Source organism: Corticium candelabrum, chromosome 21, assembly GCF_963422355.1.
Source record: "Corticium candelabrum chromosome 21, ooCorCand1.1, whole genome shotgun sequence".
Lineage (NCBI taxonomy): Eukaryota > Metazoa > Porifera > Homoscleromorpha > Homosclerophorida > Plakinidae > Corticium > Corticium candelabrum.
The window spans coordinates 5,700,564-5,772,652 of NC_085105.1; the positions used below are offsets into that span (position 1 = coordinate 5,700,564).

Sequence of the window (72,089 nt, forward strand, 5' to 3'; positions counted from 1 at the left end):
GAAACCACATGGACGTATACACACGTGACAGCTAGCGCACGTGGTGTAAGCAACCTAGCGCGGAGGAGGACTGGGCACGAGTCTAATATATCTCGACCTCAATTGACATGACAAGAGAGAAACTCGCTTCGCTCGCCAACAATCCCGCGCATTATGACAGAAAAGACGAGATGTCATCTCTAGCAACTAGTAAATGCTCGGTTAGCATTGTGTTTGGCGAGCGATGGTGTTCTGTCTTTACCAATTCGTGTAACAATGGTTGCGTTACGTAGCAATAGTTTCTGTCAAACAAAAGCGGGAACTCAGGAAACAGACTTTCAGTTGCTCTTCTATAGTATTTGGTGTTCAATTTTATCCGATTCAGGCGTTCAATTATCCGTTGCTTACGGCTGTTGTGCAATATCATGGAAAACTGAATAACTTACATAGTCTGCGGTTGGGCAGCTGCTTAAATATCATCATTCATCAGCTGTATAGACGCAATAATTTGTAATTAATCTTGACTTTAGCGTGAATTTTTAGCGTGTGTTGTACAATAATTTCCTTTGCACTAATCTTGGTGTCCCACATTTCAGCGAGGGTCTAACTAAGCTGTTGTGAGCGAACTAAATCTACATATTTAGGAGGCCTACAACAACGCCTTGATCAGTCAATCGTGGTGTAATCCGCATACTTTGTAAACCGCGCGTCCTGCGTGATACCATGCAACAGTTTATCATGCTTCTTAGCGAGTTTTTAGCTAATCAAGAGTTCGAATTTCACTGCTTCGCCTTCTCACCTTTCTTGAGTCAATTATTTATTGTTCAGCTGAAACGTGAGTGAGCATCATAGAAAGACGTCATGAAAGAAATGTGCGCCGTTTTTACTTGACGTATCAGACTGAAACAATTATTTCTATAAATTGGTACTTCTAAGACAGAACATCGAATAATTGAATACCTGAGTCGAATAATTGAATGCCCGAATCGGATAACTAAACGCCCAATTCGGATAATTGATTGCCTGAATCGGATAATTGAACGCAAAATACTATAGCTGTCTTCAATTTTTCGTTCACGCTTCAATTGTCTCAGTCGTTTACTAAGATAGACGCGTAACAATGGTCGCGTAGTCACGTGATAATGGTTGCGTCACAATAATTTCTGTCAAAGTAACGCGCGGAAACTCAAAAAACAGACTTTTCCCTTCTTTTAGCTTTTTACTTTCCATTCCGTTTGTCACGCATCAGTCTCCTTTGCTCTTTAGTCGCGTAAGGGAGCAAAATCGAGAGTCGTTTTACTCTTATCGCCACGAAATTACAATCGAGTCGACCCCTCGAAAGGGGACACGTTATTCAATTTTCGCGCATATGTTACGGAGTCAAAATTGCATTCATCTGGCATCGTGGTTTTTTCGATCCGCCTTTCCGTTTTGCCGTAAATCTATATGACAAGTGCTGACGTACGCATATAAATATATAAATATATAAATATATAAATATATAAATATATAAATAAAATATATCTCGAGCTCAATTGACATGACAAGAGAGAGGCTCGCTTCGCTCGCCAATTATTTACATATTTTGTACTTCTAATTAGGACAGAACATCGGATAACTGTATGTCAGATAATCGAATGCCCGAATCGGATAACTGAACGCCCAATTCGGATAATTGCTTGCCTGAATCGGGTAACTGAACGCCGAGTTCGGATAATTGAACACAAAATACTATAGTTGTCTTCAATTCTTCGTTCACGCTTCCATCGTCTCACTCGTTTACTGAGATAGTCGCGTAACAATGATCGCATAGTCACGTGACAATGGTTGCGTAGCAATAATTTCTATCAAAGTAACACGCGGAAACTCAAAAAACAGACTTTTCTCTTCTTTTAGCTTTTCCTTTTTATTCCATTTGTCACAAATCAGTCTCCTTTGCTCTTTAGTCGCGTAAGGGAGCAAAATCGAGAGTCGTTTGACTCTTCTCGCCAACAAATTACAATTGAGTCGACCCCTCGAAAGGGGTCCCTTGCTTCAATTTTTAACGCATATGTTACGGAGTCAAAGTTGCATTCATCTGGCATCGTCGTTTTATCGATTTGTCTTTCTGTTTTGCCTTAAATCCATATGTCAAGTGCTGACGCACGTATATATATAAATATATAAATACTAGTAAATGCTCGGTTAGCATTGTGTTTGGCGAGCGATGGTGTTCTATCTTTACCTATTGAGTGATAATTCGTGTAACAATGGTTTCATTACGTGGCAATAGTTTCTGTCAAACAAACGCGGGAACTAAGGAAACAGACTTTCAGTTGCTCTTCTATAGTATTTGGAGTTCAATTATCCGAATTGGACGTTCAATTATCCGATTCAGGCGTTCAATTATCCGTTCCTTACGGCTGTTGTGCAATATCATGGAAAACTGAATAACTTACATAGTCTGCGGTTGGGCAGCTGCTCAAATATCATCATTCATCAGCTGTCTAGACGCAATAATTTATAATTAATCTTGACTTTAGCATGGATTTTTAGCTTGTGTTGTACGATATTTTTCTTTGCACTAATCTTGGTGTCCCACGTTTCCGCGGAGGTCTAACCGAACTGTTGTGAGCGAACTAAATCTACATATCTAGGAAGCCTACAACAACGGTTTTATCCCGTCAATCTTGGTGTAATTCGCATATTTTGTAAACCGCGCGTCCTGCGTGATACCATGCAACAGTCCATCATGCGTCTTAGCAGGTTTTTAGCTAATCAAGAGCTCGAATTTCACTACTTCGCCTTCTCACCTTTCTTGAATCAATCATTTATTGTTCAGCTGAAACGTGAGTGAGCATCATAGAAAGACGTCATGAAAGAAATGTGCGCCGTTTTGACTTTACGTATCAGTCTGAAACAATTATTTCTATAAATTTAGTACTTCTAAGACAGAACATCGGATAATTGAATACCTGAGTCGAATAATTGAATGCCCGAATCGGATAACTAAACGCCCAAATCGGATAATTGAACGCAAAATACTATAATCGTCTTCAATTTTTCGTTCACGCTTCAATTGTCTCACTCGTTTACTAAGATAGTCGCGTAACAATGGTCACGTAGTCACGTGATAATGGTTGCGTCACAATAATTTCTGTCAAAGTAACGCGCGGAAACTCAAAAAACAGACTTTTCTCTTCTTTTAGCTTTTCCTTTCCATCCCGTTTGTCACGTATCAGTCTCCTTTGCTCTTTAGTCGCGTAAGGGAGCAAAATCGAGAGTCGTTTTACTCTTCTCGCCAAAAAATTACAATTAAGTCGACCCCTCGAAAAGGGTCCCTCGCTTCAATTTTAGCGCATATGTTACGGAATCAAAATTGCATTCATCTGGCATCGTCGTTTTGTCGATCCGCCTTTCCGTTTTGCCGTAAATCCATATGACAAATGCTGACGTACGCATATAAATATATAAATAAAATATATCTCGAGCTCAACTGACATGACAAGAGAGAGGCTCGCTTCGCTCGCCAATAAATATACTAGTAAATGCTCGGTTAGCATTGTGTTTGGCGAGCGATGGTGTTCTGTCTTTACCAATTCACGTAACAATGGTTGCGTTACGTAGCAATAGTTTCTGTCAAACAAACGCGGGAACTCAGGAAACAGACTTTCAGTTGCTCTTCTAAAGTATTTTGCGTTCAATTATCCCATTCAGGAGTTCAATTATCCGTTGCTTAGTTAGGGCTGTTGTGCAATATCATGTAAAACTGAATAACTTACATAGTCTGCGGTTGGGCAGCTGCTCAAATATCATCATTCATCAGCTGTATAGACGCAATAATTTGTAATTAATCTTGACTTTAGCGTGAATTTTTAGCGTGTGTTGTACGATAATTTTCTTTGCAATAATCTTGGAGTCCCACGTTTCCACGGAGGTCTAACTAAGCTGTTGGGAGCGAACTAAATCCACATATCTAAGAAGCCTACAACAACGCCTTGCTCCGTCAATCGTGGTGTAATCCGCACACTTTGTAAATCGCGCGTCTTGCGTGATACCATGCAACAGTCCATCATGCGTCGTAGCGGGTTTTTAGCTAATCAAGAGCTCGAATTTTACTACTTTGCCTTCCCACCTTTCTTGAATCAATCATTTATTGTTCAGCTGAAACGTGAGTGAGCATCATAGAAAGATGTCATGAAATAAATGTGCGACTAAAATAATTATTTTTATATTTGTTACTTCTAATTAGGATAGAACATCGGATAATTGAATGCTCGAATCGGTTAACTGAACTCCCAATTCGGATAGTTGCTTGCCTGAATCGGGTAACTGAACGCTGAGTTCGAATAATTGAGCGCAAAATACTATAGTTGTCTTCAATTGTTCGTTCACGCTTCAATCGTCTCACTCGTTTACTGAGATAGTGGCGTAACAATGATCGCATGGTCACGTGATAATGGTTGCGTAGCAATAATTTCTATCAAAGTAACGCGCGGAAACTCAAAAAACAGACTTTTCTCTTCTTTTAGCTTTTCCTTTCCATTCCGTTTCTCACGCATCAGTCTCCTTTGCTCTTTAGTCGCGTAAGGGAACAAAATTGAGAGTCGCTTGACTCTTCTCGCCAAAAAATTACAATTGAGTCGATCCCTCGAAAGAGGTCCCTTGCTTCAATTTTTAGCGCATATGTTACGGAGTCAAAATTGCATTCATCTGGCATCGTCGTTTTGTCGATTTGTCTTTCTGTTTTGCCTTAAATCCATATGACAAGTGCTGACGTACGCATATAAATATATAAATATACTAGCAAATGCCCGGTTAGCATTGTGTTTGGCGAGCGATGGTGTTCTGTCTTTACCAATTCACGTAACAATGGTTGCGTTACGTAGCAATAGTTTCTGTCAAACAAACGCGGGAACTCAGGAAACAGACTTTCAGTTGCTCTTCTAAAGTATTTTGCGTTCAATTATCCCATTCAGGAGTTCAATTATCCGTTGCTTAGTTAGGGCTGTTCTGCAATATCATGTAAAACTGAATAACTTACATAGTCTGCGATTGGGCAGCTGCTCAAATATCATCATTCATCAGCTGTCTAGACGCAATAATGTGTAATTAATCTTGACTTTAGCGTGAATTTTTAGCGTGTGTTGTACGATAATTTCCTTTGCACTAATCTTGGGGTGCGTTCGAATACTAGTTCCAGTTCTAGAACTGGAACTGTCAGAACTGTCAGAACTGTTGGAACTCTTGCTAGCAAACGAACGCTTAGAACTGTCAGCAAGTTGAGCATGCGCAAAGCCTCATACTTCTGGTAAGCGTCAATACGAAGTAGCATGACGTTTCTACTCCACTTGTTGTAGTCTGTTCGGACATCATCAGTGCTTTCGCTTTCGGTTTTTTGGAGCTGCTCGCGCCAAGAAGGTCACTGTAATCAGTCCCAAATGTCGTTCTTCTGGTGTTCGGCAAGCCGATGGTCGCCACAAGTGTTCATTATAGCAAACAAGAAGGTCCACAACGGCCTCAGCATCTGTACCCGTCATTTCACTTCGTCAACCTCCGGGAATTTTGCATTTAGGGCGTGACAGTTCCAACAATTCCAGCTCGCTAGGCAGAACTGCTAGAACTGTTCTGACAGTTCTAGAACTGTCAGAACTACCAATCGAACGCTATAGAACTTTTCCCCCCCTACAATTCCAGTTCTAGAACTAGTATTCGAACGCACCCTTGGTGTCCCACGTTTCCACTGAGGTCTAACTAAGCTGTTGTGAGCGAACTAAATCTACATATCTAGGAAGCCTACAACAACGCCTTGCTCCGTCAATCGTGGTGTAATCCGCATACTTTGTAAATCGCGCGTCTTGCGTGATACCATGCAACAGTCCATCATGCGTCGTAGCGGGTTTTTAGCTAATCAAGAGCTCGAATTTCACTACTTTGCCTTCCCACCTTTCTTGAATCAATCATTTAATGTTCAGCTGAAACGTGAGTGAGCATCCTAGAAATACGTCATGAAAAAAATGTGCGACTAAAATAATTATTTCTATATTTGGTACTTCTAATTAGGACAGAACATCGGATAATTGAATGCCCGAATCGGATAACTGAACGCCCAATTCAGATAATTGCTTGCCTGAATCGGGTAACTGAACGCTGAGTTCAGATAATTGAACGCAAAACACTATAGTTGTCTTCAATTCTTCGTTCACGCTTCAATCGTCTCACTCGTTTACTGAGATAGTCGCGTAACAATGATCGCATAGTCACGTGACAATGGTTGCGTAGCAATAACTTCTATCAAAGTAACGCGCGAAACTCAAAAAACAGACTTCTCTTCTTTTAGCTTTTCCTTTTCATTCCGTTTGTCACAAATCAGTCTCCTTTTCTCTTTAGTCGCGTAAAGGAGCAAAATCGAGAGTCGTTTTACTGTCTCTTGCATAATTATAAATCCACCCTACGTAATGTACATTTCATCGTGTTTTTGACAGCATTGTCAGTCACAAAGAAGCTTTTAGGTTATATTTCCAACACAAAATTATTTGCTGTTTATCTGAGTCTAAATTCAAACCCCTTCGCACCTTGAATAGAAAATGTAAATGTCCAAAGTTGAGGAAAAACATGACTATCTTCCTAAATCCTGTCCGCGCATGTGCTGTAACGTGAATATTTTATCACAGTAAACAAATTTGTGGCGTTTAGTGTAATTGGTTTATAAGCAAGAACTCGTTAATATTTAAACGCTACCATCTAGTATTTTGTCCAACCGCCGTTAGCTCTGCGTATCGCTTCTACGCGGCGCGGAAGACTGTCAACTAAAGTCTGTACAAAATCAACAGGAATTGACGCCCACGCTGTCTGCACTGCCGCCCAGAGATCGGCTGCTGTTCGAGGGTGCAGACGATTTACCCTCACTTCAGCCAGTGCCACAGATGTTCTATTGGATTGGCGTCTGGAGAGCGAGACGGCCACTCAAGAACAGTGACGTCATTAGCCCGAAGCCATTCTCTCGTCGTAAACGCAGTGTGGATGGGGGCGTCGTCTTGTTGAAAGAATGAAATCTTCGCCGATCAAAATGTAGGCATCGGGCAACATTTTGTCGGCAAGGATCTCCTGGTAGCCTGTAGCGTTTAGCTTTCCTTCAATTTTGTGAATGGAACCGACTCCGCTAGAAGCCATGAAACCCCACAACATGACGCTAGCTGGATGCTGCACTGTTGACAAACAGCATTCTGGGGAAAGTTCTTCTCCTTGTCTGCGCCAGACGTACGTACAGCCGTAGTTTCCAATGCTGATTTTCGATTCATCAGTGAAAAGAACTCTAGTCCAGTCGTCTTCCCTCCAGTCTCTGTGATTAGCCGCCCACTGTCGCCGGACTCGCCGATGTTCATCGGTAAGCAGCGGTTTTTTACGAGGTCGTCGAGCATTGAGACCTTTCTCTGACAGGCGTCTACTAATGAGGGAGTGTGACAAAGGCTGGCCAGTCACGACAGTCAAGTCCGCTTGAAGCTCTCGCAGAGTGACTTGGCGATCTCGAAGAGCAGCAAATTCGATATGTCGGTCAGTTCGAGTTGTTGTCTTTCTGCTTCGGCCTGATCTTCTTTTGTAGTCGCTGCTGCCGTCTTGAAGTCGTCTGATGACATTCTGAATCACTCCACGAGAGACTCCTACAGCTTGTGCCACTTCACGTTCTGACAACCCGTTCTCAAGATGGACTTCGATTTTGCTAAGAGTCTTGGGGCTGCACTGCTTTCCTCGAGGCATGGTTACACACGAACCAACGCAAAGAATCGAAGCAAGGACTGAAATTGGAACGAAAGGATGACTGAACTATAGGGTTGCCGACGTTCGCCGCTCTGTGAGCTCAAACAGCGTATAAAAACAGGACAATTTGGCGCCATTCTCTCAACTTGCAACATTCTGACCATCACAGAATATAACCGGAAGTAGGGAATTTAGGAATTTCTACGTTATGCAGTAAGAAATAACATTAAAGCCAACAGTTTTGCGTCTTGTAAACATTAGTGCATTGATTTAGTGCTTTTGTTTGTTTCTTAAACAATTACAGATCATATGAACGAGTTTGTTACGTCATAAACAATTTGCTCATTTGCTGCCAAACAAAGACAAAACTGCAATTTCTAGCAACATGACAACGAATGTAATGTTAAGTTCTCTCAGTAGTAGAAAGCGTATCAAAGAAACCGTTCAGATTGGACATTTGTGGTCTACTGCCTGACAAACGCACTTCGATTTCTTTAGTGAAAGACGAACAAAATATTTAGCTGTAGCTCTAACTTTAGGAACACAAGTATTGCTAGATGTTGGTAGTACCAAGTAATCATGAAAGGAACTGATGGTATCATTTTACACCATTGACATATTTTGTATGTCACGTGAGTAAGATGGATTTATAATTTTGCAAGAGTCTGTACTCTTCTCGCCAACAAATTACAATTGAGTCGACCCCTTAAAAGGGGTCCCTTGCTTCAATTTTTAGCGCATATATTACGGAGTCAAAATTGCATTCATCTGGCATCGTCGTTTTGTTGATTTGTCTTTATTTCTTGCTGTAAATGCATATGACAAGTGCTGACGTACGCATATAAATATATAAATATATAAATATAATATATCTCGAGCTCAATTGACATGACAAGAGAGAGGCTCGCTTCGCTCGCCAATTATATGGTCAAACCGTCGTCAAATTGAGAAGCGCAGAGTAAAGTTCGGGTAATAGTTGTACCCGTCTGTTACTTTTTTACAGAAGAATCGCAAAACAAACGAATTTCATCGTTCTTCGAGAAGCCGAAGGTCTCATGAGACCATGCATGCATGTATATACACCGCTGCGCACGACCAATGTCATCCGCAATCTTTAGTATGTTGTAGCTGTGATGATGAACAATCGACGTCGTCTTGCAAGAAAAGATTCATAGGAAACGCTATCGCTGCTTTCTTCTGAATCCGGTCACTACATGTAGCTTCATTTGAAAGCTACGAGTCAAAGAAACGGGACTTTGAAGAAGTCACGTGACTTGCGAGGAGCGGTATACTAACGGGGTTCTATTTGCCCCAAATCTCTGTGGCTGGCTGGCTGACTATGTACGCCAAAAATGACCATATATGGGTGTCACGCTTCACGAATGTATGGTATGCAAGCGAGTGACCAATCACGCCGCATTATTCTTCTTTGTGTCGCACGCGGCAATGAGGGACAATGGCCGGGCAGCCAATCACTACGCGCTGTTCGACACAGTGGCGGATTCAGGCTGGGTCTATGGGGTCTATAGACCCCCCCTTTGAGCTGAGCATTACTGTTTTCAGATTCGATTTTTCATTCTAATACAAAAATACCTGTTCTTTGGTACTGTGTTACTGTATGAACTGAGTTACTCAACAGTATATTTAATTAAAGACAGCTAGCTAAGTTTCGAAACTACCAGGTCCAAGGTCCAGTCCTTTCGCTGGGTTGCCGAGATCGTGTTACTGTAGGCTTGTTGTAAGCGCGCAAAAAGAATGACGGTAGATCGAGGCCATAAGATCTGATTATGCTCAGAGAACTTCATTCTACACTCCCACGCATCTACTGATTCCGTGAAGTCGTCAACAAATACTTCAAAATGAAGAGACATGCTGCTACACCTATCACTTCATTCTTCTCCAAAAGGAGCAGAGAAGGTAAATGCAGATGACAAATTTGCATTTATACTATATATAATAGCGTTTGACAAAATTCAATGGATTACCATTTACTGACTATTCCCTTTACTACAGAGTCAGAGGGAGAGTTACACTCAAGTGCAGATATAGGTTCGCCATCACAAAACTGTGTAACAGGAGACCCTTGTGGGGCCCCAGATGCTTCTGGTAAGTAGATTATAAATAGTATTAATCTTAAATTCAAATATTAAGTTACATACATGTAGCTGCAAATAGAATACAAACTATCACAACACCGCTTAATTTTAATGTTTACAAGTCCAAGTCGAATGTCACCCAGTGCCACCACTCTGTCCCAAGTTGAGTCGAGCACTGCTTTTTCTCCTGACGATATTGGAGCACTGTTGATCATGTAATTGTTTAACTGTTTAACTGTAACTGTTTAACATGTAAATCATGTAATTCCACTGTGTACATTGTACTAAACATTATGTCTTAATTAATGTATACAATATTATATGTATGGCATATATAAATAGCCTTAGCTGCTATAACCCTAGATTGAGATAGCTAGCTTGCTGCTACCATCTGGTGCAGCTAGTTCTTGTTTCTGCTGGGGAATTATTTGGAATTGGCTTTTTTACGCCCAAGGGAGACAGCTCCAAAGTTCTTAATTATTAAAGTGACTGAATCCTAACAAAAGTAGGCGAAGTAGGCGTGGTTAAAATTTTGTTTTTATAGACCCCTCCTTTCTCAATTTCTGAATCCGCCACTGCGACATGAGAGAACATCTAGCTAGAAAGACGTCAATTTTTGATCAGAAACAACAGAAACGTTGTATTTCAAGTAGCGCTATCTGAAAATCTACGAGCATCCAATCTCGCTGCTGTAGTATGCACAAACGTGAATAGTGCGCGCGTTACGTACGGGACTTTTTGCTAACGCGCGTCGCCAACTACCGATACCGTAGCTAATTACGTAACGCGATCCACAAACACATACAGAATTTATAGCTATAGCTTTGGAAAATTAGAACCAGCTTCTATCCTGTCTACGGTCGACAGAAGAAGTAGTCGGCAGTCGTGGTGTTTGGATACACTCTGTGTACGTACAGGAGACTAAATGGGGGAAGATAAATTTGCTCCACTCCGGATAGAAGCTACTCCCAATGAGTATTGCTTCGTAGCTTTCATTGGAAGCGACGTTCGACGGAGGCTCACGCATTACTAGTAGTATTTCCCATGCAGCTAGGAGACGTACGAGATCAATCTCGCTATACGACGAATTACGGAACGAAATGTGATAGCACCGGCTCAACGAAAGCATGAGATTATACAGGGCCGGATCCAGAGGGGGTAAGGGGGTTGAAACCCCTCTTTTCTAATAGGCGTGGTTCAATAATTTCATATAATTTCATTAGAAAAGCATCCACCTCAATAGTTAACTGCAAGTGATGTAATCACATCGACGCGTCCCTGTGTTATCAAAGAATTATACCTTCTAGCAACAAGATAATGACAAAAACCCAGTAAACAAAAATTAATAAAATTTACATTGATATTCACAATAAATACACACACCACACACACGCACAGAGAGACAAGACACAGACACACACACACGCACGCACACACACAGACACACACAGACACACACACACGCACACAGACACACACACACACACACACGCACACACACAGACACACACACGCACACAGACACAGACACAGACACGCACACAGACACAGACACAGACACGCACACAGACACAGACACAGACACGCACACAGACACAGACACAGACACGCACACAGACACAGACACAGACACGCACACAGACACAGACACAGACACGCACACAGACACAGACACAGACACGCACACAGACACAGACACAGACACGCACACAGACACAGACACAGACACAGACACGCACACAGACACAGACACAGACACGCACACAGACACAGACACGCACACAGACACAGACACACACACACACACGCACACGCACACACACACACACACACACACACACACACACACATCCATTGATTTTCACATTGCATGCCCATGCCTGTGGTACGTGCTGGGCTAGTAAGTAGGCTAGTCCAGTGAGAAGCTAGACGCTAGGCTGTGGCGACGTACTAGTGCTCTGCATGTTTCTTGCAGCGAGGTGATATCATTCTGTGCACAGTCTCTGTCAGTTGTTGTGTTGAACGTGTTTCCGGTTTCCTTTGTAGGAAGGGCTTAGATAATTTGATAAACATAAATGCCAGACCTAAATGATATCCAGATCATCGAGAAAGTCCAAAAAACAGCGGAGATATTGAAGATTTTCAAAGTTCACACTTATGAGGAACAGACACCACTTACACAAGCAATGCGTAATTACTGCTGCTACACACTGTGCATGCTCCACAGGCAATCAGCATATGATAATGCAAATATCAAGTCAGCTACTACACAGTGTATGTTTCACATCAAAACTCTAAGCAACATGCAGACACCTACCATTACAGTCAAACGCAAATACAATGACAGTTAGTTCTTCTTGTTGTCCTAAACATGAAAGACCTGTGCTAATTAAAGTGGTCAAACATACACACATCACATACCTTCTTCTTGTTCATTCCCAAAATGATGACCAGTCGACGGAAAATATTGATGAAGTCCAAAAACAAGTCCACAGAGTGCCTGTTTAATACCACTGCATGTCAGCATTTTACACTAATTGGCAGTACAGTCAAACCCAGAATTACAAACACCCAAACAGCTAACAGCGGATATTTTCAGAAGCCGTATGTATATATGTATGTATATATGTATGTATGTATGTATGTATGTATGTATGTATGTATATATATATATATATATATATATATATATATATATATCGTTATGCCCCTCCATAATGGGCAAGTGGGGTCTTTACCCCATCTGGGCACCCACCAACCCGGCAGGTGAGCCCAGCAGGGTACATGTTTCCGTGCAGTCCATACCGCGATCAATGACTAGCCAATTCGATATAGATTGCAGGCATTACGGTGACCGCGAACATTGCGACAGCACGCCTAGTGGATATCAATGACCACCAGGAAAGCACTGAACGTCATCATCAACGGACCGTTCGCCAGACCACAGAAACTCCCCAACGACTGAAACGAGTCATAGTCTCATGGATAAAGCTAAAGAAACATGAGAAAGAAAAGACAGAAAAGTTTCATAATTTACTGTCATCACTGGGGTTTGAACCCCCAAACCATGGGAGTGGTAGCCATTGTCGCTAACCACTAAGCCACGGCCGTGACATATATACACACACACACACACACACACACACACACACACACACACACACACACACACACACACTAACAGTGGGCAAACAAATCACACATACTCCCACATAACATTGTTAACACTACAGATGGCTAGTCTGTCCAAAATCAGTTTAGCATTATACCGCCAAAGACTAAAAGAAAGTTGTTGCAGTAATGCTGGATAGCTTTAGAGACCGTTGTCCATGTAGTTAAACAGTTCTTCTTGCTATAATTTTTAAAAACTCTACAGAACTAGGAGACCAAACTCCCAGTGTCTCTACAACTAGAGGATAGAAGTCACATCCAGCTGCGTTAACTTCATCTTTACACCGTGCAATCTTCTCGGAGTCTCCTCCAGCAGCTGCTGCTACTGGTTGGGTGGCTGATTCTAGGAGATATGATGCCTGTAGGGAATTCCTAATAGTCACATCGAAATACGCAGCTCGGCCCTGCAGGAAGTCAGCATGAAACACATCCCCTGGTCTGGCATTGTTGTGGCTGTTGCACCGTTACTCCTTCTTGCAGTCACGGTTGTCCATAACAACAGTGTTGACAATGACGTCACAAAGTGTGTCATGCCTTTTATTTCTTAGTGAGCCATGACCACAACCCAAGACATGATCTCCATGTGGATCGATGACAGTACCACAAGGACATCTAACGGACGAAGAAGATGGAAACACAGGAATGCCAAGCCACATACGAAGAGCAACCATAAATTCCTGAGGAGACATGACCAGGCCTAATTTCCGGTTAGGTATTGCCATAAGCCATGCCCCGGATTGTCTAGCGGAGACTGAGTTGAGACCTGCTTTATCTTGTAAGCTACTTTCAGCCTTGATTTCCGTACAAGTGATGAGTCAAGAATGACTTGAAATCCGCGTTGTTTAGAAGCCTTGAAATGAATATCCTCATAGTGTACACTCCTTCAATTCTCTCGAGTTGGTAGTTCACCAGGAACTATCAAATTCTGGTCAAATGAGGCAAGGTTGAAGTGCACACTGCTATCCACAAATGACGCCTTAACAGCGTGCCTAAGCAATTGATTTAATTAATAATTTGCGAGCTGAATAACAGCTTCCAGTTAAGGCTGCTGGAGCTGTTCTGCCGGCTTCTCTTAGACCAAGACCACCAAGACGGACTGGTAGAGTTGCCTGTTGCCAGCAGGCATAGACGAATTGAACACCTTCTCTAAGCAATGACGCACACCATGATCAAACCGGCGACATTGTTCTGTCACTCTCCCTGGGGGGACAGTTCTGATTAGATGATTTACTTTGCACAGGCTAAGACAGCTGCGTAGAAGGTGCATCTCTACTTGGAGATCTTTGAGATCAGAGAGATGATTCTGACAGGAGAGAACATTGTCCACTCGCTTGGCCAATGATTGATTAAGGTACATTTCTTGGTAAACATTTGGTCTGACGGTGAGGGGAATGATGACGCTTCGTTTTAATCAAATCAAATGCTAGAGACGAGTTCATGGTCTGAATGATGGTAAACTTCCTGGTAGACACGCGTATCTAAAACAGAAGAACGATGTTTGGCACTGACATACAGTGAATTACATGACCAGGGTTGAAACAGTCACTATTGAGATGCCAAGTATACTGATGAATTGACTTGCCCCGAAACCAGATGTTAGTAAAAATACGTTTATTAGTGACACAAAAATCCAACAAACATTGGCCATTTCCGTTGATTTCACCTACCTCATTAGGTCAAATAATTGTATGCCATGTGTTGGTATCTGTTCCTACTCAAGCATTAAAATCTCCTAAACGACCATATCTGTTGCTGAAATGGTTGCCATTGCGGAATGCAATTCATTGAAGAAATCATCTGATGGTTCGATGGCTTCAATTGTTGAGGTGACAGGATAGGTTGGAACATAGACAGCAAAAATTGTGATGTAGGAAAGATGTGACTTCAGATGGATATACACGATTCTCTCATTGATGGCTTAAAACACTTCAAGCTTCTTCCAAAGCAGCTCTAGCACGAGAAGATAAGATGATGACGACTCCACCAGAGTGTGAAGAGTCAGAGCCAAAGTGAAGAATGGTGAAAGAAAGCACTGAAGTAATGACAACTACAGAGGCACTGACGTCTTAAGCGTTCTCAGCAAGGTTCTCACTCGTGCTACATTAAACAGGATCAAACGCAAAGCTTAGCCTCTCCTGTGCGAGAACCAATGTGGAAGGGTAGAGGGGGTAAACTGACCAACTCTTTTCTCTCAGAAAGTTGAAGGAACAGCTAGAGATTATCATTGTCCTTTGTACATCTGTTTTGTTGACCTTCACAAGGCTTACAATTCAGTCAATATAAAGCAGCTCTCTGGACTGTACTTCAGTACTGTTACCATCTGCTATCTAAGTTACTTAATGATATTAATCATTGAAGCATTGCACAACAACACTTCTGCCGCTGTAAAATCTTGGATCATTTCTCTGTATCCCTTGGTGTCAAGCAGGGTTGAGTACTCACTCCAACCCTATTCAATCTCTGTTTTGATACTGTGATTTACACTTGCCATTACTGATCACCAACTACATGGCTTGTGCTAGTCATACCTCTTAGATGCTGACCTAGTCGGAAACAGGAAGAAGTTTACATCAGAGGTGTCAGTGGCGGACCTTGAATATGCTGATGATATGGCATTGATCTCTGATATATATAAGCCTCCATACCTTGCTGAAATCTATGGATTCCTATTGCCATTACATGGGGCTTCCCATCAATTACAAGAAGCTTTTAGCTGTGCTACAGAAGATGTTGCCCATCTTCCACCTCCCTTTGTTCTTCATCCTGACTGTGATCCCATTGGGGTGGTACCATCCTTCCAGTACCTTGGAAGTTCTGTCTCCAACAATTGCACTTTGGATGTTGAAATATCAGCACGGATCACCAAAGCATTTCAGTCATATGGGTAACTCAACTGCATTCTTTGGCACCAGAGGAAAGATCAAATCTTCAACCAAGCTGAGTGTCCTTGTCTACGTAGTTCTTTCCGTTCTTCTGTATGGTGTGGAAACAGCTGTAATTCTGGAGCTTCAGGTTTGTCATCTACAGAGATTCGTGATGCGATGCCTCTGCTCCATCCTTGGTGTGTCATTATGGGACGGGAAGAAAGACACCTTCATCAGAAAGATTGCCCACCTGCAGAGACTCTCCACTATGCTAACGCAAAGACGTCTTCAACTGTTGGGTCACATTTTGCGCATGGATGAGTGTCGTCTACCAAGGAAGGTTTTGGTGTGTGCGCCATCCCAAGAAAGACGCTCAGTTGGAGGCCAGAGAATGCAATGGAACAATTTAGTGCTGAGAGAGTCGAGGAATTGCAAACTTGAGAAGGTTTGGAGAATATAAGCTTGAGATCAAAATGTGTGGAGGAATAAAATCTGGACCACCACACAAAAAGCGAATTTCAAAAATGACAAAAGACCGCAAAAATAAGCAGAAACGACGATGCGAAACAAGGCAGACAACATTAAAGTTTGATATACATTGCAGTCTTGATGATTGTGGCTTCACTGCTGTAAATCATGCTGGCCTTGTAAACCATCAAAGGCAGACACATGGTCAGTCCTTAACTGGCTGATGTCAGTGTTGCCATCAAACTTTCCTTCAACGAGGCCTCCACAACCAGGAGCGTTTTTGCTGTCAGAGAATTTCACTTCCCAACCTAGCCTGTACCATGGTCTGCACCGTTCCTTATTGGAATGAATGCAGTGAAAGGAAGGCACGCACACGTGTGTGTGTGTGTGTGTGTGTGTGTGTGTGTGTGTGTGTGTGTGTGTGTGCGTGTTCAAAGCCAGCTCTCGAATAGTGCGGTGGAGTGAGTTGATTGAACTGCCGCTTGTCTGCTCTTCTACCCTAGATTTGACTGCGCCAATTGATGGATCGTGGGTCCCTTCTTGAGGAGTCAACCCCCACATAACATCTCGCGACCATGTGACTGCCGTGATGCCCATACACATGCCAGGAGAGATGGTTGATTTTCCACTGATTGTAACTACCTGTTTCATGCCTGGGTTTCACTCTAAAAGTGGATCAAATATATCCTCTACTAGCAAACAGAAGTGATGAATAAGAGCAATCAAAACCATCTGGATATCTTCTTACCACAGTCATACTATCTATCGTGTGCATGACTTCGAATTTTCTATAAACATATAAGGCTCTCGTACAACATGATTTTGTTGCTTAGGACAGTGTAGTAGTGTCAGATGTGTGGGTGTTGCCTTATTCAACTAACTTGCCTTACACCTCCATCTTCATGATCAGCTGCAAGCTATTTATAAGAAAGCTGTGTGTGTGTGTGCGTGTGTGTGTGTGTGTGTGTGTGTGTGTGCAACTAAAGTGGGTAGGTCATATCGCATGAATGGATGATAAACGTTTACCAAAACAAGTGCTATACGGTCAGTTGTTAGATGCACCAAGAAAAGCTGGTGGTCAGAAGTTGAGGTTCAAAGACACTTTAAGACACAATCTACAGAATGTCGGTATTGATAAAAAAAATTGGGAATGATAGCATGTGACCGTTCAATGTAGAAGAAAAATATGAGATTAGGTTTTTAGATCATTACGAGAAAGGTAGAATTGACAAAATTGAAGAAAAGAGACTAATGCATCACAACTATACACCATAAAACTTGACTACTGGTACAAAGAACATTTGTAATATCTGTCGAGTATGTTGTTTCAGAATGGGACTCTGCACATGAACATGCCCATCAAAGACAAATTGTAAACAATTGCTGAATGGAAGTCATGAACTCATTGTTGAGTAGTGAAAAAGTGTGTGTGTGTGTGTGTGTGTGTGTGTGTGTGTGTGTGTGTGTGTGTCTGTGTGTGTGCAGGGTTCAAAATTCCCAGTTGCCTCCTTGCCACATTGGTGACTAACTCTTGCGATTTGGCGATTGAATGTAGATAATTTAGTCGCCGAAAGATTCATGCAGCATTGCACATGGTCGCCCTACTCTTTGTTCACGTTGGCTGTGTACAACCGGAGAATCTCACATTTCTAAATCGCAAAGGGGAAAGTGCATTGTGCATGACGGTGCGTCGGTTTGTTGAACCAAGCAACTGACCTGTTTTACTGTAGGTGTAAGTTACAGCTCAGCCCTATTATCTAACTCTACCACCTCCTGTTTACTCTCCCATAACATCTGGAAGCAATTAGAAACCTTAGCTGAGACTGTGGGTTGGGCTAATTACCTCAATATGCCACCACATTATCACCTATGTGAGGAGATATGATTACAAGCCTTGTCATAAGACATCCCACAACCAGGTCAAGATTAGGAGGGTTTACAGGTAGCTGCTTTGTTACATCTAAACCACATTGAATTTCTACAAGTGTCAGGAAGGACAAGAGAAAACCACACCTACAAATCCCAGATATCTACTTTTAGTTTCAGTTAGAAACCTAATGTGGAACACAAATAGGGAAAGTAGGCGTGGTTGTAAATAAAGTAGGCGTGGCTGTAAATAAAGTAGGCGTGTCTTTACGTTTAATTGCTCTGGCGGCCACCAAATTTGGAGGATTTTAAACCCTGGTGTGTGAACTATGCATCAGATCTCCAGTAAATTCACAATGTCCATCCTGACCTCCGACAGTAAGCATGTGCACAGAGCATGTCGTTTATTACCCCCCCCCCCCCCCCCGGTCGATAAAAGCAAGATAATCCTTAATTAAATATCAGTCTTCAGATAAGATGTATTTGGTCACATACACAGGGAAATAAATTATCCAGGAGTTTGTGTTTTCTTCGCCCAATAACCACTGTATCACAATAATTTGTGTTGTGTGTGTGTGTGTGTGTGTGTGTGTGTGCACGTGCGTGTGTGTGTGTAAACATGTTACCGCAACTAGGTTGTGGTGGGAGCGTAGTCAAAGAGCTCAGGCTACTTAAGAAACAGGCATCCAAGCCTTCATCATCCAACATCCTAGCAAAGAATAGATCCATTCTCTCAAGTGACATCGACAAGGTTCAACGTTGGGCAGAACACTTTGCAGAAGTGTCTAATTGTTGCTCATCAAGCTGCCAGTTGGATACTGATGCACGACCGGACATCATTGCTGCCACACCATCTGACAAAGAACTATTCCCAGATGATGAAAACTTGTCCCAGCCCATATCTGAAGATGAGATTCAGGTAGCTATCGCACAGCTCAGAGATGGTAAGGCTCCAGAAGATGACGGCATATCTGCTGAAGTTGGGAGGAGGCGAAACCATCTGCTGGCTCACTTCACTGTTCAACTTCATATCGAGCAGCGAGAGTATCCCCTCAGATTGGTTGAACCACCTCATTGTCCCTCTTCACAAGAAGGGAAGTCGTTCTGAGTGCGACAACTATAGAGGCATTGCCCTCTTCAGCATCCCCTGCAAGGTTTCTACTCGTGTTATACTGAACAGGATCAAACCCAGAGCAGAGGCCCTCTTGCGTGAGAACCAGTGTGGTTTCCGCAAGGGCAGAGGGTGCACCGACCAACTCTTTTCTCTCAGGGTGTTGATGGAAAAAGCCAGGGAGTACCATCGTCCTTTATACATGTTTTGTAGACCTCCGTAAGGCCTACGATTCAATCAATAGAGCAGCTCTCTGGTCTGTTCTTCAGTCTTGTTACCACTTGCCATCTAAGCTGCTCAAAATCATTGAAGCATTGCACAGTAACACTTCTGCCGCTGTAAGGACCTATGGTAAAATCTCAGATCATTTCTCTGTTTCTAGTGGTGTCAAACAGGGTCGTGTACTTGCTCCAACTATATTCAACCTCTACTTTGACTCTGTAATTCAACTTGTCATATCTTCTGGATGCTGACCTGGTAGGAAACAGGAAGCTTACATCAGAGGTGTCAGTGTCAGACCTTGAATATGCTGACGATATGGCATTGATATCTGATTCGTATGAAAGTCTATCCTCCTTGCTGAAATCTCTGGATTCATCTTGCCATCACATGGGGCTTACCATCAATTACAAGACCAAACTTCTAGCTGTCCTACCTGGAGCTGATGCCCATTCTCCATCTCCCATTTCTTTGCATCCTGATTGTGATTCAATTGAGGTGGTACCATCCTTTCAGTACCTTGGAAGTTATCTTTCTAATAATTGCTCCATGGATGTTGAGATATCAACACGGATAACCAAAGCATCTCAGTTACATGGGTCACTTAACCGCATCCTTTGGCACCAAAGGAAGATCAAGTCTAGTACCAAGCTGAACATCTTTGTCTCTGTAGTTCTTTCCACCCTTTTATATGGTTTGGAAACAGCAGTACTTCTGGAGCCACAGATACATCGCTTACAGAGTTTTGTGAAGAGAAGCCTCCGCTCCATTCTTGGAGTGTCCCTATGGGACGGGAAGAGAGACACCTCCATCAGAAAGATAGCCCACCTACAAAGAATCTCCACCATGCTGACACAGAGACGTCTTCGGTTATTGGGTCACATCTTGCGCATGGATGAGTGTCGTCTACCAAGGAAGGTTTTGGTGTGTGCATCACCTCAAGGTAGACGTTCAGTCGGAGGCCAGAGAATGAGATGGAACGATTTGGTACTGAGGGATTTAAGGAATTGCAATCTTGATGGGGTTTGGAGGATACTAGCAGAAGATAGGAATGAGTGGAGGAATCGGATCTGGGCTGCCACACAGGAAGTAAATTTCAAGAAGGAAGAACAAGAGAAATACCGCAAGGATGAGCGGAAACGTCGCTGCGAAGCAAGGCAAATGACATCAGAGTTTGCTTTACACTGCAGCTTTGATGGTTGCAGATTTACTGCTGTAAATCATGCCGGCCTTGTAAACCACCAGAGACAGAAACATGGTCAGTCCCTGACTGGTCGATGTCAGTACTGTCACCAAACATTCCACCAACAAGGCCTCCACACCCACGAGCGTTTCTGCTGTCAGAGAACATCCACTCCTCCGATATAGCCTAAGGTGACCTTGGCCTTCATCGTTTCTCATTGGAATGAATGCAGCGTGAAGTGAAGTGTGTGTGTGTGTGTGTGTGTGTGTGTGTGTGTGTGTGTGTGTGTGTGCATATCTCCAAAATTTTGCTCCTATATAGCAATCCGATTATTGTGAAAGTGAAGATGTTGTCTTCCAGCACTTTCTTGACGAAAACGAGCTCCTCTCTAGTTCAAATTTCTCTAGAACGGTGCATCGGATTTCCACCAAATCTGAAATGCCCATTGCCGACCACAAACGGTACACAAGGAGCGTGTCGTTTATCGACAGTGACGTGAATAAAAGCAAGGTTTTTCAAGTATATCCAGGTACTTAGAAAATATGGCTACCCTCTTTGCCTGTGTATGCGCATCCAGTAGCTGACACGTTCGCTACATCTGTTCAGTAAAACAGTAGCAACATCTTCAAAGTGACAACGTCCAGTGGGAATGCTACAATAGATGCAACTCTAGACGGGATTTAGTCACACATACAGAGAACAGGCTTTGTGGAATCACAGAAAATTCTCTGCTTAATATACGGGAGTTAATGCTATATGCAGAAATTTGTGTCCCTGAGCAAGAAAGGGCAAATCAGCTAGTCAAATAATAAGACCAAGGAACTGGCCTACTAAGGGGTTACAATTCTTAAAGTCCTCTGCATTACCAAACAGCTTACCAGATATAGTCGTTATCACCACTGTGGCATTTTTCGACAATAAGCTGAGTGTCATATAAAACAAACGCACACATGATCACCAAACCAGCATAGAGATTCACCTAGCAAGACATAAAATGATGAAGTCGCATCTGCCTAGACAATAATTATAAACAACAATAAAATTGCAAAATTATCAGTTTAGCACACATACATTAAAGATGGCATATGAATGAAAAAAGATGTTCGCAATGCCAAGAAGAATAAGAATCTGCAGACCAGCAAATAACATACCTACAAACATAATAACGGTAGAAAGCCACACTACAAAAACTATCCAATAAACTTACCACCAAGAAACAGGTAGGACCTTCTCTCTGCCCACAAAGCAGCCAGAGTAAAGCTCACAAAAATAACAGATGTTCCAAGAAAAGCAGTCGGAATAATACTAAGAAAAGCATTTTAGAAACACCTCAAATTTAATGACACAATTTTGCAGATTTAAAGTATTATTAAAACCAAGGTTTATTAAAAATTAAGATCAACTGCAACAAAAACGTGTTTAAATCTATTCAAAATTTCAAGGAATAGAGTCACAGTTCGGAAACAAGAGCACATATATGGGCCCCACACCATTCGCTTGTCAATGGATACCATTGCATTTATTGCTTTACGCTAGCAGTTCTAAATTCAGTGTTTCTCATCCTAATTTCCTGTCCAACATACGAGCACGTGCAAATAAAAGATCTAAAAGCAAGTTGATACTAGCAACGATGATCATGATTTTGTGTATTGAAACCCAAGGCCAAGACTTGACAGCCATTTAATAGCGTCAATTTCAAGTTGGAAGTAACCCCTCAGCAATGTACTGTTGCCATCAGTATGCTTCTCAGGAAGCCTCAAGAAACTAGCCAATGCAGACTCCTCCAGAGTTCTGACAAGGTCTACTTCCACACACTTGTCTTCACTTGTAGTAGAGGATGTGCCAATACTGTAGTGAAAAGATTCTGAATACGTGAGTAAACTCGTTCTACGATCTTGACTGTACATGGCTAGTAGTCACTCTCCAAAGACTCTAAAACTTGCCAAAGCAGTCTGCCCAACTTTACTTCAACAACTTGCCATCTGATTCTGACTTTGTTCCTTGACTAGATGACTCAAGAACCCAGGAAGACACAAGGCACGACTCCATCTGCACTAACTGGGCATGCACAGTAAAACAACTTCTATTTATCATTTTTGCAGTACCTTAAAGCAACACAAACAGGGAAGAGAAACACTGAAATAAAACACCTGTTGGCCTCGTCCATAGCATACAAATCACAATAATGCATCAAGTAGGTATTTCTGATAACATCAGACACCGAGTGTTGTCTTGGTCTGAGTTGACTAAGCTGAAGCAGCCCCACAGACAGGAGCTTGGCCCAAAAATGTTTGAAGAAGCAAGGAAGGGGCTGCATAACAGATTTTCAAGAGAACTAGAAATGACAGTCGCACATCTAGCCTCAGATGCCAATGCATACCCAAACCTCGCTTTTCTCTGGAGTCCTAGAAGTGTGAAGGCTTTATGGTCTGGTGCACTGCTATTTACATGACATGCAGCAGACAGCAATCCAAACTGGAGCTGCCATTGAAAGAAGCATATCACATGCTGATTGCAGATCAAGCACACGTGTCACACTAGAGGATTAGAGACAAGGCAGCAGCAACAAGTCTATCGATTACCAAGAATCACAGCCACACAGCTAGCCTCAGATGCCAACGCATGCCAAACCTATTTCCAAAACTCACTTTTTCTCGTCTATGGAGTCTTTATCAGCACAAACAAGTTTACAAAGTTCCTATTTTCTCATTTCCAATGTTTTGATGGCGATTATTGCTCCCTCGGACACCTAAATCTTCAGATATGGTGATTTTTGTGTGAACGACGACAACAACGACAGAACCAATTACTCTACTTCTTTGTGCATTTGGACACGGTAATGCCAGACATCAGACACATCCCAGGCAAAACTGGTACTGGTTGGGACAACCAACAAAACACTCAAAATGCTTGCCTGACAGTTTTGCTGGGGCAAGTTAAAAGAGTGAACTAACTCTTTTACAGCCAATGGTCCTTTGCTCAATCACTGAGCCCACTCAGCTGAGAACCAGCTGTTCAACGGTATTCTATTAGTACAGTGTTGCAGTGCAAAGTTGTATGCAGTTAATCAATTGATCGGTTCTTTGATATTAACACCTATCATCATCACGTGGGGGTTATTGAACATGGAATCAAATACTGTTGGCAAATCATCACTGGCCGTGTTCACACTGGGTTACTACTGCTTAGCATAACCAATTACTTAGATTAGTTTTACGACAAATGTGGGTTAGAGCAGGTTTATCCTAACCTTGCTGGGGTTACTGCTTGTTAAATCACTCCAGTTTATCCAAATTACGTATCATAGCAATGAATCAAAAAAGATTCCTCTACTTTGTGTTGGTCTGGCAGTGTTTGCTACAGGCAAATCCATTCCGCAGCACAACTTGCGGAATTCTGTAGTGAAAAGTGCTGTTGCAGCCACACATTCAGACAGCTGTTGCTGTTGTATCGCACGCATGTGGTCCCTACACCTGGAGAAGGCAGTTAAGACGCAAAGCAGTCGGAAGACATTTTAATTCTTGTGCAGTAATTGAGTAGCGAAGCTCGAGTACATGATTACAATCAGTTGCAGTCTGCTACAGTTCACACAGCTTAATTTGACTAATTATTGGGCAACCGGGCTAGCTCAACATGTGAGAACACACCTTGTGCATGATAGCACAACAGTGTTATGATTAATTGGCGCAAACCCAGGTTTTCTAACTCTAGTGTGAACACGGCCACTATTGTTTGTACACCTTCCTTTTAGTGAGATGCATGTATTCCTAATCTTTACTCTAGCTCCTAACTGAGCTTGTGACAAAGCAATACCTGTGTTCTTCATAACAAAGTGTGTGTGTGTGTGTGTGTGTGTGTGTGTGTGTGTGTGTGTGTGTGTGTGTGTGTGTGTGTGAAGGTCATTATATCAGGTGTAGCTCACATTCAGTGACAATCTTTTGACACACTGCAGGACTTGAACAGTGTTTAGCACAACTTTCCTAAACAGTCTTTCAATTAATTTCATTAAAGATAATTGCTATACTTGTCATAAACTGATTCCTGTTATAGAAAGTTCTGCAACTTTGAACAATGTCTGTGAACAATGTCTGTTCCCTCTTAGCCTACAACAGGCTGCCTATCACAGGCCCGTAAGCTGGGAGTTCTGTGCGTTCCTTCAAACCTCTACTCATTGTGTCAATGTCCGCTTCTTTCCTCTTTCAACTTCTTTGTCACAATTTCATACAGTCTTTGCGTACAATAAAGCTTACACAACCAAGCACTGTGTTCAAGTGCAGGGCATAATTTACTTTTTCTTTTTTTGCGTAGCGGTATTGCTACACAAATTGCAAATTGAGTAGCAGTAATGCAAAATTGTGTCGCAACGATATTCTTGCAAAACAAAGCAATTAATTAATTAAATAAATACCCAGGCAGTTCATGCTTTTCTAGTCTACAGGCACAAGTTCATAGTCAGTGCCAAACTGTGAATAGTAATGATACTATTAAATTTGTTATTATAACACAATTCCCTTTAGCTAAATGGAAACAAAGTTACTTGAATAGTAGCAAGTGGCACCCTACCCATGCAAATTTTAGAAGCAAAATATGCTATTCATTAACTTTTGGTTTTTTGAACCATATGGCTGAACGTGTGGCCTCCTTGGAGTGCTGAAGAACAGTTGGACTGCAAGTGTAGGGTCAAACTGTGCCAATGGCGGACCATCAACGCTAACCCTCATCAAGTGGTCTAAGGTATCAAGTGGTCTAAGGTATCTTCACTAAGACTTGACCGCAAGTCACTTTTTATCCTCCTCATAGCACTGAAACCACACTCCACTATGGCATTGCTGACTGGAAACACCAGCAGTATGCACACCAACTGGACAAAGTTTGGAAATTTCTCTTTTTACTGGGACAGAAGCAGTGAACATACAGTATTTTTTGGATGGTGTCGCAAGTTATCGATCCAGTACATCTTGAAGAAGGTCCGGTCTGTCATTACCCCATCCAGCAATACGTAGTTTTTTAATAAAAGACGCCGGAAGTGCTCTACAGCAAGAGACACGTACATCAGCTACACCAAAGGCTGCAAGATCATCTCGGTCAGTCGGCCACAGATTAGTGTCAAGGAGACAAACTGCTGAAAAGGTAGTTTGTCACTCCAGCTCCAGTAGCTGTTACCACACTGCATGGTCACCTAACCCACCTTAAAACAGACAATTCGATAGATTCTTCACGCTAGAAATAAGATGGAGCTGGGACTGAGGCTTTTGGAGAAGATTCGAAAAAACCTACAAGTACCCAGACAAGAGTCTTGTCTTTCTTGTCTGTGTTACTGCAACTGCTTTATTAGACAACGATGAAATCTCTGCGAAATATAGGCCTACTGCTGAGGTCGCTCATTATAGTGATTCACAACCTGGGCAAGAGAAAAATCAGAACCCAAGTGAAATGCAGACTGACAACCACAGCGTAAGAAGAAAGCAAGTTCTTGTGGAAAACATTTCTAGACTGTGTTTTTCCTAAGATAGAGAGTGCAAATGTCAAAATAATTGGTTAGAAATATAATCAAAGAAATCGCGGTCAAATGGTTCTCAATCACGTCTCTAAACGCATGCTCGTGACCTAACGCCATGCATGCGATTCTCGTGCGTTCTGCATGCGGTTCTCGTGCGTTCCGCAGCGATTCTCGTGCGTTCTGCATGCGAATATCCATACGTTCCGCATGCAAATATCCGTACGTTCCGCATGCAAATATCCGTACGTTCCGCATGCAAATATCCGTACGTTCCGCATGCAAATATCCATACGTTCCACATGCGAATATCTGTACATTCCGCATGCAAATGAGATCCCAAGTATGTAAATGAGCTACACATGAGCGAGTCAACCTTCATCGCATGTGAGTCACACAAAAATTTTCTATAGGGCATACTACAGATACAGACAACAAACATGAGAAGTAAAGGTGAAATATTAGCATGTTCTAGATCTCTATGCCAGATCACAAGCATAGCTTCATTATTACATAACTTCTTGAAGCTGCTGTTTAGTGCCTTTCTCTCAACTCGTATTTGTCTACAGCAAGCCAAGAAAGTGGTTGAGCGGAAACTGCCAGCTGTGAATACTGTTCCCACCTTTAATTGAAATCTGGAAGCTGAGTAGAAAGGAGAACCTATCATGTTTAGAATGTGTAGCAATTAGTAATGAAGTACTTGCTAAGTGCTGTACATCTATGCTCTTGTGACCACCTATAGCTAACAATAACATTTTCATCTTATTAATGTGCACACTTTCTATCGACCTTGCCCGTGCATGGGTCATTTGTTTGACTACTAGCGAGCTTCAATGATGACAAAATACTGCCAGGCAACCAGCTATATAAGAGTTGTAACAATTTAGCTACAAATTAAACACAAACAGAGAGTGCACAATGCACGAGTGCCGCAAACCTCCACACTCTATAAAAGTACCATACTATTTTCAGTACCCAAATAATGTTTCCTGTTTGTTATATTTGCATGTAACAGGTGGTCATGCATGATATCTAAGCGTGAACAGAAAGCGTGGCTACCCAGCTAAGCAAAGGTAGTGATGTGTACCGTAATCTACTAGCTCGTAATAATGAGCCCATCGCTTCAGATAAAAGGGACAAACGGCGTCATAAATCTCTAGTCTTCTAAATACCCCAAGTCAATTTCACAGGCTTTGTCCGAACAAAGTTATTTCAAGCTTTAGCCGGACAAACTTTGATTAACACTGAAGGTCACACACACCTCTTACTTCCAATCTGAAGTGTGACTGAGCATGCCACCATTCTGGGGTGATAGACAAAAACCTTGGTGATAGTGACCAGACCGTCTCCCTATCTGCCTCGTGTACACCAAAGGTTCTGGCCACACGAGACTAGTCAACTCCACTCCATCCAAACAGTCGCAGTGAACACTCTGTGGGGACCAAGTTTGTGAACGCATCTAATACTTTCTTATTCTGCCAGCATAATTCAAATGCTGCCACTTTCAGCAAAGCTAGTTTCGCTGTCATGATATAGCCTTCTTCCTTCATGTGAGATTCTAATGAAACACCATGCACTGTTGCCGTAATTGCTGCACATCTGAGCTCACCCATTAGGCAGTGGTCATACCTTGCACTAATTCTGAAATGTGCATGAACATTTTCTCACTGGTGAAAGCCTCATGGTTGTTAAAAGCCCATCAAAACCTAATCTAGAATGTGTATTTCGTTATTTTTCAAATTCAGTAAAATTCAGAAAATACAATAGCAGCATCCATAGTTGAAAGCTACTTAGAGGTTGTTCAAAATTATCAACAGTTTCACGAGCCTACAAAGCGCACGATAGGGGAAAGGGGTTAGTGCCTCTGTACGCTTTATAAAACGTTGATCAGTAGCAAATGGGTTGTGCTAATTTCTCCGTTTCCATGGTCGGAATTGCACCATGCATTGTTCCTGTGCTAGTCACCCACGTGTACAGAATTTGCAAACATGTACGACCAACGACAGTCTATTCATGTTTTGTTCTAATGTCCGTCCACGCTGACCTCTCTCCCCAAAGCTTGTGTGGTTCTTGCATGGGCAGATGTTCCCATCGTTTATCAAATGAGCAATTATAATTAGCATAAGGGGTGGGTTTGTCATTCAATTGAAGGTTGTCTCTTGGTTCTATTGGTTACAGTAGCTACTTACATTAAATTAGTGTAGCTGCAACACACATCCCACGAAAAGCAAGGCCATGAGGTCTAAAATGAAGTGTTAGCGTGTCTCTAGGAATTTGCAGTCAAAAGAAATTCAAGATTTCCTGAGAGAGAAAGAAGTCAGCTTGAACAGACTTTAGAACATCAGCCATCCATAAAGAGCCCAGCTGCCATTATCATGACTTTCTCAACGGTTTCTTCTTCGTCCACTCAAATGACGGGAAGCCTCCAAAATGACACCATTCAAGCGGGTCGCATGGAATGGAGAAAGAACTGTATCAATGCAGTACCATTGAAGACCACCCAGCAACCCTCTGATAGATGGAACCATGGTATTGACTTGTGCACCAACAACATTGTGTACACTTTGGGGAGGGGAAGGAGGACTTCAGAAAAGCTTGCATTTTTATGCTCGTAAAGTTGTCGAAATTTTGAAAGACCACTAAAGTGATAAACCCTTTGGCTTCTAAGTTAGGATACAAAGCGTTCATCCATCCTGAATATAATCGGTGAGAGCCAAGGAAGGGGTGAGAAGGGGGACTGAACACATTGATTGGCACGTGAGACTGTCGACATCCAATAGCTATTCGATACCTTTTGAAAGCATGCAAAGACATCATCACTTCAACTGGCAACGATAACAATGAGTGCATGTACTGCATTCCAATTGTCCATCCGTCCCTCCAGTCAGCCTGCCGGCCGGTGATCTACAGAGGCACTACTGTTACCTCTCCTCAGGCTTATGATAACCTAAAAGTTAATAACATATTCCATAATCTCCACATTTTACTTCACTGTACGTACACTTGCCCTTAGCCTGGAATATGGGCCTACAACAACTAATCTGGGGTCCCAAGATATCACCATCATGCAAAAGCTACTTACTTCCCTACTAGAAGACCATGTTATGTAGAACTATATTAAGCTAATGTGAATCCTTGCACAACTCATACCCAGGATCAATCTCAATGGCAAAGTCCAGTACTGGTCCCAAACCAAGACCTATCACAAAACAGAATTACAGGTTCAGTGTTTTATAATAAAATACAATCTCTCACCCATGAAAAAAGAAAATCCAGCCAGTAAACCTACAAATCCACATTGAAACTATTACATCAAACATACACAAAAGTCAGTCAAAAACACTCACCAAATCTAGTATTAAAGTTTTGTTTGCTGTGTTTAGTCATTCCAAGAGCAAGCAAGCAGCCCAAAGCCACCAATGTCGACAAAATACCAGCCTACACAAATATCATGTAGTAAGTCACAAATTTACTTCTGCTTCAGTTTCTTTGATTCAATCCCGAGATTACTTACAGTGCTGTCAACCCTCCCAATTCTACAGTTGAAGATTCTAAACTCAAACTTTACCAACAGAAGACTATAATCTTCTGAAGAATTCTGATATTGGAATTAGCTTCGGAAAGTTAATTGACTAAGCCATTGCAAAGGGCTGCCCCTCCTACATATAAGCTCTTGTGCATTCTATCTACTCACTATGCAAAAATAACGATGGCATTTTAGTTTCAATGACGGCATGGCAAAACTTGTGAGCATATGGATAGAAGTAGCTGTGTGTGGCACATGTTGGTCTCATGTTGTTGCCTTCTGATGCCCAGATGATGCCTGCACAACAAAAGACCTACATAACTGTCACAAAACCAGACGTGGACTAGACTACAATTGTTTTGAAACCACTTGTCTGAGGACCAGTATTAGGGGTATACCAGCATGGTGCAGAAGGCCTTTCAGAATTCAATCAAGACGCAAGCAAGGTGAGGCAGCACCCTGCTCAAATAGCATAGCTGGAAATCTGATCACACTAGAACTTTCTTCCATCACGTGCACCCGTAGATGTTTACTGTACAAAAGCAACTGCTAAAACTGAAAAACAGATGCTATGCATGCTCAATATTTGCAAACCTACACAATATTTTCAAATCAATGCTCAATGACCTCAGGTGCATTTCTTTACTCCTGGTTGAGACTCTGGTTTTAGCTAGAAGTATTTCAATGGAAGTAGATAAGTGTGGAAAAAAGAAACATTCAAGTACAGACTTGGACAAAATTATAGGGACACCTGGCATTTTTGTGTCTAGTCTAACTTTGGCACTGAATTTTTCTCTAGCAAAACCAAATGTTTTTCGAATTTCTTTTCATGGATTGTGCCATTGTTAGTATGTAACATAGCTTGAGTTCAAGACCGCAGCTGTACTTACTACCTGCTGCGCATCTAGTTTGCTTTGAAGAAGGAAGACGGCCATTCCTACTTTTCTTGTCTTTGTACACATTCATCGCTCTTGGATGCTCATTCTTGGCATACAATCTAATAATGCTCTGTAGTAGATTGAAAGCAATTTTGTGGGTCCTCTTATCAACATTATGAAAAAAAGGCGAATCATCTGTTTTTGCACATTGATTCCACGCATGTGATCACAATTTGAATTGTTTTGCCATTTTAATCAATAAACAAACTTCAACGTATTCAAAAATCATGCGACACTAATTAATTGCAAAAAAAATCCTGCTAAGACAAAAACTAAAAAAGTTATAGCAACAAAGAACATTGACATGCCACTTCCAGTCCACGTTTTACGTAGCAAAATCTCAAACTGCTACCACCAAAATGTCAGCTGCACTAAAACCGCTGCCCTTGAGATCGCCAAACTTAGGCGATAAGTTAGCCTGAACGTTCAGCTGCACGCAGTTGCAGAGTCTTGTTCCGTGAGATATTTGACGAGTTGCAGCGATGCCTCGAGGCAAACAGTTGAGTTCAAAAAACGCGAGGGAAAATTGAAGCCCTTCACTCAGTTGGCCATTCTGTGTGTCAGATTGCAGCTTTTGTCCGCCACTCCAGGAATTGGGTTCATCAGTGCCTGCAACGGCTTTCCCATGGCAGCAGCGATTACGAAAAACAACCTGGATGTGGGAAGGCAACGACAATCCGGGAAGATCATCGACTGAAGAGAATGGCACTGCAGAACCACAGAGCACCATCATGACTGCTCTCGTATCAGCTGGCTGATGAAACCAGCAAGCAGGTGTCAAGTAGAACAGTCCGTCGTCGTCTCAGTGAGACAGGAGTGAACGCTCGAAGGCCTAGAAAAATACCACTGCTAACAGAAAACCATCGGCATTTGCGACTGGGATGGGCAACCACTCACACACGGTATACTTTGGATGACTGGAAATCTGTTCTTTTTAAAGATGAGTCAAAAATCAGCATAGGAAAGGATGGTGCTCCGTACGTTTAGCGTCGCAAAGGAGAGGAAATTTCTCCCTGAATTCTGTGACCGTACAATCTAGCACGCAGCTAGTGTGATGATGTGGGGATCGATGTGTTGGCATGGTGTGGGGTTCCTAGTGAAACTGGAATGTTGTTTGACAGCACGGCGTACCAACAGGTTCTGGAGGAGCACATGCTTACAGACGCAGCGGCACTGATAGGAGACGACTTTGTCTTTCAGCAGGACAACGCGCCAATCCACACGTCTCGGTCAACAAGACAATGGCTACGCCAGCATGACGTCACACTGCTGGACTGGCCACCAAAATCGCCTGATGCGAATCCAATTGAGAACTTGTGGCATGAACTCAAAACTGCTGCCAACCGTCGCGAACCGAGAACTGCAGCTGAGCTCTGGAATGCTCTACAAGAGGCGTGGCAGCAGATTCCAGCCGCGCGTGTCGGGAACTTGGCAGAAAGTGTTCCGCGACGTTTGGACGCAATCAGGAGGGCGAGAGGCGAGAACGCTCAGTACTGAGGAACTGGTGAAGAGCTTCAATTTTTCCTTCGCGTTATTAAAACCGGCTTTTTTAAAAGCCACTAAACAAAATCAGAGAGAGTCTAACTTACGATGCTTACGCAGTCATGACGTCATACACTTTTAGGTCTTGTTTTCCGCAATGCGAAACATAAAGAAAACAATTTAGGGTCTACAGTATTCTCAAGAAACCTAACAATCAACGCGGTAACTATTAAGTTCTTAACAATATTGATATTTGGTAAATTGTGACCTAATTATTGTGTTACTACATACCCACAGCGGGGTGTCCCTATAATTTTGTCCAAGTCTGTAGATGTGAGCATGCGCACTGCACTAGATCTGCCGCATTTTGCAATAGATCCTGGCAATGTAACTATAGGTCAAATCCCACTTGCCAACGATTCCTGGTATTGGAGAACTTGAAATTGTTCTCAAAATCAAGATTTTGGGGGCATGACAAGCACAAAGTATCTGAGGACTTGCATCTTGATGGCGTCACTTAAATTCACATATCTGACCCCTTTCATATCAGTCGCTCACAGGCGTTGGATAAGCAAGGGTACACTGCATTAACAGGGGCATAGGCAGCACTTTTAGTGGGGGGGGGGGGGGCTGGACTGTGAGCTTCATGCAGGAAGATATAGGACCTTGTATCTTTCTTTCAGCAAGTTTTAGTATTTAGTATGAGTACTTTAAGTGAAGAGAGAGATCTTCATAAAAAAACTAGATAACATCATTCCAGTTGGTGAAAATTCTTCGGTCATTAGGCCATACAAACTACATATATAGTTTCGTGTCAGCACCCGCATCGCTCATAAACCTCCCGCACATGCGCCAGCCGCCATAATGTCAGGTCACCTGGTGTCTATCTCATGCATCCACACAGCAGCTACCAACACCATGGTTCTGATGTACGTTAGTGTGTAGTCACTCTTAAACATATTAAAGCTGTGAGCTACAATAACGTGTTAATATTAAATTGAGTAGAAGAATGTTAATATCAAAGATACCACGTACCACCCGCACCTAAATTCAGGATGACGCTGACGTAAAACTAAGATGAAATACTGGCAGCAAATATATTTTGGCAGATTTTCCAGCGGCCGTCAATCTAAAATCAGCCCTTAATTTTGGCCACCAGGATATGTTGACGTCATCACCCACGTGGATCAGCTTATCTAATGGCAAAGTGGCGGTACAAGATGGTAGGTAACCCATGCTTGCCATCTGTTGTGCCTATGAATGAAGCCATGAGGCTATGGGTGAAGTTGGACTGTCACGACGTTTACCCGGGACACGTTCTTTGCACTGACACAGCAGTACTTCGACATCATTACGCAGTAATTGGAGACCAGTAAGTTAGGGAAATGTGAGCCACAAACACAGCTGTCAATCACAAACTCTTCCATGACCACTTATGGTAAGACATATATCAGTTACAGGGTTCTCGCTAGAGAGTTTTGGGAGTGTGGGTCAACGATGCATTGCTCTTTACAGTCAGATATGAACACTGAAGCTGATCTCAAGTGAGGTAGACTTTGCATTGTAGCAGATGTACATTCAAGTGCCCTGCCCTGCCCTTGCAAGGAAATCAACTTCGATCGTTAGTAAGCCCTTCTTAGCAATGTTCATCAATTGCGCATGCGCAAGTTTCGTAGACGAACTACAGAAAGTTTGTCTAGTCAAACATTGATTGACGTGTACCACTTTGTTGCTCTTTTTGACCAGTCTAGAGTAGATTCTAGGTGTACACTTGCCGGACAAGAGCGTGCTTTCCTGGTCACTGGAAGGGCATCCGGGACTAGAATCAGAGGCAGGGCATCCGGGACTGCAATCAACAGGTTGTGTGTACAGTACGTCAAGGAGCGAGGCTATTTTGCAAGAGCCTAGATTTGTGGCTATTGTCACCTTTAGTATTGTCTCCAGTAGTATGGAATTCTCAAAAATTCCTTAGCTGTAGACTTTGGGCTGCTATTTACCGTTTCTGAGCGTGGCACACTCCTACTGGAGCGTAGCTCGCCCCAGATGCAGTGTGGATTGCAGCCCCAGATGTGCTTCCATCACCGCTTCTATCACCGCTTCTATCACCACTACTATCACCACTACTATCACCACTACGTCTGGTCTGGTCTGGTCTGGTCTGGTACCGACCCTTGCGGTCAGCATTAATCATGTCCCTAGGGACATGATTAGTGCCAGTTACAAGTGTACTTCGTCGGCTTAGTAGATTACAGGAAATGACTGTGTGTGGGATCTTCGCTAATTAGCGTGCAGTAAGTAGGCAGCAGTCCAATGCATTGCAGTAAGAGGCATATGATGCATTGCAGCTTCAACTGAGAACCTGTGTACGTGTTCAAAGGCATATGATGCACTGCTGGTGCCATTTCTGATCGACCATTCACAGCTACGCTCTCTAACATAGCTGCAATCTCTTACTAACACATAACAGCGGCCTAAAATCACAATATCAACAAGTACAGAGGCTAGAACAACGTCAAACTACAATCGAAAGCTCAGTTCCTAGCTAATGACAGTAGTATGACACACACTGAAGAATTTGATTACATACTTACTCCCGCCCAGAAAGGCGGTACTGGACCAAACGTAGTGGTGATGGAAGCGCATCCGGGGGCTGCAATCCACACTGCGTCTGGGGAGGCTAACTGGTGCGTGGCGCTGCGCCAAACTGCCACGCTGTAGCGAGAATCCTGCAGTTATCAAACAACGATGTCCAACCACCAAAACAAAGTCTGCCAATATGCTTTGTCTGCCAATTTCTTAGCAAACCGGCAAATAAATTCCCCCCAACGTTTCAGCTAATACGGTATATAGTTTGTATGGCCATATGTAGGGCTCACCTGCTTGTGATGACAACTTGCTTTCTCTTGCGTGACATAATGCCTCCTATTCATTGCAAATTACTTATCTACTGCTAGAGGATTGTGTAGATCACTCGTTCAGCACATGTTAACGTTATCTAGATACCCCTCCTCTTGGAAGTTCTGGGCAACCTGAAAACATGCCCAGGCTAGCTACGCTCCTGATTAACTACAAAATACAATTAAAATTAATAATATCAATGATCTACCGTATTCTCAGAGCCAATCTCCCGGAAGGTCGACGTATGACAGCACTGTCCTATCTAATAATTAATAATACGTACATGTATACCAACCACGATAAAATACCTGAAATAAGCTGGTATAAAAGTGCATGAGAGCACCTCCGGCAGCAACCAATGTCGAAAAAGCAAGGCAGCTGTACACGCTGCGCAAGTGACCCCTCACGCGAGTATCACTAAAAGGCAAAAACAAAGAAATATAAATCGAAATCCGAACTTCCACTACGTTAATTGGCCCTAGGACTCCAACAGGTGCATGTTTGAGTACGACAGTCGACAAATTGAAACAGAAATGCGGAACTGTAAACCCCTAAAGTCGAAAAGCTACAGCAATCTCTTACAGCGAAGAAAAGTCAGAGAGAGCCTTAAAGCTGATGCTTCTTCCACCAAAGAGAGCGTCCATTTTTTCCCGAGTGAACACGCAACAGTTGACACGTCAGTGACCATTTGCGCATGCCTAGAGCGCTAATCCAACGTAACATGTGTGCGAGTGCGACATCCGGGACTGCAATCCACACTGAGGCGAGGCTGCACCGTACCATAAAAAATGCTCATTTAATATCAACATAGACGTAAGGTCTTCCTTACTGGGTGCTTCTAGAGCCACGGCGGCTTTAGTCTACGGCGGCTTTGCCCAGGCGTAGCCTTTGGCCTCCCAGACCCGTGTAGCGCCAAAATTGGCCTATTTCACCATACGTACAGTGAAAGTACGTTTTGGAGCTGCATTTGCAGCGCCACCGTATACTAAATTCTACAGCTAGCACTAACTCTGCGATCACGTGAAACAACAGTCGCTTTGTACGATTTTAGCTAGATTTTACAAGGAGCGTGTATGACTAGCTAACTTGAAAGGAATTCGAAAATAGCGTACACTAGGCACTGCACTGAGGCACGGCCGGTGTGCACTAGTCTCGCGCGTGGTGCATGAAAGTTGACAGGTGCGCGAAATAAGCTATCATGCCTAGCTAGAGTTTGTTTGTATACAATCAACATACGATTATTTCCTAGCTTTTCGTGAGAGAAGCCCGTAAAATGAGAAAGACGCCTAATTACTTAGGAAGCCAATATCGACAAAAGAAAGAACACGTGGTGTCAGTGGCCAGCCAATAGCCAACTACATGTGGACAAATTAGGGTTATTGCAATAATTAGCAGTAAAGTTTAGAGCAGGCGCCAGTTGGTTCTGTCATCATTCGACCACCAACGTCAGGCTTTGAGCTCGAGCGTGCTGAGACTTACGGCAATGTGGGCCTTTTGGGTGGTGATTTTATGTCTCATATCTCTCCGTTGTGCTTATTGCTTGGACCGACTGTCTTGTCGTGGAGCCAGTTCATCTCAATTCGCTCAGAAGACTGATTCTGCCTCGTTCATGCTTGATGAAGCTGCCTCTGGTAGTAGAACAGTCACATGAAATCACGAAGGTTGTTTACATGGGATCTGTCACTGTGTTTAGGCGACGAAACTGGAATGTGCCGCTTGTCAACGACGTGTTGCTCTGCAACAGCAGAGAAGGCGCTAGAACGTTACAGCCGCACCGAATTGTTCAGTGACATAGTCGCCACTCACACATATATGAGACGATCGTTCACTCACTTCGAAACAACGTTTCAAGGTTTGTAAACATGTGTAGAAATGCGAGGGCGACCCTTTGTTGGTTGCTGGTGGTGGCCAGCCGTATCCGCAACGACTAGATGTTTGCAATTGTACACGTGTGACTGAGAAGAAACAGTGAGCGCCGTCACCATGCGTGAGTTCGATCTTTCTTAGCTGCTACATGAATGTTGTGGACGAGAGTAGTCTAGCTAGAGTATTTGTGCGAGGAAAGATGCAGATAGTTGTGTACATTCGTTTGGATGCAACTAGAACCTCGCCAGGATCATTGCTTGAAATACGATGTACTAACTTGGGGAAGCTTTTTCTAGTAGGGTCTAATCACTCAGGTTGTGGCGTGTTTTGTGCATGCCTATAGACTAAACAAGCAGCGCGTGTGTGCACAGATGTCCCGTATCACGATAGGTGTGTGTGGGGGTGTTAATTAAATCTGATGGAATCTGTTTTTTAGAACTGTATGATTACTTGCTTGACAACAGCAAAACTAACGCCTTGAGGATCTTCAATCTTGTTTATAAGGAGCATTTCAAGGATCAACGCATCTTTGATAGTCTTTATGCTGCTGCGAAAGGGTTTTACAGATCTCCAGGCGAGAATCAAGTGCAGAAAGCGTTACAGGACTTATTTGATCAGCTGTTGCTTGAGACTTTTAAAGGATCCCATAGTTCACCAAATGCTGCATTAAGCAAACAGTACAAAGATTGTTTATTGACTGCAAAAAAAGAAATGGATATATTTGGTGAAGAAGATGATGCTACTGTGAGGCAGTTGAGGAGAGCTCTGAACTCTACATCTGTTTTTCTGATTGCAGTTCGGACTGCTGGTAAAGTGCTGGACAGCTTTCTTGGGCTTAAATTCAGTGACAGTTGTATTCATGAGTACATGAAAATGCATCCTTGTTCATTGTGTGGAGGATTTCCTGAAGGAAGGCCATGTCTTGGGTTGTGTATGAATGTACTTTCCATGTGTATTGGTGACATATCTCAATTAAATACTGCTTTCGACAATTATCTGAAGGCTACAATGGATATGCTCACTGAGATGGAGAACACTAGCCCTGATACCTTAATAGGTGACCTTGGATCACAGCTTTCATTTCTTGTAATGGAAGTATACAATCAGATTAAACCTGGAAGTGCATATGGTAATAAGATTATTCAACTTTGTGGCAACATTCCCAATGATAAAAGGAGACGATCTCCAGAAGTGTTGGTGGTCAATCAAGGGGCACCTATTCCTGCTCCAAAGAGTCCTCCTTTTGATATGGATTTATCTATACAGTTGGCTTTTGCAAAGGAGATAATGAGTCTGTTTCAGTCCTCTCTTAATGACACAACAAGTGACATTTGCCTTCGAGAAAGTGCACAGTTTGGATCTGGTTGTTGGAATGGAACTGATTTTGACAGGTGAGGGTAGTGACATCTATCATTATATTGTTCTAATAAGTGATGTTACTGTTACCCCAAAAAGGGCATATCCGAACAATTATATGATAGATCCTCGATTATCCTTGTTTTGGTGTCTTAGAGCAAAAGAGTAGTGATGGCGGTTGGTTGAAGAAATATTATTTTGCTCAATTAAATCGAATCAAATTTTTCAGTTGATGCCTGAATCTTTTTACATGGAAATAGTGGTGCGTAGTAGGAGACACAAATTTGATGGAGGAAGGTTTGAATCCTGTTGCAAGTGGAATTTATCGAGTTTGGCTCCTAGATCCGCTGCATTCTGGAAAGACCATTGGCAGTGCACGGAGGCACTGAGGACAGTGTTCTTGCCAGTACACTGTACCGTCAGTACACCATCATTTTGACGGTTGGGAGAGGGAAGGGACGTTTGGAGTGGGGGAAAAGCATGCGTATTGTGGCAACAGGGATCTAAAGACATTAGTGGTTTTGATGGTCCCAGAGTTGCTACAGAACAATACAGTGCATGTAACAACTCTGTAGTCTATCTTTCAAAAGTACCACTTTTACTGCCACTGCGCTTAATTTTTGTGGACTTCGAGGACTTTGAAGGAGGGTGCTTATTGGAGCGCAGGCGCCTAAAGGTGCCCGCTTATGATTCACTGGGCATGCAGACACACCCACGCAAACTTGAAACGTACCACAATTTAAAGTTGTGTACTAACGAAGCAGAGCAAGCGAACATGTTAGGGTGCATCACATTCTATGACATACAGTCTTTATTCCTAGTAAAAAGAGAAATGCAAATCGCTTAGAGCGTAAAAGAAGTACACCACAATAAGTGGTGGACTGCTTCGCGAGAAGCTCACTTTAAACGGGTTGAATTGACTTCCGGTCTGTCTGTCGGTATGTCGCTATCTATCTATCTATCTATGTTTGTTTGTTTGTAAGCGTGTGTCACGCTCGGGGAGTTTGTCGAGCCAATCAGCAATCGTTTTGGGACGCGAAACGTAGGTGACGTAATACTAGCTTGTCAGCGTGAATCACCGTCGGGAATTTGTTGAGCCAATCAGCAGAACTTTGGCACATCAACAATGGGTGACGTAACAATCCCGCGCATTATGACAGAAAAGCCGAGATGTCGTAAACCTCCATTTTACGGTCAAACTGTCGTCAAACTGAGAAGCGCAGAGTAAAGATCAGGTAATAGTTGTTAGCGTTTGTTACTTTTTACAAAAGAATCGCAAAACAAACGAATTTATCGTTCTACAAGAAGCCAAGCTAATGTCCCATGGGACCATGCATCTAGATAGGCACCGTTGCATACACACCACCAACATGTCATTCGCGATCTTCAAGAGAGCAATATGTTGTAAGTAGGACTGATGATAAACGATCGACGTCGTCTTGCAAGAAAGATTCATAGGAAACGTTGACGCTGCTTAATTAATATCTTCTGGATCCGGTCGCTAGATGTACATGCATGTCGCTTCACAGTATATTCTATGCAGCTAGAAGACGTACATCGATCTCTAGCTACAACGAAATAGCGGAACGAAAGATGGCGACGATTCAATAAAAGTATGATAATGATCTGATAGTCCATCTCAACAGTTAATTAATTTATTAACTTCCAGTGATGCAAGAGTGCTATACATGCAGAATTGAGACATAACGTAGATAACAAGCCCGCGCCGTGCAAGAGTTGCGTAGCTGTGTGAATTCGAAATAGTGTGGGACATTGATGGTATTTAGTTAATTATCTTTAATCACATTGATAAATCCAGGTGTTTTCAAAGAATTGCCGTTTACATTCTAGCATCAATTAGCTAATGATTAATTAATAACAATTAATTTAACAAAATGTAATAAATATACATTGATATTTACAATAAATACACACACACACGAAGGACACACACACACACACACACACACACACACACACACACACACAACGTCACTTCTGTCACTTGTGCTGAATTTGAAGTGTAGTGTGGAAATTGATGATATTTAGTTAATTATCTTTAATCACATCGATGCATCCTTGTGTTTTCAAAGAATTATACATTCAAGCAACAAGCTAATGAATAAATAATGATAATGACAATAAATAGACAAGAATTAATAAATTTACCTTTATTTATAATAAATACACATGTGCCACACACACACACACACACACACACACACACACACACACACACACACACACACACACAACAAGCAAACACACACACACACACACACACACACACACACACACACACACGCACGCTCATAGCTGTGAAGCGACGGTGTAAACACAGCTTCATTTTTAAAGACCTCACAACACCTCAAGAAGTGTAGCAATGATATGACACGTCCAAGCAAGCGTACACACACTGAGCCCACCACATGTTTTTCCAACATCTAAGCCCACCACACTACACATACAAGCACGAGGAACAAAGTGGCTTGGGTGGAGGCATATTTTTCTTCATTCAGATCTAGTTGAGGACCACATGATTACTGTAGTGGATTCATGACAGTCTTTGGTTGCCTCAGTGATTCGAGGTTGCATGGTATACACAGTGTCCATGTATTTCTGTGTTGCCAAACCGAGTCTTTGGGATACACTGCACGAACAGGTCGACAAAAGACACTTGCCACTACGGCTAGCTCGAGGATGCCTGACTAAGTGCCAGGCTTCATGACTATAACATTGGTGTTGTATGCCTTTGTCACAGGCTACGGTAGTACCCTGTATGTAGGGATTGCCCTGGTTTTGGAGCATTGTGGGGCTTGGTCATCTTTTTGCATGCTTAGAAAACTTAGTAAATGAAGACTAAAATTTCTCAAACTCAACGAAATGAAACGTTTGTACGTCGTGTACTATATCCTATTTTTGTTTTGGTCACTAATCATCTAACAACCTGGAAAACAGTTGCTAGCCTTGGAGTCCCATGTGCCAATTTTGTTCTTCTTCTTCTCCACGGATATCTCTTTGTACGTTATGTACGGCTGTGAAACTTGAGAAAACGCTTTAGAATTACCCAAACTCTATTCTTTTGGTGACTAGAGAAACCGAAATTAATGTTAATTAAAAATTGTGCTTCTTTCAAGCAGATTTGATCCAACAACCGCCATTAATGCTATTGCACAGTTCGGGCCAGTCACGGAGCAGTATTTGCGATTAATTGTCCATGGCAACCAGGAACATGGACGAAGAGCCAATCAGATAGGCCAAATGCGTTTATGAAAGAGTTTATCACCAAAACTGTGTATTTCAATTATGTTTGCCATTGTTCGGTCTAGTCTGACATTGTTTGCGATCTGCGTCACACACAGGAGCAAAATTGACAAATAGTTACGTACACATAGCAATTTATACGGGAACCCAACATTTGCAGTGCATATCCCTTCCATATGTGATGATCTTTGGCTTTGACTACTAAGCCAAGTTCTATTCCAACTGCCCTTGCATATTCAATTATACAAGCACGGAAGAAAGAACAATGCAAAGGCACTAAAAATTAAGATACGTATTCATGCAACATGTGCTAGAATCCCATGATACCGTACGTATACCCCGTAGACCTATCAACCACTTGAGTAAACTACCTCTGAATCATGTCTAATGAAAGCTGTTACATATAAACAGATTTAATTAACGCTACTGAAAACGCGCTAAATCTTAGACATTTTTATAAAATGCTTACAGTTTCTAATGAAGACATGTACACCCAGCTATGTTGCGCTTTTGCACTCCTAAAAACTTACCAAACTAGAATTTTATATAAAGAATGACTCCATTAGTAGAACTACAACGGTGAACCCACTTGACGAATTACTAAAAAGTGTGACTAGTGGCCATGCTCATTGTTTGAGATAGCAATGACGAGAGAGAGAGACAGACATTCATTGCTTTTCTCCAACAGACTCCGCCCTTGCTACAAACCCATACACATAAAATTTTGCATGCCCTTTCAGTTCTTCAATTGCCATACCCAGTCAAATGTGGAAACGTAATCTTCATCTGCTTATGCGCCATACTTCTAAACATCAAAACTGCAATCGTCCAAGAACACTACGCTACTTTAGATAGCTAATGGCAGTCCATGTATAGTTCAGTGATTTTGTGCTATCCTGTCAACCTAATCGTCTTCAGGTTCTTATTTATAACCGTTACAGAAAATGTTGCATGCAAGTATTGCTGAGCTCCCTATTCTGCTGTGTTCATGGTGTACATGTATCTACAGCTTGTGGCTGTTCTCTGCATTTATTGCACATGCACCCCTCGGAGTCTCAGCCTGTGTATGTGGGCGCACACATGCGAATTGACACCTGACGCTATGCCACCAGACAAAATACACGTCGGGCTATCTGCGTGCGCAAAATCCGGAAACAGCGTTTGTTGACATGACGAGATGTACGAGGATGTGTGTTGCTAATATGGAATTTGACACCTGACGCTACTGGACAAAATGTCAGGCAAAATCACGAAAGCCTGGACAAATGCTTCGTTTGGTCGGTAAATGTTCGATGTCCGGCTGTTATTTCTCACACTGTGTATTGCTCAGTCTGTATGAGTGAATTCTTGAGAGATGTCACAGCACACCCTACATGGTCTTGTTACTATTCTTTTTTGAACTTCTCTAAGAAAGTAAAGAAATAGGTTGAAATATAGGCTGCTTTGAAAGCTTCTCATTTCTTTTTGCAGCATTGTACTCAGTGTTTGATGCCTCCTTCTTTCTAGTTGAATCTAATCTCTAGACTGCTCTGAAGGCTTTTCGTTTCCTTTGTAGTAAGGCAGCCTTTTTTCACAAAGCAGATTGAGTTCGATTGTAACTTCTATTTTGTGCTCTTCTTTTTGCTGATGTTGTAGCCAGCGTGCCAATGCTTGTGGCTACAGGAAAAGAAGAAGACAGAAAAACGTGTTTCTAGACAGGAATAAATAGCAAGGAATCACATATCTTAGCTCCAGAGATTCAAGCAGATTTTACCTCCAGAAAACTTTGCAACGATTCTAAGACTACACCCATTGTGAGCGTAAACATGCGCAGTAGATGCATGTTTCGTTGCAAGGCAACAAATGCCGCCATTTTGCTGGTAGCGGTGTACACAAGCAGATGTGCACTGCACCAGCATTGGCGAGGTGGACATTGACGGTAGAAATTGGCACACTCCCTGTGTAGCGCTCGGTGCAGGAAACATGTAAGTTGGATTCGGTGCAAGTGCAATTAGAATTTAGAGAGAAAAACGCTAGCGCTATATAATTGGCAAGAAATCTTTGATTGCTGGAAGCGTTGTGGAAAGCGACAACATGTACAGTCTACATGGGACTGGTGTTGGCATGTGTTCGAGTAAACTGGAAGGTGTAGCATTTGCATTATCGAGAAATTTTACATAGGGTTGGTTCCTGGAAAGGGGCCCTTGCACTGCAATGACAAATTTTAGTACACGGACCTGCTCTGTTGCAAGCATGGAGGTTTGGTATTGAATCAGGTTTGTAGCAGAAACGGTTGATACCGATACTGGTTTTTACAGAAGAACTAGCACAAACTCAACCCAACATACCAACGCTACCGCATTGTTATGGTATGCTCGACATTAGGACCATCATCGGTCGGGTTGTAGTTAAGTAGATAAGAAACTTTGACTGTAAAGTATATGTAGTTTGAAGGTGTGTGTTTGTTTGTTAATGTTGTGTTATGTTGTGTGTTTTTCTGTATACCTTCAAGTGGGGAGCTTCACCTTTTAGGTGCAAAGGAAAATATTATTACAATAATATACTGTGTTTAGGTGAAAACACGTAGTGAACTAAGCAACACCAGCTCATGCCAGCTTAGCATGCATGCCCACATTTACACAACACAACACTCTTTAGCCGGTCCTTATGATGGGCATGTTGTCAACATGTGTTATGTACTTGTGATCAACATAGCTTCATTAGCTCACGTTCACAGTGGACAAGCCAAGCTGCTCACGTTTTTTCTCCATGGCTTGACAACAGTCAAAAGTCGAGGAATGCACAGGACATTTACAAGATAACCTCTCCTATTCGTACAAGGCGTAAAGTTCTACTGCTCGTCGATGTGGTAGACTTGTACATGGATTGGTGAGAATGCGTACGTTGTTGTGCCCATCAACGTCAGAAGAACAGCTATCTTCTTGTTGTCGTCTGTGATTCTATTTGCCGTGCAATACAGCAAGAATCGTTCTTTGTAGTCTTCGACATTACCTACGCCAGCGTTGAACTCGCAGAGTTTCCCGTGTCGAGCCGCCATCCTCATCACCAGTGTTATGTATATATAACAGTCGTAAGCTACGTTCCAGATCGGCACAAGGTATCACACTATCAGTCTATTGCTATGCTCAGGCTCTAACACAACAGTAATCCAACAAGTCCTAACAGTCACTTATCTAAGTATATCGCATGCCAACGTTCGCATGCTCACCAATCTATGTACCAGTCTACCACAGTCGACTATTGCAGTAATGGAGTTCAAGAGATTTGTTCCTTGCTGTCATTGCCTGCACACTTGTTTCTTCAATTTTGCTTGTCCAGACAGGTATAAAAGTGACTATGGCAGCCCTCAGTCCAGCACAGGTAGAGGTTACATGACATACCTAACCCGAGTTAGTCTGGGCTAGAAATGCTGAGTCAAGCTAGCACAGCACGGATTGGCAAGGCATGGCAGAGTTCAGTCCACATTTAACTTACCTTCTAAACTGAGCTAGCTCGATTACAAGTGCTGGCGTAAACGGGCTATAAGGTACTAAAGCTGTTTGCTGACTAGAATTCTTACATACAAAATACTTACTGGCAAAAAGATTGCTTGTTTTATCCAATTACGTTGCTCTGCTAATCTCATATTGTTGTTCAATGTAGATATGTCGGATCTGATGTCACTTTCCAAGCACAAGTTGATCATCACAGGCAGAGAGCTTTACAGAGACTGATAAAACCATTGCAGAAAGTTACTGGAATGATGCGAAAATGGAATTCTGTGGTGGATTGGGTAGTGGCGGTGCCCAATAATGATGCTACTGTTGATACTGGTGCATTAGATCAGCCTACTGCTATTGACAACGAGACTCGGTGTCCAGAAGATGATGAATGTGACAATGGAAGTGGACATATTGATGGTTCTGGCTCAGGTGAAAGGCCAGCTAATGGTGATGATTTACCTGGTGATAATGATGAGGATATAACAACAGAATCAATGGAGAACCGGGCAACACATGGGCCAACAGAAACGACCGTACGTGGTGGTGCTCAAAGCTATCAGTTTGTACTGACAGCAGTCATGACATTAGTAATCGTAACTTCAGTTTATGCCTTCTAGTTTAGGGCTAGGACATACAGATGTAGTATAGCAGTGGTTTGAAGTAACAGGAGTAAGAAATTAGGAAAACGTCAGAGGACAGTTTGCGGTCAAGATTTAGATTGGAATTCAGATTTAAGCTTTTGTTCAGTGATTTAGTTGGTTCATTATAAAATAGTTTAGCTGGTTCATTATAAAATAGAAAGGTATGTTGTTCCTACATTATGACCGGATCCCGGATGTTGCTCATATCAACTACGGATGTTTGCGTGGAGGTGGTTAAATGGAGACGGCGTTGCTAGTAGTCGCCGTCTTCGGCCTCTCCTCGGCCACTCTTGATTTTTACTTGGATATGGAGGAGTCTAAGCTTCTTGGTACGGCAGTTATGAGGAGAAATCGCAGAATTTGTGCATCGCATTCTTCTCGTCTAGGACTAGATAGACCTCTCTACTACATCAAGAAGGGTTTGATCAACAAAGTAGCGTTTAATCCAGCTTACCAGATTGCCATGCCGGTGGATAAGACGAACATTCGCTTTAGCTGGCGATCTAAGAGTCAAGTGAGTATTTTGATCTAGCCAGACTGTGCACTGTGCTAGTTAGTGTATTGCACAACGACAAACGCTGTGTTTACTGCAGTTATTAGGTGGCGTGTTGGCACCGTAGTTTGACAAAGCGTGTGGCTGTTTGTCGCCGGCGAACAGCTTGCCCCTCATCTAATGAAGTCGCGGCTTTTAAGCTGCAGCCCGTCTTCGTTTTGCATGTTTGTCATCCCAATGCGTACTGTACAAACTTGTCTCAGAGAAGAACGTGCGGCACGAGGTTGAGACACGTTTTGAGCTGAATACATGTTTTGAAGTCTTCACAGCGTGTAGATTGTTGTTGAAATGTTATGCTCGATATGTTATGCTATTTTCTTTTTGTAGTGGATTTACACAATCAGATTTCGATCGTCTGACGAGTCAATTATGCACCGTCCAACCTCAAAGACTCTCGATCCACTCGGCCTTGTGCCACGCAATGTTTCAGGTTCGATTCAGAAGTTAGCTAGCTGTACACATGGAGAGTGAATGTTGCATGTTTGACTGTCAGATGTTTGAATAGCGGTGCCTTGGCGCTTGTGATCTAGTTAGAACTGACCAGTAATAACCAGACTCTTGCTTTTTGGCTCTTGGCTTCTTGTAAGTAATTGAATGACCACATCCTATGTTGTAGTAATTAGTGTAGCCATATCAGACACCGACATGGCATCTGCTAAGGATACCTGACTTCACTGCGGTGACTGATTGATTCTTCTGTTTTTGTCGTAGTATTTGATGTCACGCTAGACTGCACTGGACAGAAAGGAGGTTTGGCGTTTTTTGAGCTGTCTCTCAATGTGACTGACCCATCCAGTGTGCTGGTGTTGGCCATCGACAGACCTAAACGGTGCAGACAAGGTTGGTGTCTTCTCTGTATTCAATTTATGAAAGGCAGCAATGTATATATAAGAATCTCTGCCTCATGTTTTAGGTAATTGCCTGTGTGTCTTATAAGTACATGTATAGGTTATAGACAGTTGTTTGGATTCGCTGGACAGGACTACAGGGCTGAGTTACTGGACTAGGGGACACTGGATTACTGGACTGGACTACTGACTCCAATATAATATATCCAGACCCCAATAATATCTCTCTGCATTTTTGCCACGTCGTTACTGCAGAGAATCTACATGCGAGTATACATGATGTACTGTAATACATAAAAAATAGGTAGACGGCATGGGAATTTGCCTGAGTAAAAGCATAAGTGCAGTTACTAGCATGCGAGCACAGACCTTGCCTCCCAGGCGCAAGAAACAACCCTTGGTCGACGGCTCATGGGCAGCACGCTATGCACGTAGATTCTGTAGAAGCCTACTTCTACTTCTACCTATGTCTAGAGAAAGTTTCAGTGGAGATCCTTCAATTGTGACAGCACGACATTCATCGTCTGACTCAACCAAGATCACATTCGGTTTCGTCTTAGGCAGTGGCTAGCGGTTCGGTAGCTGGAGGTCTAAACTGCCAGGCTAAAGGTACTGCACTTCCTGTTTGTAACACTGGCTGCCAACTGCTCCTTCCCTTATGAATTTGTTTCAACTCCTATTGGCAACGCCAGCAAGGGTGGTGAACAATATACTGCTGGCTGAGTACTCCCGCTCCACCAGTCGCTGTGCTCCCCTCGCCATAAAGCTTCCATTTAAACCAATCGGCACAGTATAGAAGTCCAAAACTGGGTCAGGGGATACTGGAGTCACGGTGATAGTTGGCACGAGGATTAGAACGTGGGAATAATGTCAGATGGCAAGCAGACTTGCGTGGCTGATGATGCACCACTGGACTCGGACATCCCGAACTCTAGCGAAATATTTTCTGCTTCGTGACTGCCAGACTGTATGTGTGCCTGCAGAAGGAACATCAGAAGCGTTGTCATTGCACATGCACCATTGACATGTGACTAGCGGACCGCTAGCAAATTTGTTTGTCTTACCAAGCTGTACAGCCCAAAAGAATGGTCACGCATGTTAGTTGTTACCCACGTACGAGATGTTACTTCTGTAGTCATCTTCCAACTTTTTGTGCATTCTCACTAGCTAGTTGGACGTTTCAGAAATTGATTATGTCCAGCCCTATTGAGTTTTGGCTGGACACAGGGGTTAACATTTGGACAACCTGACCTAAGAATATCAAATTATCTGTTTTGTGGCTACCAATTCGTCAACTACCACCGACTTCAGTACCAGACAGCGCCTCTTGTTGACTTTGTGATGGACTCCAATCTTCCTCAAATGGATCGATAGCTATAGCGCACGAAACTACCAGTATCGATGTCTGCAAATAGTGCGCGCCATCACACTTCCAGGGACTTTTGTAGAAAGAGGCGTGTCAGTTTTGCTAGTTCCAGCTTCTTGGATGGAATTGTTGGAATAAGTTCGAACCGTTTCACTAATCGAATGCACGTTCGACAGTTCCGACAGTTCTAGAACTGCAAATCAAACGCTTTTTACAAATGGGATGTTCTGCACACGGGCCATTGGCATAGCGAAGTTAGTGTTCAAATCAACACGATAGTGTAGCAGACTTACCTTTTAAGTTTACTTAGCGTGTTCTGATTTTCAGTACACAATACCGCTGCTAGCGTACGCTATTTAGTCTATTGTAGTGTGGTTTGCGCTCTTCCAGGAGAAAGTGTTCTGACTAGTATATGAGCCAAGTCCCAGAAGCTGTCATTTTGTTCCGACCCCCTTGTGGACCAGGGTTTCTTGGCACCGGAACATTCTACAAAACTAATAGAAAGGATTTCTCAATGTTTGCACTTGGAAAACGTGCGACAAAGTAACGGTAGAATTTATAAAATAGTACGCACGAGGCGCATGGGAAAGTCAAGGCTATACTAGAGCTCTGCCTGACAAGCGTTCCTGAAGGCATAGAATCTCTACTTAATTGACTCTTGCAATTTTACAACTACCGCCAACAAAGGAAACATGCTGGAAATAGTTAGAAAGGCAACAACTTTTTGTATTATCTGGGACTACCGATTGCTATAGCCTTGGAGTTCCTTCACAGCAATAGGTATCGCTGAATCAAAGTAAGCGTTTTTGCTAGTACAACACTATGTCTATATTTTGTATTATAATTTAATCTGTTTAGATTTATTATTGCATCAGTTTGTTTCTAGAAATACTTTGATCTACTAGACTAAAATAATTGAATTAATTCGCACGTGCATGCAATCATACACTTGATCACTTATTCGCTATCATCAGTCTGATTCTGGAGTTTCTTCTTCCAATAATACTGGACTAGGAAAGGCTATTTGCTTGCTCAGATTCAGGAAAGGCTATTTGCGTGCTCGGATTCTTGTAATTTCTGCAACCACATGCATCGGTGCAGCACAAGCAGCACGAAAGTAGCCTTGTCCCCAGACTCATGTGAGCCTGGCAGTGTCCGGTTCCCGTATAACACTTTCAGCCTCCCGTCAGTCTGGACTCACCATGCCTACTTTCACACACTTACTTCACTAAGTGTCACCCCACGTCACAGTCTTGGCACCCCACGTGACTAAATACTACCTATGTCACAAACTCAATTAGCTTATATCTATCTAATGTGTGACCCAGCAGATTGTGTATCACACCCAAGCCTCCAAAACAGCGCATGGTGACTCCATGGTGAGGGATTCACCAAGTTCACACTCTCCAAATCTCAAGACGACTTCAGCATGTGAAAAGGTAAGTGTATTCCTACGTTATTGTCCTACTCGTGTAGACTGGCGAGCCTGGCAAGTCTAGTTACAGCAATCCGGACTTCGCATGAAGTTCACTCGTTGTTTGTGTGGACAAAGAAGTCTTTTCCCCCTCGGATGGCCCTGGAGACTTCAAGTTTACCCTCCCGAAAGTCATCATAATTGAAAACATGAAGAGCGGACTGTAATTCCACGCCAATGTGTTGACCATCTCTCATTGCCATTGCACTCCCTACTGGCCTTTACCAGTGTTCTCGCCAGTACCGTCGGTACTGTCATTTTAACGGTTGGGAGAGGAAGGGACATTCGAAGTGGGGAAAACAGCATTTATTGACAGTTGGAACAGGAATGGAAGCCTTAACATGCATAGTGTGGGATCATGGATCTAAAGACATTAGTGGTCTTGATGGTCCCAAAGTTGCTGCAGAATAATACATATTCTCACATCTGGTAATCTTTGGAAGTGCATGGTCTCCTTGTTGGTGTTTGAGGTGAATTCCTGTTGACCTTTCACACAAGAAGTGCTAATGAGTGACTGTTGTTGCAGTAGGTGTTCTACTAATTACCGTTTACCTTCAATCTCATGTTATATACACCCTTTTACTCTGTTAGGTCAGCTTACAATTCCAGTTTTAAGTCAACTTGTAATAATCTACTGTATTATCTGTCTGTCCGTCTGTCTTATGTTGCATTTGATTCTAATACAACTAGAGAACACATAAAAGTAATTTTATGCCACATATGTCAACATCAAACATTTGATGACATGTTTGATGATGTCATATGTGGCATAAAATTACTTTTATGTGTTCTCTAGTTGTATTAGAATCAAATGCAACATAAGACAGACGGACAGACAGATAATACAGTAGATTATTACAAGTTGACTTAAAACTGGAATTGTAAGCTGACCTAACAGAGTAAAAGGGTGTATATAACATGAGATTGAAGGTAAACGGTAATTAGTAGAACACCTACTGCAACAACAGTCACTCATTAGCACTTCTTGTGTGAAAGGTCAACAGGAATTCACCTCAAACACCAACAAGGAGACCATGCACTTCCAAAGATTACCAGATGTGAGAATATGTATTACTCTGCAGCAACTTTGGGACCATCAAGACCACTAATGTCTTTAGATCCATGATCCCACACTATGCATGTTAAGGCTTCCATTCCTGTTCCAACTGTCAATAAATGCTGTTTTCCCCACTTCGAATGTCCCTTCCTCTCCCAACCGTTAAAATGACAGTACCGACGGTACTGGCGAGAACACTGGTAAAGGCCAGTAGGGAGTGCAATGGCAATGAGAGATGGTCAACACATTGGCGTGGAATTACAGTCCGCTCTTCATGTTTTCAATTATGATGACTTTCGGGAGGGTAAACTTGAAGTCTCCAGGGCCATCCGAGGGGGAAAAGACTTCTTTGTCCACACAAACAACGAGTGAACTTCATGCGAAGTCCAGATTGCTGTAACTAGACTTGCCAGGCTCGCCAGTCTACACGAGTAGGACAATAACGTAGGAATACACTTACCTTTTCACATGCTGAAGTCGTCTTGAGATTTGGAGAGTGTGAACTTGGTGAATCCCTCATCATGGAGAGTCACCATGCGCTGTTTTGGAGGCTTGGGTGTGATACACAATCTGCTGGGTCACACATTAGATAGATATAAGCTAATTGAGTTTGTGACATAGGTAGTATTTAGTCACGTGGGGTGCCAAGACTGTGACGTGGGGTGACACTTAGTGAAGTAAGTGTGTGAAAGTAGGCATGGTGAGTCCAGACTGACGGGAGGCTGAAAGTGTTATACGGGAACCGGACACTGCCAGGCTCACATGAGTCTGGGGACAAGGCTAGCACGAAAGCATGAGCATTTCTGTGTGGTTCAGCTGACATTGTACTTGCAGCTTGCAGCTTACAAGCTCCAACAGTTCTTTCGGGGCAGGAAGCTGTGTCATCCAGCAGACATGTACGTCAGAACCGTTTTCATCAGTTTCAACAATCTATCAGTGACCGTTCGGACTAGGCAGATTCTGCATAGAGCACAAAGCATTTTTCCATACTAAACTTTGATAGTTAACCCATAATACATGCTGCGGAAGAGCATCTTGAGGCGGTGGCATCTGCTGCGCTTTCGAGCACTTCATGTGAACTATCTCGTACCGAACCTTGTTGACACTGGTACAAGTTGGCAAACCGTAAAGATGGGATACAAACTTCTCACATTCAGTAAACAACTCTTCATTCAGAGCCAAGCTGCAGCCTAGTCTGGTCATCGCAAGACGTAAACAGTCGTTTTGAGAAGCTAAGCGAAAGATCTTTGTTTTGCCTTTTCCAGCAAAGGCACTCGTCGTGTTGCATCCAGAAAAAGCGCATACGGCAGGGAGCGCAGCAGACATGTCTTCGCCTAAATTGACAGCGATGTCTGTAAGACTAATGCAACGGCGTCGTAGTTTTGTGTCAGTGAGCCATGCATAGCAATGATGCGTTGATTGTGATTGCTTTTGTTTGCTGGTATTCCGTTGACAAATAATGCACAGAGCAAAATTTGTTGGTGGAATTGCACTTCTTGATCTTTCCTGATGTGTATTCTTGGTAACACTTTTGATGGTAGAAACCTTTGGGTGGATCAGTTTGTGTCACAGCATAATTTGAGAAGAACGCATGCCGTTCGTGTCCTCAGATGGTGGCTACCTCGTGCAAGCGAATCAAACTCTGCTGAGAAACTGCTACCAACTTTGTGTCTGAACCACTCAGAACTTTCCCGCTGGAATGACAAGTGCATTTGCTCCAACTAAAATGTGGTACTTTTGCAGCTGGAGGATTCAAACTTGCTGAAACTGCATAAAATTCCTCTGCAGACAACCGCTGTCTTCTTGACCACTCGAATCGACTTCCATTACCACTAAATTATGGTGCTGATAGATAGCTGTATAGAAACGTAGACGGTGCTCGGTACACAAATTGATTCAAAGACAGTTGTGTTCAACTATAGTAGTGCATTTCAAAGACAACAATAGATACAAACTAGATCGAATACAAGGTAAACAAATTTTGCTCTATGCAGAAATTAAACGAATAAACAAAGTCTGCAGCTTGAGCAATTTTAGACACTGATCGATCTCGAACTGACACTATGACTCAACGGCGATGAACGTATTACATGAACTTCCAAGACGTGAACTAACGTGAGCTTTCAGTAAGTCATCGGTCAAGAAACCGATTGGTACGTGTACGTACACGCTGAAGAGAAAGGTCAAATTAAGTCGTCTCTTCACATCTGGTTTTAGATATTCTTGCCTCTGGTAAAAATTAATACAAAGCAAGTGTCAAGCAAACAAATTTACACAATAGGATACAGTGGCGAAGCAGCAGAGATGCTGATTTGCCTGCTCTTTGTCTGGTATGCGCTGTGTATGCACGTAAGCTCAGTGTCCCGACCGTGTTTACAAAAACACCTTTGTTTGCAATCGTCGCAATAGTTCACGACCGCAAACATTGATTTTTGAATTGTATACTTATAGAACAAAGCTAATCTAAAAAGAAAATGACGTCCACTGGGGGTCGAAACAAAAGTTGTTTCTGAAGCAGCTAGCCAGATCAACTCATACTAGATTTTCTGCACAGTGATGCTGTGAATGCACAACGTAGCTTGCGTTTTCTAAGCAATTCCGATGCGACACAGCAGCACCAAGTGCACAATGTAGAGAGGTGTGCTTGTGGCCTCGTGCCTGACAGCATTCTAAAGTGTACATGAAGTCTGGTTATGTAGCAACATCAGAGAATTACGTACGGAAAGGCACAAGTGTTTGCAGGCAGAAATTGTTGTGTCTACGTGGTACATGGAACAACTTCCAATTGCCTTTACCGTGAACTCTGACTGTGAACTGTTGTCACAGAAAGATTTGAGTCTTGCATGCCAGTTTTGGTCGGATCTTAGGTCTGTTTCAAACCTAGGCAATCGGACAAATGCTTAAAGGGTAACTGACATGAAAAAATCAAAAATTATTTTATTGAATTTTTCGTTTGTTCTTAATGTTCTTATGCCCCAAAATTAAAAGTTTAATTTTTGAAGCTACACTCGTGAAGATATCGAGACGTAAGCGTACCCGCCGTGACGTCACAAGAGGAACGGAAGTGGCTAGAGCGCATGCTGGCAATAGAAAATGTATGACGAGATAGTACACCTCTGGTTGCCTGCTGGCTGCAGTAATGTGCTCAGAAAGAAAGCATGGCTTTGATTTGCTTCTCCAGTAATACCAAGATGTGAAAGAAATGAGCAGCGCGAGGAAACAAGCGAGAAATCGGTGGGATGGGCCAACCGCACGTTCAGACCCGTCTAGTGCGTATTCTCAGCCGAAATGTTTCGAAACGGAGGATAACGTTAGTGAGTCACTTACTGTGAGGCTTTGAGCTATTACCCAAGGTAAAAGGAGACTGATCACGAAGCATGAAGCATCAAGCTGCGCTGGTGATTTGTGTACTAGGAAGCCATTGAGAGGATTGCAACGTGACAATGTGAGAAAGTCAACAAATACAGAAGGAGAAAAGGCTGAAAGAAAGCGTGAGAAATGAAGAGTAAGTCATGTAGAAATCATCAACTCACAAGACTCCGTGTGCTGGAAGTGGGTTGGAGAGAACATGAGTTGTACTGTCATTCATACTCACTAATTAATTGAATCATGAATTGATATCAGAAATCCAGATCTAACTGGCTTCTTCTCACCCTTTTCGTTTTAAACAAACGAATATTTGAGAATTAGTCAATTACTCATGGTCAGAACAACAAGATTATGAAATCTCTCTTAATTACTTAAACCGACTCTAATTTACGAGGATGTTGGAAACTGCTGTAAAAGGATGGGTGGGAGAATTGTTGATAATTGATTACAATCTTTAGAAGTTTCAATCAACTCTCACAACCTACAAACAAAAATAACACCATTCACTGGTAGTTGCAGCGACAATTATGTTTCACATGAAAAAACCTAACCATATAATTATTGATGGCTTTCTTTTACTTGAAATACTCTATAATGTCTCATAGTGCCTTCTGACGTTTAAATTGTGACCTCGAGCAATTTCCATTTTATACAAAGCAGCCAACAACAATCTGTAAAAGCAACATTACTTTATAAATAACTTGATATTGTATTGCATGTGTGCTAGCATTTCTAAATAGCAAAGCTACTGTGTGAAGTACAACAGAAAATAGAAAGAGCCATTTTGCCAAGACGTTGTAAGTACATAGACAGTAATTCTAAACAACCAGAAACACACCACCACTACCAACAACAATAACAACAACAACAATAATTGGCATTGCAACCAACAGTAACGAATGAAAAGAAACTGTACTCATATACCTGCGAATGCTACGTACTGGAGTCCAGGACTAACACTAGGACACTGATCAGATTCTTCAGCATTGTCGACGTAATCCACATCAACATCAAGAGAAGCTCATCTCTTCGGTTCAAACTTACTTTCACGCTCTAGAAGTAGGTAGAAAATAGTCACAAGCAACTCTATCGATTGTAGAATTGTACAGGACTTACGCTCCATTTCTTATTCGTTCTTTCAGCCTTTTCTCCTCTTCTATGTTTGTTGACTTTCTCACATTGTCACGTTGCAATGGCTTTGTCTAGTATAGATCGTCAGCGCAGCTTGCTGCTTCAGGCTTCAGTCTCCTTTTACCTTGGGGTAAAGCCCAAAGCCTCCTACTAACGTAATCCTCGGTTTCGAAACATTCCGGCTGAGAATATGCACTAGACAGGTCTGAACATGTTGTTGGCCCATCCCACCGATTTCTCGCTTGTTTCACTCGCGTTGCCCATTACTTTCACATCTTGGCATTGTTGGAGAAGCGAATCAAAGCCACACTTCCTTTCTGAGTGCATTGCTGCAGCCAGCAGACAACCAGACGTTTACTTTCTCGTAGGACTTTACTATTGCCAGCATGCGCTCTAGCCACTTCCGTTACTCTTGTGATGTCACCGCAGGGTATGCCTACTAAACATCCGGAAGCAACTTTGCGCCTCTATCTTCACGAATATAGCTTCAAAAATTAAACTTTTAATTTTGGGGGCATACGAACGTTAAGAACTAACGAAAAATGCAATAAAATAATTTTTGATTTTTTCATGTCAGTTACCCTTTAATTTAGTCGGAAAATGTTCGATGTCTGACTGTTATTTTGCACTCTGCTTCAGATCTAGGTCACTACACCTAAACACATCAGACCCGAAATCAACATAGTGTACAGGGTTTCCTCCAGAATTATAATCAAACAGGGTGGATTAATAATACTTTGTTATTAATATTAATGTAATGTGGTTAATATTACTGACGGAGCTACCAACAGTATAGTTGAACAATCAGTAGAACAATTAATAATGAAAGATAGATCAAATGATACGTCTAGCACTGGACAGTGAAGAGATCTTCATCACACGGTGGGAGGACAACAATGACAACTAATTTAGATCAATTTCACCAATAACACTTAAAGAATGCAATTAAATGCGTGTTCACCTGTTGATGTCAAAACAAGGCAGGTTTGACGGCGGAACTTCACACTGATCACATTGCAAGAGTTGTACACAGACTGTACACGTACCCTTTTTCTATTTAACGTTATTTCCACCTCTTCACGTGCCTTCTGTATGCATACAAATAGATAGAATGATCATATTCGCGTATAGTCCTGAAATCCAGAAATTTTCTCACGTTAGTAAATACTTTAGGACCACACCTTCAAAATCCAAGGGCAACCCACCCTGCTAAAATATCCTGGAGGAAAACCTGGTGTATGATGTAGCTACGATTAGATAGTACATGCAGTGATTCTTGGCAGCGGTCATAGTAGAAACACAGCGACAGCAAAGGCATTGGAGTCCAGTAGTCCAGTCCAGTCCAGTGAATCCAGGCACCTAGACAGTTGGTGAGTGTTTTAAAGCTGTTTGCTTTTTCTGTTGCTGACTGATTCACCTAATGTTGCCAAGGTATGTTTAGATTCATAGGTAGTTAAAATGCTTGTGCAGAGTAGATTGTTAGCTACTTCTGTGCAGTGTTCCGCTAAGTTACCCTATGGTCATGGCCAGAGGGGTAGAGTAATCATTTCTTTTGTTGTTGTTGTTGTTGTTGTTGTTGTTATTGTCTTCGACACGAATATTGCCATATGGGGAGATTTAGGCATCAGAGCAAGTAATAATTATCATCAAAACATTAGAAATGACAGATAGGAGCTCTATAACTAGCCAGTGCAGATGAAGACTCCGAGGGAGAGAAAAAGTGAGTTTTGGACAAGGTTTATGCATTACACTAGCAAATGAGGCCAGATATACGAATGTCATTTTGGTAGATCTCTTTACTCATTATTCAATGCCCTGTGTCTTACTTCTGCAAACTTTTTTGGCCAAGCTACTGTCTATGGAGATGCGTCAGCATAGACAACTCAGACCAAGAAGACACTGGGTGTCTTATCTTATAGGAAATAGCTACTTATTATTATTTGTGTCGCTATGCCCCTCCATGATGGGCAAGTGGGGTCTTTACCCCCATCTGGGCGCCCACCAACCCGGCAGGTGAATCCAGCAGGGTACATGTTTCTGTGTAGTCCACACGGCGATCAGTGACTAGCCAATTCGATATAGATTGCAGGCATTATGGTGACCGTGAACATCAGAACAGCACGCCTAGTGGATCAATGACCACCAGGAGAGCAGTGAATGTCATCGTCAACGGACCGTTTGCCAGACCACAGAAACTCTCCAACGACTGAAACGAGTCATAGTCTCATGGATAAAGCTAGAGAAACACGAGAAAGAAAGACAGACAAGTTTCATAATTTACTGTCGTCACTAGGGTTTAAACCCTCAAACCATGGAGTGGTAGCCGTTGTTGCTGACCACTAAGCCATGGCGGTGACGTTATTATTATTATTAGCATTATTATTGTCGTGCTCAACCAGATCAGTCTGGTTTATAAAGTCTATTACAAGTACCTGAAGCAAACCCTGCTTCAGAAGTACTTAGACCATCACGGCTGTCTAGAAAGAAGACATGACTATACGAAAGATCCGAGTAGATCCCAGCACTGTTTTCTGTAAGTGCTGCATGTTGTGATGACCTGGAATAATGTCCAGCCACCGTACAATACCTGCGTGCACTGTGCTCAAAGCTCCTAAGACCACCGGAACCACCAGTGTTCTACAATGCCACATGCGGCGTATCTCCACTCGCAAGTTGCTGTACTTCACCAACTTCTCAGCATGTTTCTTGCCAATGTTGCCATCAGCAGGACAGCTGATATCAATAAGAAGGCAAGTGTTTGTCTTCTTATTTTTGAGACAGATGTCTGGACGATTGGCTTTGATCTTCCTGGCAGTGGGGATGATGGTATCCCACATCATAGTAATGTCATCTGTCTTCACAAGCCTATCAGGATGATGCCGGTACCATCTGCTCTCCACTGGAACCCCAAAATGGCGACAAACATCCCAGTGAATGAAGGAGGCCACCTGATTGTGTCGATCAGTGTAGTCAATCGGTGCCAAAGCACTACAGCCTGCCACGATGTGGTCGACTGTTTCCAGGCCTACACTGCACATGCGGCAAGTAGGACTGACATCACGATGTAGAATATTGTGCTCATAGTACCGAGTCCGAAGAGCTTGATCGTGAGCAGCAACTACCAGTCCCTCAGTTGCAGCAGGAAGATTATCTGCCTTTAGCCATCCATAGGTCTCTTTCATGTCCACAGGCGGTTGCTCAGTGAGACGGCGATACTGCCGGTGCATAGGCTTCCCACTCCAGGACGGCAAACGAAGAGAACTGCAACACGTACGGTAATGTCTCACACCTGTTTCAGGTGCTTGCTTGAAGCCACCTTCAACCGAGATGGATGAAATCCTGTGTAAGCTCTGCAACTTGTCGTCCGAAGCAAGACTCCTCTGCAGCTGTGCAGTAAAGCGACAAGCCATGCTCCTGATCGAGTATGAAGATTTTTCGGAGTCACACTCCCGTATCATTTGTAAGAAAGGATCAGAACTGTCAGCAAGGTAACAACAGTTCACCCTCGCAATACAAGATTGATATGTCGACTCAATCTGTTGTAACCCCCTACCCCCATCACTGCAAGGAGCGTACAGTTGATCAACATCTGCAGAAGGATGGTGGACACCGTGCATAGAGAGGAGCTTTCTGGTTCATCGATCAAGTTGCTGCAGGTCTGTGCACCCCCAATGAATGATGTCAAGACCGTAAGTGAGAACCGGTAGTGCAAACCCCTTCATGGCTAGAATCTTGTTCTGACCATACAACTCAGTCCAGAGAACCACCTTCACTCTGCGGAAGTACTCCCGACGGAGTCTCTCCCGCATCATGCTGTGCTGAATACCGTTACTCTCATCTACACCCAAGTATTTGTAGACTTCACCCGGTTCCAGACAGTTGATGGTGTCCGTTTTCCCTACCGTCACTCCAGAGTTGTGTCCAGATAGTCTGCCGTTGACAAAGTGTGCAATAGCACACTTGTCCAGACCAAGCTTCATCTGGATGTCATCAGAGAAGGTACGAACCGTGTGCAACAACCTATCCAACTGATCAGAGTTTCTGCCATACAGCTTCAGATCATCCATGTAAAGTAGATGACCGATGAGCTGACATTTGGCAGTTTCACCATGCCCAGTGGTCATCCAGTAGCCGTAACCGGCTTTGTTCAACTCCTTACTCAGAGGATTGAGAGCCATACAGACGAGAAGTGGAGAAAGTGAGTCACCTTGGAAAATACCCCTCCTAATCTGCAAGAGCCTTGCCTTGTCTTGATTGTACTGTTCCTGCAAGAAAGCACCATCGATGTCTTCCTACTCTTCATCACACATGACAAGAACTTGCACAAGACTGGACTGATCTTATGGATCTGAAGGCATTGGAGCAACCAACTGTGGCATGTTGTCATAGGCTTTCTTGTAGTCCACCCAAGCCATGCTCAAGCTCTTGTGCCTGGTCTTACAGTCTTCGGTAAGCAGCTTGTTGATCAACAGCTGATCTTTTGCACCCAAAGATCCCTGTCGACAAGTCTTCTGCTCCGGAGCCATGAGGTTTCTCTAAACCAAATGCCCTGCAATCCTCTGCCTGATGACTGAGGTGAGGGTCTTATAGAAGACAGACAGACACGTGATAGGCCGGTAATTTTTGGCCTGGTCAGTCTTGTCATTCTTAAGAATCAGAGTGGTTGTTCCTTGAGACAACCAGTCGGGTACAGAGTCTGGATTCTGAACCAGGAGGTTCAGATTCGGACCCAGAAACCATAAACCTTGTCTGAACCAAGAGACTTCCAGTTCCCCATCCTTTTGAGACACGATGTGACCTCGTTGTCTGAGATAGGTAACCACTGCTGCTCTTCTTTCGGGTGCGTCTCGCCATCAGTTTGACGTCACAGCCAGAAGGCAGACTCATTGTGATGTACCTCAATTTCTAGGATACCACCCCAATACTGCACGATCTCAGACTTGGATGGCGGGGAAGTGACCTGGATAGTCTGCTTACCCAACTCTCTGTAAAACCGTCCAGCATATCGTTGAAACAAACCGTTCTGGCGAAGTCTCACGATTCTTCTCCAGCCTCCTGGTCCGCTCAACCTTGGACTTAAGTTCCATTTTTAACCGATTAATGGTAACCTCCCAACTCTCCGAACAGGAAATGCCCAACCGATGCCGGAGAAGTCGGAGTTCATGTAACAAACGAATGCCCGATGAACCCTTTCTAACCTCCAGCAACAGTGAGATCGCACGTCGAAGTGTGAGAATCTCCATATCCAGCCTTTGTCTCCATGTCGGTGTTTGAGAATTGGTTGACTTCGTCGTCTTTAAGCCCCGCCTTTTGGACACTAGTGAAGCAGCAGAGTATACCAGGTAACTGATTTTACTCATCTGGTTCATCCTTCAACGAACTGATGATCGTGTTAAGATCACCAATAAGTTTCAGGGTTCCACTGTTCACAAAGATTCTTGGAAGGCGTTGTCTCTCACAGATAGGAATTTTCCTGACTTTCTGCAACTCCTCAAGAAAGTCTCGAAGTACAGGGTCCACAGCAGCATCACTATCAAGCGAAAGACTGTCCTCCATTTGGCAGCAGTCTGGACTGAGTTGAGATGTAGGAGTTTCCATAGCTGAGAAGGATGTATAGTCATCAGATCAGAACTCACAGAGTCACAAGGGGATGGTGATTCCCTGATAGCACTGTACTGCACTGAATCCAAAGTGTCATCTACGGATAGGATATCACCACTATCTCTTGCAGATGAGCAGTCCTTAGAGAGAACAGTGACTGACTGAACAAGGGAGCCATCTTCCAAGTGATTAGCAGACTCGTGATCCTCTTGCATCATTGACACGACAAGTTTCCCACCACCTACAGCAGGCACCAAGGTGACACATTGTCATGCAAAGGCGTGACAACTGAACAATCAGCTGATAGAGCAGAAACCACATCCAGTGCCAACATCTGCACACCAGGACGAACATGAGTCGTAACAGATAGCAAACCGGAGACGGGCTTTCCATTTTGTGCGGCCTTGTGTTTATTCTCCTCCAACTCTGATTCAGTCAGACTTCCAGAAGTTAGGAGATATTGCTTCTGGTCTGCCAAACGCTGCTCAGAGACATCAGTCAGAGAAGAATTTTGCTCACACCACAGCTGATGCATGGGTTTTCTGAAAGCAGAGAACTTACATGACAACAGCACGTGGTAATAACAAAACATCATTTCCCTATTCATTTGTCGCGTCCCTTTCTGTCTTGCTGCATTGCCGCTTCTGTTAGCCGAAACACAAGATTCGCTAGGAACGGTGGGCATCACAGTAGCCTTGTCAGCGGGATTTGAAGTCAAATTCAAATCAGACGCCGCACGAGAGATGGTTCGACCAGTCGCCCTACGCCCAGAACTATGCCTGGTCTTTCAGACAGCTCCGGTGATTCCAGAAGCCGAGTTTTCGATCCCTGTCCTGGTTTCCCGACAAGGAATGCGCTCCTCGGCTAGCTCTGAGCCGAGCGATACAGCTAGACGTCCATCTTCCATCAATATCCGGGACATTGTTATTATTATTTTTTATGCAATGGAGGAGCAATAAATGCACTATAGTGGGATGCATAGACAACCAAATGTAGTGAGTACAGGTATATGGCTTATGAGGTCCTGTTTGTTTAAACTGCAATTCAAGTTGACTAACAAGAACTATTACAGACTAGCTTATACAGGGTTTCTCCAGAATTGAAATTAAACAGGGTGGATTATTAATATTTATATATTATTGTTAATATTAATGTAATGTGGTTAATATTACTCATGGAGCTACTGACGGTGTTGAGCAATCAGTAGAAAAATTGGTTAGATCAAACGATACATCTAGCACGGACAGGTCACCACAAAGTGGGAGGACAACTATGACAACTAATTTAGATCAATTTCACCAATAACGCCTAAAGAATGCAATTAAATGCGTGTTCCCCTGTTGATGTCAAAACAAGTCGGGTCTGAAGGCTGAACTTCATAGATCACATTGCGAGAAAGCTGTACAAAGCTGTACACATACACCTATTTACCTATTTCTATTTAACGTTCTCTTCATCTGTGCCTTCTGTATGCATACAAATAGATAGAGTGTTCATACTCATGTAGGGTCTTGAGATCCAGAATTTTTCTCACATTGTTGGTTGTACCCGTCGTGAGTCAATTGCTGTTATTTTTTAGTAAGCCTCGTGTTATCCAATTGTCTCGGACGCATACCCTACTTGAGATGTGATTACACAGTGGATGTGTCCTCTATATTGGCTATGCCGTTGGCAACTGTTCATTCATGATATTGCGATTGTTGCCCAGAATTACCATTCTCTTGTTTAGGGCCACATTTTTTGCTTGGGGTCACAATTTGTTCCATCACCCTAGAAATGGAACGTTGTTTGTTTTAAATATCAGATGTTGATGGTACTAGCAACCTATGGACATGGTACAGGGTAGATACTCCTTGGTCCATCAGCTGGAATTTCTCTCGCTCCCTCTCCCTGTCTTCCTCTTTCTTTCCCTGCCACTCTCTTTCTTCCACCCTCCCTCTTTTTTTCACCCTCCCTCTTTTCCTTCCCTCCTTTCTCTTTCTTTCCTCTGTCCCATTTTCATTTCTCCCTCAATTCCTCCTTCTCTTCCTCTTGTGTCTTCACATGTGATTGAAGGCCAACATACACCAATAGTGATCTAGAAGTGTACACTACAATATATCTCTGTCTCAGATTGTTGGAAGAAAGTTACAACGCGCCTTGTAAATTTCAGACTTGTTCTGTAGACTACCACTTCTCTCCTGTCAGTGCGTCCTCCTTCCTTCCCTTTCTCCTGTCTATCCTCTCTTTCCTCCCTGTTGTCCTTCCTCTCTGTTGTCCTCCATCTCTCTCTAGTCCTCTTCTGTCCTCCTGTTCTACTTCTTGGTTGTCTCCCTCCATCCCTCTCTCCCTCTTCCTTTCCCTTTTCCTCAGAAGCGATGACTAGTCTAGAGTAGATTGTAGGTGTTACTTCCTCGACAAGAGGTGTGCTTTCCGTGTTACTGAAGGGCATCCTGGACTAGAATCAAAGGCAGAGCATCGGGGACTGTAATAAGCACTTATGTGTACGCGTTTGGAACGAGGCTATCATCCCGCCTTGTTTTGTAAGAGCCTAGATTTGTGGCTATTGTCACCTTTACTAAATAATATAGTGTTTGTGTTTCAGTAGCAGGGTGTCCCCAATATTTTTGTAAGGCCGGGGAAATTGTTATAACCACGTCCACCCTAAATTCTTGGACCCACCCATTAAATTTTGATGCATGCTTCCACTGAGATGCCATGAACTGTTGTCACGAAATCGATAGTTCTAGTTGCATACATGACAGGAAAAATAGTTTTAGATTTAAGTTAAGTCTTTGCTGAAAAATAGCAAGGCTTCCGGTTCTTCAAGTTCCTGTAACGGGCGTGGTGTAGTGTACACGTCACAGAGGGGAGCTGCGTGTTCGTCTGTATAGTCAGCGGCCTGTAAAATGACTACATCTTCGTATGCAAGGCAACTCTACTATGGTAGAGGTGACGACAGTGACAGTTATTCTTCTGAAGAGCTCTCTGGAGGTTTCTAAGTGATGATGCCGTTCCGTCATTGCATGAATCGCAGGATGAGCAAGATCTACTGGGAGCTATTAGACCATACAGGTTCGAGCTAAGCCACGAGTCAGCGTCTGCTTCCTTGGAAGAGGACAGGCTATCCTAGCTTTGTTCCAAGTTGTTTGCCTCACTCCTCCGTGTAGCACTCGTGCGTCACGTCACTAGTCTTTCAGTGCGAGGAGAACGCTTGGTATCTTCCGAGCACATCATGATGACGTGGGGACCCCTTTTGATTCGATTATGTAATGTAATTAAAAGATGCGCACTCTTATTCATTAGCAAATTTGCCCAATAATTGATGCGTGTGATGTAGACAACAGTCTCGTGAGAGGCATGCAAATTAATTAACACGCGAGCTTACCATGAAGTCGCTTTTGTGACAGGAGCTGAGCACGGTTGATGACAAACGAAAGCGTCTGTTACTTTGAAGCCATTTTGATAAAGCTTGAAGATGTGCGTAGATCTAGTGGAAGCGTGCTTGGGGAAGGGTGTAAATTCTTGAACTCTGTTGTTGTTCTTTTGGGGAGAGAAGTCTTGTTTTTGGCTAGTGTAGGCGTAAATTCGATGAGATTGAACATGTTTTACAACAAGGATCTTGCAGTGGCCAAGTGTGCCATTGTCATCGTACATCATGACCTGGCGAAGGTCCAGATCAACAAAACTTTACTTTGCACCCAACTGTTACAGTCTATTATTAAACTCAGAATTGCAGCAAACATGCATTGTTAGGATCTTCTAGATTTCTACACCTTACGTACTCTTTTGGCATTGTCGGCGGTTACTCTTCATGCACTCTCCATGCACGCAACGTTACAGTGTAGTCCTCGTGTGATGTTTTTACCTCATTAGGGTCGGATCATATCTTCTTTACATAATCAAATCAAAAGGGGGCCCCCACATCATCATGACGTGCTCGGAAGATACCAGGTGTTCTCACTTCGACAGCCTAGTCATGTGACGAGCAAGTGTTGCATGGAGGAGCGAGGCGAAAGCCTGGGGACGAGGCTAAGGCTACTCGATAGCCTGTCACCATTGTAAGTAGATGTAGAAGTAGAAGTAGCAAATGTAATCAATGCATGTCCGGGTAAGTAAACAGCCATTACAGGTAGCTGCAGTCGTTGTGAGATGTTGGATACGTACTCGTGTGGAGTGCTTGTTGTCAAAACGTAATTGAGGTTGTTTCAAATAATGACACGATAATGACGTCGAATACTAGAGACAATAATGGCGCGTGTACTGTACTGGCGAGTTTATGCAATATTAGCTAGTGCTGTGAGACAGAGAACAAAAATTAGTTGGCGTTCGTGCATTAAATATACATTGACACAAGGTTTGACTTCACTGTACAATACTGTAATGCATACGACTGCATACATTACACATGATGATCCAGCACCTACACACAAGTCTGTAGTCATCAAGAGTCTAACCTCTCCTAGCCATTTGCAGTAGCATTAGTTCTGCACGAGCTTCTTTCTTACGCTCTTGTTTCCCGCTTATCAAGAATACATGCTACAATCTTGAAGTGTGGAGGCAGATCAATGGAAATTGGTGGCCTCAATTTTACTCTTCTACAATCCAGACCAAGTTCTTGAATAGACTGGCTATGCCTCGAAGCAGTCAGGCTTAGTGGCTACTACAGACTTCTGTCCACTCAGTAGGATGCGTCGTACTGAGTAGTGGTCACCCGGTTTACACAAACGTCTAGCTCTTGTCATCCTTTATTTGCGATTCTCACTCTTTTCTTAGCTTGGAAAATCTTCACGAATTGAAGCACGCTTGCGTATGACTTGTGCGAATTGGTGCATTCTGCAGCCACTCAACACCGAACCATTCTTTCGCCACAGATTCCTTTGTTTCCAATACATGCTAGCGTGGAGTCTCCCCTTTGTGATGTGTACACTACACCATGCCCATTACTGGAACTTGAAGAATCGGAAGCAATTTGACTTGCTATTTCTTAGCAAAGACTTAACTTAAAAATCTAAAACTCTTTGTCCTGTCATGTATGCAATCAGAACTATCGATTTCCAACATAAAAATAAGTTTTGATTTTTGCGTTGCAGTTACCCTTTAAAGGTAGTGCGAAATTTTCAGACCTCAAAAAGTTGAGAAACTACATAGGATAAGGGCTAGATATGTTCAGACTTCATTTGTTATCATCAGATACCATATGGCAGTCTTTGCCCTAAATTGGTCTAATCTTAAACCCCAAGCATCCCAGGAACTACTAGTTAACCTCCAATAACTTCCCACTTTTCAAAATGCAAATCCAAGTCCATTGTCTTCATGGCTAATCACTGCCTACTCATGCAGCAAAGCATGAGGGCCTGTACCAAGTGGAAGTCAAGGCATTGCGGAGTGACGTGCCTTTTGTATGCTGAAGACAACTCTGAGTAGTATTGAATTCTCAAACATTTCTTGGCTGTAAAAGTTTAGACTCTTATCTACCGTTTCTGAGCGTGACGCTCTCCTATACTGGAGCTTGGCGCAGCGCCACGCTACCACGCTGTAGCAAGAACCGTATATATATATATATATATATATATATATATATATATATATATATGTGTGTGTGTGTGTGTGTGTGTGTGTGTGTGTGTGTGTGTGTGCGTGCATGCGTGCGTGCATGCGTGCGTGTGTGTGTGTGTGTGTGTGTGTGTGTGTGTGTATGTATGTATGTATGTACAGAAGAATCATATATTATTTCTTCAAGTACAACTATACATAGATGTCTAGACCACTAAATAAAAGACAAGCCAGTTAAGTCATCACAATCTAAACAGACATTGATGGTCTCTGCCTAATATACCTCACTCGTATCATACATATAGATAATACTGACCATCAATATACCTAACACCACCTCATGCGTATAACATCATATACAGTACTTCACCGCTTTAGCTGCTTGCCAGTTAATTACAGGGTTTAGCAAGAGCCGGTATACCCCGAGGTATACTGGCATGCCGGTATATTGTGGGGCAAAATTCTAACTTAGGAAACCGAGCTCTTCTCTTTGCCTCATTTGATCCAGCCACTGCTAACGCTTTCGTTTGGAGTGGGGAAAACAGCATTTATTGACGGTTGGAACAGAATTGGAAAGCCTTAGCATACATAGTGTGGCATCAGGGATCTAAAGACAATAGTGGTCTTGATGGTGCCAGAGTTGCTACAGAACAATACATATTCTCATGTCAGACATCTGGTAATCTTAGGGAGTGCATGGTCCCCTTGTTGATGTTTGAGGTGAATTCCTGTTGACCTTTCCCACAAGAAGTGCTAATGAAACTGTTGTTGCAGCAGGTGTTCTACTAAGATAACAACATCAGGGAAGAGACACCTTGGTGCTGCTCTTGGTAGTTCATCCTTTGTTGAAGAATATGTCAGCAGAAAGGTAGATAAATGGGTCATGCAAGTAAAACGCTTGTCAGAGATTGCATTAACACAACCACATGTTGCTTATTCTGCATTTACTCATGGCTTGTCTTATCAATGGTCATACATATCAAGAACTGTCGAAAACATCTCTTCCATGATGCAGCCGCTTGAGGAAGCCATTCGTGATTATTTCATTCCTGCCATAACCGGCCAGCAACATTGTAGCCAAGACATGAGAGATTGTTGGCTCTACCTTGTCGACTTGGAGGTTTAAACTTGACTAATCCAACTCACACGTCCGATGTTGAGTTCAAGTCTTCCTGTCGTATCACTGCACCATTAGCAGCTCTCATAATACAACAAGAACAGTGCTACAATGTGGCTGTCGAAGCTGTCCAGAAAGAAAAATCTGCCACAAAATTTGAAAAACGGGCTTCTCAGAAACAAGCTTTAGTAGAAATAGAAGGTAATTGCCCAGCATCTATGAAACGATGCGTTGAACTTGCCTCTGAAAAGGGTGCATCAAATTGGCTATCCGTTTTACCGGTTGAAGAACATGGTTTTCAGTTGAGCAAAGGAGATTTTCGTGATGCTTTATGCATGCGCTATGGTTGGATGTTACCAAATCTACCTTCAAAATGTGTCTGTGGATCTGCTTTCAACGTTGACCATGCAATGGTATGTTCTAAAGGTGGTTTTCCGACGCTAAGGCATAATGAAATTAGGGATATAACTGCTGATCTTTTGACTGAAGTGTGTCATGATGTAGTGATAGAACTGATGTTACAACCTCTGACTGGAGAAAAGTTTCAGAAGAAAACAGCAAATATGTCTGACGAGGCTAGACTTGATCTTTCAGCGACAGGAGTCTGGACGAAAGGAGACTGTGCATTTTTTGATGTAAGGGTATTTTACCCAAACGCGCGCTCCAATAGTCAAGGCTTTTTTAGATCAGCATTCAACATCCATGAATGTGAGAAAAAACGAGAATATGTGCAGCGAGTACTGGAAGTGGAACATGCCAGCTTCACACCATTGGTTTTTTCCTCTACCGGTGGCATGGGCTCTGAAACTTCCACCTTCTACAAACATCTTGCCAGTTTAATTGCCAACAAAACTGAAAAGAAATATAGTTCATTATATATATATATATAAATATATATTAGCATATGCATTTATTCATTTATAACAAACTACCAACAGACAAAACCGGCAAATCCCAAGCAATAACATCAGCATCTAACGTTAATCTACTTTGTATCGTATGAGCATCAAAATTCCACAAATTAACAGACACTTACTCCATTAAATTGGAGTACGCTTGTGTAAAGGGAATACTACTCGCAATCACTACTTTAGATGCAATAGTTTTTATAGTATCCAGACTAGAAGGAGTCAAAGAACCATACGTTTCCACTGCTAGTGGGAAGAAGGAAGAACAAAGCACCACTGTCAACGACTGCTTCTTTATATTTGAGTTCCTTCTCACGTTCCCCAGTTGATGCAACTGAACCGGCTGAATATGCTCTGTTGGTACAAATTTCAATTGCATTGTGTTATAGTAGGGTTGAAATATGCAGGATGTCCAAACAGAAAGTTGGGATAGTAAACATCACCAGGGCGATTGTTAGTCTGTGACGAAAATCTCTGCTCTAGGAAGGTTCCTTTATCTTCCATGAACAGCGCATTATAGATAGATGGTGTCCTATGAGCCATCGTGATGTTTTGATCTCAACCAGTTTTTACGACTGCTGAGAAGATGATCACCACACTTGTCAATTAGTTCACCACATGGGCAGTGTACAGCGTTCGGATGAGACAAAAAGAGAGGAATACCCAGTCGATTTCTTATAGCAATAGTGAATTCATGCCAGGACATGCTTAGCCCAAGATCTGGGTTAGGAATGGCTGTTAGGCATGCCGCTGCATGTGGTTCCTACATTGTGTTTATTCTAGCTTAGTCATGAATGGATAGCGATTGTTTCAATAGATCAAACTTTCGTGTATCCACTTGCTTTTGCAGTGAATGTTGAGATGCGGAGTCAATATTAGTGTTTGTTGTAAGACTCCAAATTCTTGAAGAAAGCTGCTTTGGAACTCGATTCGCAATCCAAAAGAAGTATAGAAGACTCTTTAGTAGCAGAAGTTGAAAGGAGGCATTTGACTAGATCTCGACTAGAATTACAAGTATCAATAAATGCAAGAGGAGAGAGACACTTTGTGCTTCACATAACCCCAGACCTTCAAGAGTGATTGGCAGGGATGCTTGACACGAAGCTTCATCCGACAAAATTTCTAGTGACTGTCGCAAGCATTGATCGAAAATAGTGTTGTTTCTGTGGTGCTTTTCCTCGGGGAACAGTGCACAGAAGATGGTTGATGTTAGGAAGAGATAAGCAACTACGCAGATGATGAAATTCTATCTGAGGAATGCCGATATGTATGAGATGTTTTTGAGCTTTCTTTACTGTGTTAATGTGTTTTTGGAAAACTGCGTCATAATACTGTTCAAATCCATAGGTGGGCGAGGTTAATATATGTATACCACCTTCTACTTGCATAACACGTTGGACTTGTGAAGGAATCTCTGGAAAATTTGGGTCACTGCTGAGCCAAAAGACTTCACAATTGTTCAAGTTCAGGTGTTAGCCATGTTTTGGGCCTGTCGATTGTAACGAATCAAGCAGTGAGGCAATCAATGATTTTGTGCCAATAAATGTTCCATCCTCCATGTACCAAATTTGTAAGCACAGATCAGAAATTTGGTTGCTAATCTCATCCAGGAGTTCTAAAATCACTAGGCTGAATAACAATGGACCCAATGGATCGCCTTGTTGAACACCAGATTTAGAAAGAATACAACGGTTACCAAAGTGCAATTCCCCAGCACAATGATAAGACCAAGAAACTCAAGGATATATACGAGGAAGTTCTTTACACGATGAAGAAAGGATAGTCTGTTGCATTCATTGAACACTTTTCTCGTGTCCACTTTTAAACAGCAGAGATCTTCCTCTGAAGAATGGCAACTAATGACGATCTTACCGTGTGTACAGCAGCTTCCGAACTGTCTTTCACTGCTACTACTATATGACCACATGGTAGTAGTAGTTCGTCAAGACATGGTTTAGTGTGAGAACTGGTGTTTTTGAAAATCAAAATCGATCATACAAGATAACTAATTAAGCAAAGGTACTGTACGCAACATACACAAAGCAATTACATTAGACACATATTTAATTCTATAATTTAATTAACTACTGCAAGGTAGACTACTCTCAGCCGAAGAGTTTGTCTTTGTTGATAGGTGTTGTTCTTGTTCTGCAGCCTCTGAGACAGATGATGGATGCGCGTAGTAAGGCAAAGCCAATGCAACATCTTATCTAGTTGATGGAAGTACTGTAGACAAGGTTTTGTTTCTGAGACAGTAGAGACCCTAGTCTTTTCAAAAACGTTGAAGTTAAAATGCTGGCATCTCCAATACACCAGGGTAGTAAAAGAGGCATGATCAAGTGTGATTTTTTACCACAGGAACAGGTATCAGCTAAATGAGGAGGCAACCAACCATGTCTAAGGCATAGCGCGTCACGAAATGCAGACTTGTGTAGCAAAAAGTCATGTTTGATCAAAGGAAGCACTGATAACCAAGTAGAGGCACCTTTCTCTTTTGCTAGATTAATGGATCACTTCATAGCTTTTGGGACTTCATGTTCTACTTGTTCTGCAATCCTTTTCATAGTTGATTTCTGTTGCTGATGTACAACTGATAACAGGCGATTTTGTTCTTTTTGAACATCTTTCGAATCTGTGTCTTGTTGAAGAATTAGTCTTGACAAAGGAGCTTTTATCATTTGTGATTTGGTAAACTCTTGACATAAAGAAGAAGAATTGATGATTCTCAGACAACCAAGTTTAGGAGGAAGAGCAAGCATACTTTTTCTATACTTGAAGGAGCTGAACGACTAGTCAGAGCAGGAATCAATTTTGATTTTATTACGTTTTCTAACGGTTTGATGACTTCAGAAAGATGGTTGTTCGTTCTAGCTGTAATAGGTCCATCTTCCAACAATACCATGCGTAATTGCACAGTGTGCAGCATGTGGCTGTAACTGAGCAAATGAAGAAACCTTTTCAATTTGAATTGGTCACTTTTTGATCTTGTCTTGCAAAAGGTCACGACAAACTTTGTGATTTCCTAGTGGAGCGCCAAGATCATTTCCCTCTAGTAGTGATGTTTACATTCGTGCCAAGAAATATCTCTTTTTGCTTCTTCTAAACTTTCAGGTTTGACTATAAGCCAAGATTTACAGCCGTTAGGTAAATAACCAAATTTAGGTCCAAGAGAACTCGAATTATTCCACCACTGCCTGAGTAATGCCAGCTTTCCGCCACCAGTGGCGTCAGTCGCGTACCATACTTGACGGAAACCATTCGTTTTGACTTTGTCGATGAATGGCACAGTAGCAAGGGCATACATTGCCATTGCTAGTTGATCACCCTGTGTGGTACCATCTTGAGACAATAAAGTTTCTCCTCCCACGAATAAGCATGAAGGTCTTCGATAAGCGTTAACTAGAATTAGATGAATAGCTGAACACAGAATGGAAATATTTGTGAGAGCAACTTGACGGTTTAAGCTGTTGAACGCATTGGTTGCAT

General features: G+C 42.6%; 4 protein-coding genes across 6 annotated transcripts; 3 read left to right on the top strand and 1 right to left on the bottom strand.

Annotated features, from left to right (window-relative positions):
• Positions 1-12,029: 12,029 nt before the first annotated feature.
• On the bottom strand, positions 12,030-35,735 carry LOC134196159 (probable Bax inhibitor 1). The gene is made up of 10 exons (XM_062665228.1): positions 35,618-35,735; positions 35,344-35,452; positions 29,539-29,629; positions 29,447-29,476; positions 29,342-29,390; positions 21,902-21,999; positions 21,766-21,845; positions 21,573-21,673; positions 12,234-12,312; positions 12,030-12,177 (listed from the first exon to the last, which is right to left on the bottom strand). Exons 1-10 carry the CDS (start codon positions 35,677-35,679, stop codon positions 12,160-12,162), a joined length of 717 nt encoding a protein of 238 aa, XP_062521212.1. The 5' UTR covers positions 35,680-35,735; the 3' UTR covers positions 12,030-12,159.
• LOC134196158 (uncharacterized) lies at positions 18,613-21,492 on the top strand. Its single transcript, XM_062665227.1, has one exon. It carries the CDS (start codon positions 19,830-19,832, stop codon positions 20,877-20,879), a length of 1,050 nt encoding a protein of 349 aa, XP_062521211.1. The 5' UTR covers positions 18,613-19,829; the 3' UTR covers positions 20,880-21,492.
• Positions 35,736-36,443: 708 nt separating the features above from the next.
• On the top strand, positions 36,444-45,824 carry LOC134196381 (glypican-6-like). Its single transcript, XM_062665490.1, has 4 exons — positions 36,444-36,666; positions 36,729-36,887; positions 37,338-38,292; positions 45,164-45,824. The coding sequence occupies exons 1-4, from the start codon at positions 36,519-36,521 to the stop codon at positions 45,618-45,620; spliced, it is 1,719 nt and encodes a 572-aa protein (XP_062521474.1). The 5' UTR covers positions 36,444-36,518; the 3' UTR covers positions 45,621-45,824.
• A 30-nt stretch (positions 45,825-45,854) lies between these two features.
• On the top strand, positions 45,855-47,434 carry LOC134196382 (tyrosine-protein kinase RYK-like). Of its 3 annotated transcripts, none has more exons than XM_062665492.1 (5): positions 45,855-45,973; positions 46,031-46,158; positions 46,525-46,627; positions 46,909-47,037; positions 47,090-47,434. In XM_062665492.1, the coding sequence occupies exons 1-5, from the start codon at positions 45,883-45,885 to the stop codon at positions 47,131-47,133; spliced, it is 495 nt and encodes a 164-aa protein (XP_062521476.1). In that variant the 5' UTR covers positions 45,855-45,882; the 3' UTR covers positions 47,134-47,434. The 3 variants fall into 3 exon arrangements, with proteins under 3 accessions (XP_062521476.1, XP_062521477.1, XP_062521475.1); XM_062665493.1 differs by having other exon boundaries at positions 47,111-47,434; XM_062665491.1 differs by having other exon boundaries at positions 46,909-47,434.
• Positions 47,435-72,089: the final 24,655 nt, after the last annotated feature.

What these genes read in the sequence shown, in the direction of transcription:
- LOC134196158 (XM_062665227.1), top strand. Translation starts at nt 19,830, where the DNA reads ATGGCATTGATATCTGATTCGTATGAAAGTCTATCCTCCTTGCTGAAA.
- LOC134196159 (XM_062665228.1), bottom strand. Translation starts at nt 35,679, where the DNA reads ATGGACGCTCTCTTTGGTGGAAGAAGCATCAGCTTTAAGGCTCTCTCT. An exon ending in TTTATACCAGCTTATTTCAG is followed by an intron (nt 29,630 to 35,343) that starts GTATTTTATCGT and finishes ATATTTGTGTAG; the next exon opens with GCTGGTATTTTGTCGACATT. An exon ending in GCCATTGAGATTGATCCTGG is followed by an intron (nt 22,000 to 29,341) that starts GTATGAGTTGTG and finishes TGCTTTTCTTAG; the next exon opens with TATTATTCCGACTGCTTTTC.
- LOC134196381 (XM_062665490.1), top strand. Translation starts at nt 36,519, where the DNA reads ATGTGGGCCTTTTGGGTGGTGATTTTATGTCTCATATCTCTCCGTTGT. An exon ending in CTTCGAAACAACGTTTCAAG is followed by an intron (nt 36,888 to 37,337) that starts GTTTGTAAACAT and finishes TCTGTTTTTTAG; the next exon opens with AACTGTATGATTACTTGCTT. An exon ending in AATGGAACTGATTTTGACAG is followed by an intron (nt 38,293 to 45,163) that starts GTGAGGGTAGTG and finishes TGTTCAATGTAG; the next exon opens with ATATGTCGGATCTGATGTCA.
- LOC134196382 (XM_062665491.1), top strand. Translation starts at nt 45,883, where the DNA reads ATGGAGACGGCGTTGCTAGTAGTCGCCGTCTTCGGCCTCTCCTCGGCC. An exon ending in GCTGGCGATCTAAGAGTCAA is followed by an intron (nt 46,159 to 46,524) that starts GTGAGTATTTTG and finishes TTCTTTTTGTAG; the next exon opens with TGGATTTACACAATCAGATT. An exon ending in TGTGCCACGCAATGTTTCAG is followed by an intron (nt 46,628 to 46,908) that starts GTTCGATTCAGA and finishes TTTTTGTCGTAG; the next exon opens with TATTTGATGTCACGCTAGAC.